Below are 72,089 nucleotides of genomic sequence, written 5' to 3'. Positions count from 1 at the left end.
TGGAAAATATGAGTACGTTTAAGTACTTGGGTAGTGTGATGAGTAAGGATGGAGGTTTGGAGGGTGAAGTGCTTGAAAGGGTACAGCAGGGAAGAAAGGTTGCTGGTTCTTTGAAAGCAGTGATAAGAAACAGGGAAGTGAGCGTGGAAGTGAAAAAGTTACTACATGACAGTATTGTGATACCAACTCTAACGTACAGAAGTGAAGCTTGGACGTTGTTGGAAGGACACAGGTCAAGAGTGAGAGCAGTGGAAATGAGTTATTTAAGAGGAGCCTGTGGAGTCACATGGAGAGACAGGCTGACGAATGAGGATATAAAGGAGCGTTGTGGTGTGGATGTGGATGTGATAGGAAGCATTATGAGGAAAACACTGAGGTGGTTTGGCCATGTGGAGAGGATGGAGGGTGAAAGACTGATGAAGAGAGTGTATGTGAGTGAGGTGGAGGGGGAAAGAGGGAGGGGGAGGCCGGGGATGAGATGGAGGGATGGGGTGGAGAGGTATATGAGAGAGGGGGGTGTGAGTTGGGAGCAGGGCAGTGAAATGGCGGGGGACAGAGTGACTTGGAGGCGATTTGTTTGTGGCCACCCCAAATGGGATTGAGGCGTCTGGCAATAGATAGATAGATAGATCTTCACTAATTTCTTTATTTTTCATATTCATGTATAGTACTGTATTCATTACAGTATTGCACAGTATCAAACAGTATACAGTATTCTCTCCAAACACATTTGTAATGATATGAGTAGTGATGATAATGTTCACCGAAACATATAAGGTACTGAGTGGGAAGGGTTTTTGATAATTCGGCAATTTTGATATTTCGGCACTTCCTGGTCGCACAGATACCGAAAAATAGGACTTCTACTGTATTGCCAAAAAATTTGCAGCATTGTAATATTAAAACCTATTTGGTGAAATGCTGACCTGTCACTGTGAAAGAATTAACTACTGTCACTCTGAATCTGAATACTATTTACAATGATTGTTTATGTCCTGAAAAGAAAAAGTTCTTGCTGTGATAATTTCTACATCACTGATGATAATGCTTTGACATGTTTCTGACAATCAATAAAATTGCCTAACTTAAAAAAAAAAAAAAAAAAAAAGGTTCATTTTCACTATTTTGAATTACTGTACTTTATGAAGGGGCAGTATGTTCCTCTTACTGAAATAAGACTATGGGCAATTCTGAAACTGCGAACTATGTAATAATTGTTTTGGTTGAATTTGTGCGACAAGAGCATGACAGGTCATTCTTTAAAAAATCATAACTCCAGAAGGAAGCTCAGCAACAACACCAAATTTTTGTCAGATCATCTTCAGATGTATTAGAATATAAGGTAAAAATATGAAAATGATAGTTAACTACCCACATGGTCAAATGAGGATAGGAAAATGTGCATTTTTGAGGAAATATGCAAATAGAGCATGTTTCAAAACTTTATTCTGACACTCCTATAACAGTTATGAATATGGTTACTGTATACACATAGCCTAATATGTCATAACTGACAGGCCAAAGCTCTGAGTGCTTTATCTAGCATACTGTTTGAGTGAGAAGCTCTCAAAGGGGGTGTCGGTTTGAATTTTTGGCCATTTTCAGAGCCTTGCAGGAGGAAAAGTACATAAGATACACCTGATCTGGTTACATTTTTGAATTCTACTGAAAAAGTTAGCCCAAGCCACAAAGTTTCAATGCTGTTCATGCCATATCAAAGGAGCTATGAATGTCGGAAGTCGGACCAAATGGCTCATGCGGCAAAATGCATAAAATTAATTAAAATTTCAAAGGGCTGTAGTTTCAAAACTATTAGAGATACAGACCTAATATTTGGGATTTCACCATAAGTTTCCTATAGGAGAACCTGTGAATTTTTTCACGAGAATCTGACAGGGTGACCCGGGAAATTTTTCTCAAACTGGTGATTTGGTATGGAATGACCCTAATGCTAGAATATTCTGCTGTACTAGCCATGAAGAAGTACTATGAGAAGGATGTGAAATTATCTGAGCTGCCTCTTAAGTGACAAACAAGGTCATTGAAAGGTCACAGAAGCACCTCAAGACTATTAATGTGTAGCTAGTTGCTGGAAAAAAATAAATAAACACCAAGGCTGCTATTCTCAAAGGGTAATGACGCTTCCTCACACCTCTTTCCCTCCCTTTTTTAAACATTGGTGGGTGGTAGGTGGTGGCAACCATCATCCACTCACTTGATGTTGTGCTGCCTACTTCTTCCTTAGCCTTTATCATTCTTTTTCTGTGTCTGTCCTCCTCTCTTTCTGTTTCTCCCATTTTTCCTGTCACTTCTTATTGCTTTTCTTTCCTTTACAGGTGGCTTTACATTGAGTGACAAGTCAAATGGTTTCCTGTAAGCCAAGAAACCATTTACAACGCTGGGTGGTAACCATATAACCAAACCATACGTGCTCCCTACGTGTCAACAAGTGGGTTGGTGAAGGGTTAGTGCCCCTACCTGTAAAACAAATAACTCAAGAGTCAAATGGCCACCCCTTACGGGATTATGGCGTCTGGCAATATATAGATAGATTGATGGGGTAACAACCTTTTGTATGCTATTTATGAAGCATATATATTTTGAATTCCAGAGAGTAGTAGTTCTGGGGATAAATTAAGTTTGATAAGCAGAGGTTCTGCATTGTGGGGGAGAGAGTGTGAGTTCATGGGCGATCCCAGCTGCCCGAGTATTTTAGGAGAAAATGTGAAGGGGAGGCACAATTGAAGCCAGTTCATCAGAGCACTTACAGTAAAAATATCGATAAAATAATGCTAAAGAAGCAACATCTCTACGTACTGATAATGGAGGAAGGTCCTGCGTTATGGCAGGATTATTGACTAATCTAATGGCTTTATGTTGAATTTTGTCCAGCTGCCACAATGTAACCACTCCACATCCACTCCAAGGAGGTGAACAGTATTTGATCTGAGAACGCACGTGACTTGTAAATTGTGGCCATCTGCACGTAAGTGAAGAATTCATGAACTCTGTACGTAAGTCCCATTTTTTAAAGCATTTTTAGCAAGGGAATATGGCGATACTGGAAGGATTTATGTAACAGAAAAGGGCAGTATTGTGTGGTGAGCAAATAAGTCACTTAGGAAAAGGTGTTAGGCAATATTGGAAAGACTCGTCTAACAGAAAATGGCAGTAAGGTGTAGTAAGCAAAATGCGGTAAATCGCTTAGGAGAAGGTGTTAGGGCTTCGATATCGACCCGAGTAATTTCTACGATCATGGCATGCAACTTTCACCCTGCAATAACTCTCATCCCCTGGACCGCCTCGGTAAGATGCATATCAAGGGTTGAGTGTTTTCAAGGTTAGGTTTGGTTCGTTGGAATGCTGGCCTATACCCTAACTTGGCCCACAATTACTCTCTCTCCATCTTGAATCATGAGTTCTAGGAACATTAACACTACACTATGAGGCTAGTAATAAAAGTGCTATGAAGATGTATAATCAATAATTAACACTACCATGACGTTTGATTTAGTTTGGTCTGGGCAGATTAGGGTATTATTTTACAAGTTTCCAATATGCAGTTCAGGGATATTATGACCATAAATGCATACCGGTAGTATGTATAATACTCAAGAATGCTAATGAACCCCCACTCACAAATTGATATTTACAGAGATACTGACCTTGATAAAAATTTCCCAAAATTCTATAACTTGGATCTTGACTCTGCCAGTCTGTGTAAAAAATGCGTGCATTTGTATGTGTGTTTCTCCTTCCGTCTACTGCGCATGCGTCTTCTAGGTCTGTTTCAGCCACTCACAAGCATTCTTTTAGTCACGTGATGGTACAGTAATCACTCTAATATCCGGACACCCAATAACCGAACATCCCCACTACCCAGACATAATCGTCCTGGGATCAAAAAAAAAAAAAAAAAAAAATTCCCGTCCGTAATTTGAACTTACCGCACGCGCCACGGGAGAGCATTGTTTTGGCGCGTCATTCCTCCGACGTCTGACAAAGCGCCGCTGCATCCTCCCCACTTCCCGCCTCTCTCTCACCGCGAGTGCACGCTCATCGTAATGGCTGCCCAAGTGATCACTTTTGTGGTGGTGCCCTACCTGCTGCTCTCGGGGCTCCTCTTAGTGTGTGTGATGATGGCCCCGTCACCTGAGAAAAGGAAGAGAGTGGTGTTGACTCTGGAGAAGAAGAGGGAGATATTGGAGAAAGTGGATGCGGGTTGGTCTTCTTCCCGCATTCTTCGCGAGTTCAACCTGGCCCGGTCTACTTTGTTCGATATCAAGAGGTCCCAGGACAAACTCATGCAGTACACGGCTGACTTCTCGTCGAGAAGCAAACGCAACGTGGAAAGGAAGGTTATGTTTACCCCCAAGTTTGCAGAAATCGACCGATCCACGTTGATTTGGTATCGACAACAACATGCTGCTGGTGTGATGGTACGTGGAACGGAGCTGAAGGCTGCTGCTGAGAAGTTCGCCAGGCTTCACGACGCCCTAGACTTCAAGGCATCCAAGGGTTGGTTCTTCGCGTTCAAGTTGCGACATGGCCTTACCAACCGTAAAGCACATGGCGAAGCATTTGACGCTAACGAGGATGGAGTTGACGAGTTTCAGCACAAGGTGAAAGGCTTGATCGACAGGGAGGGCCTAACTCTCGGTCAAGTCTAAAACGCTGACGAAACTGGCCTATTCTATCGCTTGCTGCCAACGAACACTCTAGCCGAGGAGACGGAGAAGCGTGTACCTGGCCACAAGCTTTCCAAGGAACGGATATCTGCTTTGTGTTGTGCCAGTGTTAACAGCATGCACCGGCATAAGCCCGCTGTTGTTGGCTGCGCAAAGCAGCCTCGGTGCCTTCGTGGGGTGATGGATGTCCTTCCTGTCGTCTGGTACCATTCTTTGAAGGCATGGTTCACAACTGTGATCTTCAAAGACTGGTTTCACCGTCACTTCGTCAAGGAGGTCATCCATTACCAGACGAAGACACTGGGAATCCCGCGCGACCAGGTAAAGGCTCTCCTTCTACTCGACAACGCACCTGCCCACCCGTGCGACAAGGACTTGGTTGCTGAAAATGGCCGTATTAGGTGCATGTTTCTGCCACCTAATACGACTGCTCTCATTCAACCAATGGACCAAGGAGTGATCGTAGCAACAAAGCGCCTATACCATCAGAAGTTCCTGGACGAGGTGATGGTTGATCTCGAGGACGAGGACGAGCGCAGGGACGGACGGGACACACGAGGCAAGCGGACTTTGGAAAACCTTCGCCGCTACAACATCAAGTCTGCGCTGTACAACTGGGCTAGTGCGTGGAAGGAAGTCCCTGTGAAAACTCTTGAAAATGGTTGGTCTCGTCTGCTTCTCGGAACGGATGTGGAGTACGATTTTATAGGGTTTGACGTGGATGACTTCCATGCACGGCTATGATGTAGATGTGGACGATGTCTGTGAGTGGTTGGATGACGACAAGGGCAATCCTGGGTATCAGACGTTGTCTGATATCGAGATCGCGTCTTCAGTTGCAGGTGTCAGTACCGAACTTGAAGATTCCGACGCTGAAGGCAACGATGATGCGGACTCCTCTCAGCAGGACACTGCTCCAGCCATCCCCAAGCTGAGCGCACTCCAGGAACATCTAGAGTTCGTCCTAGACTACCTGGAACACCCGGACTGCGAAAGGGAGATGGGGCCCTTGGGACTCATGGAGGAAGTGCGTGCTTTCAGGCAGCGCATCATCAATTGTCAGAATCGTCAGTCATTGCGTCAATCAACCACTGACAGTTTTTTCAGGCCCGTGACCCCTGCTGTGCCCAGCCCTGGCTCCACTCCGTTGCCTCCCCAAGACAGGCCCTCATGCTTCGAGCCACAGCCCAGCACATCAGCCACGGTGAAGTCACCGCTCGACGTGAGTTTGCGGCTGTCTTCAGAGTCCTCTGCAGTGGGTACGCCATCACCACGACCCAGCGATGCACCCCTAGGTCGCCTGCCAGTGATACTCTCGGACTCTGACAGTGAATAAACAGTAAGAACTTCTCCACTAGACCACACGGGAATTTTGAGTGTTGTGCAGTGAAAAAAACAGTGTGGTGTTTTAAGGATTTAAAGTTGTCAGAGAAAACACTAGAAAAAAAATGTAACATAAATAGACTTGTTTGTTTTGCCTTTGGAAAATTTAAAAAAAATGGGAAAAGTTAAAGTGCAGCACTAATTTACAATGGAGCATTATTTGGACAAAAGTGAACACTGTGAAGAGAACGGACTTCTGTGTGTTATTGACTAAGTTTAGTGCAAGACTTCAGGAACAGTGTACTGCAAGTGCTTCAGGAAATCGTTCTTGCTGTCAGAGTCCGAGAGGAGGCGGTTATTCATCGAGGTGGCCAGGGACTTGCTGTAAGTAGCCAGAAGTACTTTTTTCCCTACTATACTTACCTCATTTCACTCTTTAATGTCCTTTATTGGTGTGAATAGGGTGTTAGTAGCTATGCATGTGCAGAAGGCATGTGTTTTTCTGAGTTAGGCTAGGTTAGGGTCCATAAGTACCAGAATGTTTATTAATGTATGAACATACTTCTAAACCCTCATTTTATGTTTCTTTTGCATTTATTTCAGCCATTTATGTGCCTTATTGGTGTGATTTGGGTCTTAAATAGGCGCTATGCATGTCCAGAGGGAGTTGTATAGGTGTTTCTCTGAGTTGGGGTCCATAAGTACAAGTCCATAAGCTGGGGCCCAATATCCGGACAAAACCAATAACCGGACCTACCTATGGCTCTATTACGTCGGATATTGGAGTGATTACTGTATTCTACAAATGAATCTGAAGTGTGCTCTTTGATTCCTTCTGGATAGAAAATTCAACTCCTCCTTGCTATGGCTTCCGACAAAGTAGGACGTGATCTGTGCACAGGGTGTGATATTGATTATTTACGCATTATTAAGCGTTTCCACTTGGAACCGGAGGAAGCTGTTGAGTTCTTGAGAGAAAACATGTTACTTGTCCTGTTTCAGGAACCTTGCAATTTTAGAAAAGACAAACACCAGTGGTACTGTGGTTAGTACAAGAGATAAGCAAAAACCAAGAAACAGACCAAGTATGGTTTTAGCATTTCAGACTATGAAGGAACATTTTTAGACCCCCATAAAGACGATTAAGACTCTCGTCCTGGACCATTATATCTCTAAGGTAAGCATTCTGCTGCAGCAGGTCAGGTTAGGTTTGGTTAGGTTAGGTCTGTTTGGTTAGGTTAACCAGTTGTGCAGTATATTTTTCTGGTGATTTTTATGCGATTTGAGTGATTTTTGCCTTCGTTTTCTGTAGAAAATATTTCATTTCACCATCTCATCCAGTCAAAATTCATAATTGGAAAAAGCGGCAAAATGCGGCATTTCCGACAAAAAATGAGGGTCAGAATCACTCAAATCTCGTCAGAAACTACCAGAAAAATATACTACACAACCTGGGTGGTGCATTGGCAACTTGTAAAAATTTATCCAGATTAGTCAGGTTCAATTTGCATAATATTTTACGTTTATTGATCGATTTCGATATTATTCCATAACCGACTTCAGGCGACTTGTGGATTTTATTCTATATATGACTTACCAGTTCCGTGCGTAATGTGAAAATTATCGAAATCGATCAAAATATGTTAAAAAACGTTAATTCATAATAAACTAGAAAGTGAAACTAGAAATTACGAAAATGATGCCCCGGCGTCGTCACACACGCACCACCTCCATCCCAACCCACCTCTTTCCCCCATCTCTACAGACTCCTCAAATCTCCAAACGTAAACAAAACATCTAAAACAAAACTTACTATCGTGATTATTTGTGATTTTTCCCACCCCTTCTCCGAGCCCTAACCCACCTTCATCCTCCACTCTTCCCTCCTGTCTGTCTCATTCCTCCTCCTCCCCTCCATCTCCACATACTCCTCGAATTACCAAAATTCTCTAAATGTATTTAAAATATCGAAAAACACACTTACCGTGGTGAATGTTTGCGATTTTCTTCGCCCATCATTCATATAACACGTTGTTAACATACTGACGAGATAAAGTGGCGACATATGTACGGGTCTTCTAATACGTTTAATTTTTTTTCCTCTTACGTTGTACGTATTATGTTTGACCAAATCGTATAAAAATTGCTAAAAATAATTTATCTATAGGTGTTAAAAAGTTTTAGACTGACTATGTAACTATTTAAATTTTCCTGCCCCCAGCTACAACACAAACCGTATCAAGATACACAAACGTTTTGAAAATTCCGGAAAACTCTTGGAAATCACTTTCAGAATTGCATTATTTCCCAATAAATTTAAATTTCCAAACAATATCTGCTTAGCTGGATTAAAATTTTACGTCTTATATAGATTATTCTGAAATTCCGCCATATTAGAAAAAAAGGCTCGGAATGTTATTTAAGGGGAAACATATATATTACTCTCGCCTTAAAATTAATAACGCAACCAGGCTACAACGCTTCTGATACGGCAATTGAAATTTAAAAATAAACGATTGATCAATGTTAAGAAGCACTTTATAACTAAGGAAGGTATTCTCGTGTGGTTAGGAAGTTATAACACCTCTTCCTTAGCGATTTATTTCTGATACTGCTCCGTTACTTTATTCTCATGGGGTCAGGATTCTTTCTAACACTTCCTTTGCTATCTGACCCGTTACTATATTCTTGTGATGTTACGAGGGTTACTGGTTACGAACACCTTCCTTAACGATTTACTTCCGATTCTCCTCCATTACTACTCTTTTGAGTGGTTAGGAATTTACTATAATTGTTATGCTGGTGTTTTTAAGGCGACTTCTCGTCGTAAAAACACTAGCTACTGAAGCGGGGTCCTCTTTCTAGACCGGAAGTAAAGCACCAACAAAGGAACAGGACATAAAAACCAGGCAGTATACCTTAACACATCTATTACCTTAATTCTAACCGTACCAATACACGTAGAGTGATATTTGAGATACAGAGGCACAGAGACCCAGAGTTAACACTTAGCACCACAAAATAAAGTTATACTGGATACACACTACAATGTTCATACAGGGAGATCGTGAATTATCTACAATATTGCTTATACGTCACTTGGAGGCAGGGTATAAATAGAATTGTTCACATAAGGAATAAACAAGGTTGGGAGTCTGTATGGGGAATATTACTATAAATGAGGTAGGGTGCGGGTAGCGACACTCGACGTTGTCACCTTGTCACGGAGACACACTTAAGCTTTTGACTGGCCCGCGTGCCCTTACCTCAGGTGTTCACAGAAAACTCTCCGACTCTCTTACATGGGGGAACTGGGATAATTACACAAAGTTCACTTTCTACCCTATCAACACTGAGTTCTGGTAGGCCACTATTGACTACTCTGTTCCTTACGGAGTCACTGTGCACTGTTCTTTTTCCCCAGTTGTTCTTGACACAAAGAGGGGGGGGGGGTTAAATCACTGTTTTCCTGTCTCCTGGGTAATATTCACTCTAGGTCGCACTCGTAGGTGGGGTGCAGGGAGGCTCTCCCGTCTGGGGGCCTCGACCTGGGAGGCAGCCCTCGTACTAGGGCCGCGCCGGTGGGGTGCAGGGAGGCCCTCTGGTCTGGGGGCCTCGACCTGACAGGTGGCCCTCGGGACTGGGACCAAACAGCCGGAGTAATCGGGCCTGCCGTTTCTGGCTCCGGGGAGTGAGGGAGCCCGGATCGCCTTCGTCAGGAGCTGGAGAGTCTGGCCTGGGCGTCCTGGGACTGTGGGCACCAAGGGGGAGAGGCGCCGTCAGGACTGGGCTGTGGCAGGGTCTCCTACGGGGCTCGGACAGGAACAAGGAACTCCCAGGTGTAGGCGGTAAGCCCGATATCGGGCCTTGCCACCACTCTAGCGTCTCCTACGGGGCTATATTCCCGGGTGGTGACGAAGGGCTCCCCAAAGGGAAAGAGGCTGGGAGAAGACTCATGTTACTCGTGTCCTCTCGAGTACGTCTGGAGGCTGGAGCCTGGGGTCGCCTTCCCCTGTTACGTACTCTGGCTGTAGCCGTGGACTTGCCCAGCGTACGGGGAACACCTGCAGGGCGTACAGGGCCGTCCCTTCGCCGCGTATCAGGCCCGCCAGTGTGGTGCTGCTCCCGTAGTAGGAGACAAGCCGGAGTGAGGGGCACAGAGGCCACACTCTCTCCAATACGGATTGAGTCTACCTTCAGGGGCTTCTCTACCCTGGTACATGCCCCGGCCGGAGCCGAGTGCCTACCCGTACGGAGAACACCTGCAGGGCGTACGGGGCGGTCCCTTCTCCGCCGCATACCAGGGCCGACGACATGGTGTTGCTCCCGTAATAGGGAAGTGCTACACGTACTGTAGCAGGGACTCTTTACCCTGGTTCGTACTCTGGCCGTAGCCGGAAGCTGATCTATCCGATCAGGAACAACTGACGGGCGTATGGGGCCGTCCCTTCTCCGCCGCGTATCGGGGCTGACGACATTTAGTTGCTCCTGCAGGGGAGAACAGCAAGAGAGTGATGCGCTGGGGCAACTCTCTCTCTCTGGTGTGCTAAGGCCGGAGCCTGGGGTCGCCTTCCCCTTCACACACTTTATAAGGCCGTAGCCTTGGGCCTTTTGCCCTTGGGCCTCCTGCCCTAGAGGGTGTAACAAAGCCGTCAATACGGTGTTACCTCGGACTGAATCTGGTTCAGTCCCACCCCTATTCTGACGACCATTGCTCCGCCTGCAATGTAGTCTCCTTTCCCTGATCACCTGGGGTTGGGGCAATTGCGGGGAACAAGGGCCTAGGATCGTGATGTCCTGGTGACCCTCTTGAACCGGGTCACTAACCCACCGTTGTGTCCTCCTGGGGTGGTGGTGCAGTGGCGGCCCGGTGGTGGGTTGGGGAGTGGTGAGGTGGGAGGTCCGGCGGCGGGCACGGCGGGCATTTTAATAATAATACCTCTCCCTTAACGATTTATTTTTTATATGGCTGGTAAATATCCTACCGTATATTATTTATGCAGAGTATGGTGATATTGGAAGGATTTATGCAACAAGAGTAAAGTGTAATATGCAAAATAAATCGCTTGGGGAATAGTATTAGCCAATACAGATTTATGTAACAGGACAGTAAAGTGTAATAGGCAAAATAAATCGATTAAAAAAGGGTGATAGGCAATACTGGAAGGATTTAAATACTGAACAGGACAGTAAGGTGTAATGAGCAACATATGTCACTTAAGAAAATGTGTTAGGCAACATTAGAAGGATTTATACTACAGGAGTTGTAACAGGCAAAATACATCTCTTAGGAAACAGTGTTAGGTGACGCTGGAAGGATTTATATATCGGAAGAGGACAGTAAAGTGTAATAAGCAAAGTAAATCGGTTAGGAAAAGGTGTTAGGTGATATAGGAAGGATTTATGTAAAATAGAACAGGATTGTATGGTGTAATAAAGTAAATTGTCTGGGAAAAGGTGTTAGGGAATGTTGGAAGGATTTACATAACCGAACAAGAACTTGGCTAAAAGTAAATTTCTTAGGAAAAGGTGTTAGGGAATATTGGGAGGATTTATATAATAAGCCAAATAAATTTATTGGGAAAAGATGTTAGGGACTCCCTTCACTTTTTGCAGCTGATTTCACACTCAGTGGTAGAATAAGACAATACTAACGCTCTGCATCCTTTCCATAGCACTTCTTCGTGACTAGCATCATATTCTAGTGTTAATCTATTGTTACAATTCAGCATTCAAGACAGAGATGGCAATTTTAGGCGAAGTTAGAGTGTAAAGAGTAGGCAACCTGTCATCCTTTCCACAGCACTTCTTCGTGACTATCACAGAAAGATTATTATGGCTCTACATTCTTACAATACCACTTCTTTGTGACTAGCACCATTCTAGTGTTAATCTATTGTTACAACTCAGCATTCAAGATGGAAAGATGGCAATTTTAGGCAAAGTTAGAGTGAAAAGAGTACGCAACCTGTCATCCTTTCCACAGCACTTCTTCGTGACTAGCACAAAGACAATATTATGGCTGTACATCCTTTCCATAGCACTTTGTGACTTGCATCATATTCTAGTGTTGATCTATTGTTACATCTCAGCATCACGAGAGAGATATGGCAACAGATACTAAATCTGGCTATATATATCCTTTCCTCATAGCACTTCTTCGTGACTAGCATCATATTCTAGTGCTCATCTATTGTTGCAACTCTAACTATAGCCAAACACCTTCAACCTATAAGGGGTGGACACAAACAAATCGCCTCCATGTCGCCCAGTCCCCTGCCATTTCACGGCCCTCCCCCCAACTTATACCCCCCTCTCATATACCTCTCTATGCCATCCCTCCATCTCATCCTTTATCTCCCCCTCCCTCTCCCTCACATACTCTCCTAGTTGGTCTCATAGCTCTACTTCGTCCCTCCATCTCATCCTTGGTCTCCCCCTCCCTCTCCCTCACATTCACTTTCCTAGATAGTCTCATACCTCTGTACTCCATCCCTACTCCTATAATCTCAGTAATAATAATAATAATAATAATAATAATAATAATAATAATAATAATCGTTTCGTTTTTGAAGGCTCCAACATGTTTGCATGAGTCAGCCTTGGTCACCTAATGGCGGCTCTCCATGCTGCACGATCTCTGGCACCCTCCCTGTTCAGTCCCCTAACCCTAAGGTCACATTTACTGACCTCATCCCATGTATTTCTCGGTCTACCCCTCGCAACCCCACCCCGAATATTAACACTACTCACCTTCTGCACCCAATTATCATCTCCCATCTTTTCCACATGCCAAAACCATCTCAATCTACCTCTCATCACAACACCAATACACTCCAGTCCCATCCTATCTCTCAACTCTTCCATCGTAAACCCAGCCCCCCCAGGCCTTGCACACAGGGACGCACTGCACATCTACCTAATCATTGTCATTTCCGAACGTTTAAGCCTGCGAATATCCTCCTCCTTTACTGCCCAGGTCTCACTACCATACAGCATCACACTCCTAACACATGCTGCATACAAAGACCCCTTAGCACGTAGGGAGAGTCCTCTCAATGTCAGGAGAGGCCACAGCTCCCTGAACTTCTTCCAACCACTTTTCACCCTAGCCACAGAGCTGGCTCCAGCCCCACCTCCAGCACATAACATGTCTCCCAAATAACAAAACTCTTCCACACACTCAAGAGACTCACCGGCAAGTTTAATCTTTTCACGCCTGACAATCTCCACCTGCTCTCCCCGACATGCGCACACATAAAATCAGCATTATCTGGCAGTCTACTTCTAATACCTCTACATCTCTTGTGCACCCATTTATCACAAACACTGCACAAGATGGAATTGCTTCCCACGCCCTTGTGGCAAACTGCACATGGCCATTCTCCCTCTTCTTTGACTGTACCGCCAGCTACCCTAGGTATCATCACTTTTGTTTTATCTGCATTTACTCCAAAGTCCTTGTGCCCTATACCATCCCTCCACTTCCTAAATCTTTCCTCCGCCTCCCTTTCATTCTCTGCAATCAACACCAAATCATCAGCATGCAACATCTCCCACGGGAGTCCGTTTCTGAAGTCACGTGAAAGGGCTTCAAGTACCAAGATAAACAACATGGGACTCAAAACTGACCCCTGATGCACACCAGCATTCACGGAAAACTCATCACTCAAATCTCCATTCACTCTTACCTGGGTGCGAGCACCCACATACATAGCCATAACCACCCTAACCAGCCACTCCTCCAAGCCAAGCTTTTTCATTGCCCACTTCACCACCTCTCTATAGGGACTCTGTCAAAGGCCTTTTCCAGATCAACAAAACCAAAATACAGATCCCTTTTCTTCCCAATATATTTTTCCTGAAGCTGTCGAACAATGAACATGGCATCAGTTGTCTCCCGGCCTGGCATAAATCATCAATATTCACTATTTCCCTAATCATACCTTCTAGAACTCTCTCCATTACCTTCATCATGTGATCTAAAAGCTTTATACCTCTATAATTTCCTCTTTCCAGGGCATCACCTTTCCCTTTGTACACATTTACAATTACACTCTTCAACCAATCATCTGAGACAACACACTCATATATAATCATATTTATCAGGTCAGTGACTAACCTCACCCTTATATCTCCTGAGGCCGTCAACATTTCGGCAGTCAACCCAGACACACCTGCTGTCTTCCCGACCTGCATCCTGCCTATTGCCTCACTCACAGTAGCAGCGTCAATCAAAGGCCAAGGGCCAAACACTGGATCTGCTGGCTCCAAACCTTCCTTGTCCCAGTCAAACTCCTCATTCAACAACCGGCTATAATGCTCTCTCCATGCATCTTTAATATCCCTACTGTTCACCACTACCCTTCCATCATCATTCTTCACACACTGCTCACCTATAATATCCCGATTATCCCTCTTCATCTGATTTGCCACCTTACGTATCATATTTTTCCTTTCCCCATGATTTTCATTACCAAGTATAAGTCTCTGTGACTCAGACTTCGCTCTGTATACCTCTCTTCTAGCCCTACGCTTGGCAGCCAAGTATTCCTCCTTGTTACCACCCCTCTTCTATTCCCGGAAATGCCTTCTTTTCTCCTTAACTGTGGCTTCTACACCCTCATCCCACCACCAAATTACTTTATGTCTTGATGGGCCTCTTGTCCAACCGCATACTACATCAGTAACTCTCAAGAGGTTGTTCTTGAGGGTATTGTACTGTTCATTAACGCCTCTGTCAACGGCTCCCTGTTCAGCCACCACTCTCCTCACCTCGTTAAATCGGCCTTTCCTCACCTCTCTTTTGGCTCTCCTTCTTCCACATTTTACTGTTTTTATACCTGCGTCATAACACGCCTGGTATATGGGCGCACCGTGATATTACTTTGTTATTGCTGAAGGTTTTACTGATGATATTCTTAAGCGCTTTACTATCATGGCGTCTTTCTATATATTAATCTTACTTCAGACGATTTTATTTAATCTAATTTAAAGCTGTTAGTGAAGGCTGTATCTATCTGACTTCAACATATTCAAGTCTCTTCTAAGCTCATCTCAAAATAGCAAGAGTCTGATGTATAAAGCTCAGTGTGTGTGTGTGTGTGTGTGTGTGTTCTTTGTATCTTCACAGGAATGAGTCAAGCTCGTACTGTCCCGTGTCTTAAACCATATTTATCGTACATATCCTTAAATTTGTGAATTGTTTTGGCACACACTATATCATTCGGCAGTGCATTCCATTGATCAGTTGCTTTGTTTGGGAAACTGAATTTCCTTACGTCTTTATCACCTCTCCTTATGCAGTTTTTTGCAGTGTCCTCTTGCTGATGCTTCTCCATATGTTAAGTAATCATTTATGTCTATTTTCTCCTTCCCTGATATGCACTTATATAGCATTATCATGTCATCTCTTTTCTTTCTCTCCTGTAGTGTTGGTAAATTCAGTTTATTTAGTCTTTCTTCGTAGCTTAGGTCCCTTAAGCTTGGTATCCATCTTGTAGCGGCCCTTTGAACTTTTTCAATCTTGTCTATGTGCTTTTTGAGATGAGGACTCCAGACTACTGATGCATATTCCAGGGTTGGTCTAATGAATGATGTTATTATCCTTCTTAGCATGTCTTCATTTATGTATGTGAATGCTATTCTCATATTTGCAAGCAGTGTATACATGTTCCGTACCTTCTCGCTGATGTGGTCAGCCGGAGATAGTCTGTTATTGATAATCACACCTAGGTCTTTCTCTCCTTCTGATGTGTATAGGGTTTTATTTCCTAACTTATAATCCCAATCAGGTCTTTTTCCACTTTTACCAAACTTGATTACATGACACTTGTCCACATTGAATTCCATTTGCCATGTACTACTTCATTCATGAAGTTTATTTAATTCTTCTTGTAGCTCTTTACAAGAGTATGTGTTAGTAATTCTCCTTTGTATTTTTGCATCATCTGCAAACATATTCAGATAGCTCTCATTTCCAGTGTTACTGTTTATATCATTTATATACACTAAAAACATGATTGGTGCCAGCACTGAACCCTGTGGTACTCCACTAGTCACTTCTTTCCATGATGAGTAGTTTCCTCTTAGTACTGTTCTCATTTCTCTTTTTATGAGAAAGTCTTGCATCCAACAAAACAGTTTGCCTCGAATTCCTCCTTGATGGTACAGTTTCCATAAAAGTCTTTGGTGTGGTACTGTGTCAAAAGCTTTCTTGAAATCTAAATAGATACTGTCCACCCATCCTTCCCTTTCCTGTATTGTGTTACTCTGTCATAGTAGCTCAACAGATTAGTAACACATGATTTTCCTTTTCTGAAACCAAACTGTCTTTCTGTTATCATACTGTGTTCTTCTAGATGATTTACCCAAGCTTTTCTTATAAGCTTTTGTAATACCTTGCTTACAACACTGGTCAGTGATACTGGTCGGTAGCTGAGTGGATTTTGTCTATTTCCTTTCTTGAATAAGGGGACAATATTTGTTTTTTTCCAAATATCAGGTAGTTTACCTTGACTCAAGGATTTCTTGAAAATTAAAAATAATGGTTTACTTAACTCCTTTGCACATTCTCGTAATACCCAACATGAAATTTCATCAGGACCACTTGCTTTTCCTCTGTCTAATCAACTTAACTCCTCCTGTATTACTTTTTCTGCTGTATGTATATCTGGTAGTATGTGTGGACATGCATGTTCCACATAGTCCCTCTCAAAATTTTTTTCTTCTGTAGAAACTAATTGGAAATTCTTATTTAGTGCTTCACAAATATCTTTCTCTTGTGTATAAGTGATTCCCTCGTCCGTAATGGATTGTATTATATCTTTTACTTTGGTTTTGCTTCTGATATAGCAGTAAAACAGCTTTGGTTGATCACTACTTTTATTTATTATATCCTCCTCAAACTGTTTTTGGGCTTCCCTCCTTATTCTTGTATAATCGTTTCTTGCCTGTTTGTAATTATTATACGCCCTTTCACTATTATGTCTTCTGTATCTATTCCACAACAAATCTCTTCTTTCTTTTGATTTTTTACATTCTGTATTGAACCATTTCTGTAGTTTCTTATCTGCTTCTTTGTGTTGTGGGATGTACTTCTGGACTCCTATTTCATAAAATTCACAGAATTTTTTATATACAGCATTTAAATCTTGTCCTCTAAGCACATTTTCCCAATCAACTTCTAAGAAATACTTCTTTAGGTCTTGATAATTTCCCTTTTTATAGTTTAGGCTCATTTTGTAACTGTCATTGCTGTTTACTATGTCATATGGTATCCTGAAGTTATAATTTAGTACTGCACGATCGCTTTTGTCGAGTGGAGGGTGATATATTAAACTGTCAATATCATTTTCTTGCCTAGTAAATATTAGATCTAGCACTGAAGGTACATCAAGTCCTCTTTTTCTGGTGGTTTGCCTCACATATTGCTTTAGGAAAAACTCTTGCACGAGATCCAGGAGCTTTTGGTCCCAACAGCTTTCTTGGCTAATTATATCTAGAGTATTCCAATTTATATTTGTATTGAAATCCCCAGTTAGTATAATTCTTTCTGATTTCTCTTCCATTTTATGTAGTAATGATCTTAAACTCTGAATTGTACTCTCTGCCAGGTCCTCATATTCGTCTCTTTCCCATGTGTTTGATCTGGGTGGCATGTACAAATTGGCTACAATTACTTTACCTTCAGATGTGTTGATCTCTACTGCAATCAGTTCTACTTGTGATGGTATATCTAGTTTTATTTCATTGACTTTTAGATTTTTCTTAGTTAATATTATAATTCCTCCTCCTTTTTTTAAATTTCTGTCTCTTCTCCATATATTGTATTCCTCTAAGTTTAGTATGTCTTTGGATATCCTTGGTGTTAATTTTATTTCAGTTAGGCATATTATTTGTGGTTCATTTTCTCTGACATAATCATTCATCTCTAGTAATTTAGATACCATTCCATCCACATTTGAGTACATCAACTTTATCATCTTGTTTATATACTTGTCATGACATGGTTCTACTACCTTCCTCCTTTTTATTCCATCCTGTTTGTGTACCACTTTCGTACCTGCAATCCTATTACTTTGTAAAAAAAATTTCTTCTTCTCCTGATCTTCCCTCATTTTTTGTTTTTGCTTCCTCCCTTTTCTCTTTCAGTAATTCCAGTTCCTCGACTTGTGTTAGGCATCTTTTTATCCATACATTTTTGAATTCCTCTTTTTCCTTAAGATTCTTTGCATTTTTTAGTATCTCTTCCACAGTGTTTACACTCTGGAAAGTCACCTTTAGAGGTCTTGTCTTGCTTTTCTCATATTTCCCTAACCTTTTGTGTTCCTCTATGTCTTTACTACAGATTTCCTCTGATACTTCTTTCAGTAAGCTCATTACATTTGCCATCTCCTTTTTGTCTCTTGTGATCTTGTTTTTTACTTCTTCCTCTTCTATCCCAGTGATTACTATAGATTTGTTTATATCTACTGAATCTTTGACTAACTTTGGATTGTTTTGGATTATTCTTTTCACTTCCTTTTTAATGCTTTTTTCCTCCACCCTTGTTTCTAAGTCTTTCTTTACTTTCACCATTTCAGCATACGTGGTTTCCACATCATTTTTGTAGCTTTGCACAGCTTCATTCACCTGTGTTATCTTCTCAATATCACTGCTCTGGTCTATAAGACTGCTTACTTGCCTAATTGTCTCTGTGTCATTTTTGAACTCTTCCATAACACACTCGTGACTGACTACTGTACTTGCCATTTCACTCATTTTCTTCCTAAGTGTACTCAGTTCCACTGTTAGTTCACTGATGGTTGTGTCTTTCTTATTGGCCTCCCTTCCTATTTTTTCTATTTCTTCCTTTTGCAAGTGCATCTGCTTCTTTATTTCATCAATTTCATTTTTGAAAGCCATTTCTAGTTTGTGTACACGTTCAACCAGTCTATTGTGAGTCTCCACTTCAACCAGTTCTTGGTAGAAATCATCATTTTGCTTTTTACCTTTATCCCTTTTCTTTTCCAAATTTGCTTTACTAAAGTATGTATCCATTTTGCAATACTAAAAGAGTATGTACTTACAGAGTAAGTACACTTTCCCCGTGTTGCTGTAGTCTAAACAAACCCCAGCTGACTCAGCGCATTTTTTCCTCTTGGTTCTCTTTTCTGTTTGCACAAGTCTTGTTTAAACTTATTATTTTTTTCCTTTTAATAATGAAAAATCATTTAGTCTAACCTGGTACAGAGCTTGACTCATACAAAGATACTAATTTAGGTAATGCCACTGGCCGTGTTGGTTTGGTACGGAGCGCCGATGTCGGACGTCTGCCTCGATTGACTCCCTCTGTGTGTGTGTGTGTGTGAGAGAGAGAGAGAGAGAGAGAGAGAGAGAGAGAGAGAGAGAGAGAGAGAGAAGGACGTATTGTCTCATTATACTTACTTAGCAGACATTTCTCGAACGAAAGGTGTTACATACAACCTTAATCAGCTGCTTCAGTCACATGGAGAGACAGGCTGACAAATGAGGATATAAAGGAGCGTTGTGGTGTGGATGTGGATGTGATAGGAAGCGTTATGAGGAACACACTGAGGTGGTTTGGCCATGTGGAGAGGATGGAGGGTGAAAGACTGACGAAGAGAGTGATGTGAGTGAGGTGGAGGGGGGAAGAGGGAGGGGGAGGCCAAGGATGAGATGGAGGGATGGGGTGGAGAGGTATATGAGAGAGGGGTGTGTGAGTTGGAAGCAGGACAGTGAAATGGCGGGGGACAGGGCGACTTGGAGGCGATTTGTTTGTGGTCACCCCTTGCCGGATTATGGCGTCTGGCAATAGATAGATAGGTAGGTACGAGATTATGGCGTCTGGCGATAGATATATAGATAGATAGATAAGGGATTACGGTGTCTGACGATAGATTGATAGATAGGTGGATAGATACGGGATATGGCGTCTGGCGATAGATAGATATATAGATCTATTGATACGGGATTATGGCGACTGGCGATGTATAGATAGATAGATAGATAGATGAGGGATTATGGCGTCTGGCAATAGACAGATAAATAGATAGATATGGGATTATGGCGTCTGGCGATAGATAGATAGATAGATGGACAGATACGAGATTATGGCGTCTGGCGATAGACTGACAGGTAATGACTTATGGCGTCTGGCGATAGATAAATAGACAGATGGATAGATATGAGATTATGGCGTCTGGCGATAGATGGATAGGTACGGGATTATGGCGTCTGGCGATAGATAGATAGATAGATGGATAGATACGGGATTCTGGAGACTGGCGATAGATAGATAGGACGAATAACTGTCTATCTATCTATCTATTGCCAGACGCCTCAATCCTACAAGGAGTGGCCATATACAAATCGCCTCCATGTCGCCCTGTCCCCCGCCATTTCACTGCCCTGCTCCCAGCTCACACACCCCTCTCCCATATACCTCTCCACTCCATCCCTTCATCTCATCCTTGGCCTTCCCCTCCCTCTCACCCTCTCCACCTCACTCACATACACTCTCCTCGTCAGTCTCTCACTCTCCACCTCTCCACATGGCCAAACCACCTCAGTGTGTTTCTCTTAACGCTTCCTATCACATCCACATCCACACCACAACGCTCCTTCACTTCCTCATGTGTCAGTCTGTCTCTCCATGTAACTCCACATGCTCCTCTCATTTTTTTTTTTTAATGCAAGGAAGAAGGAACCAAAGACCAGGAGCCCGCAAACCGTTCCTTCCAAGAAAAAAAAAAATACAAAGAGTCAAATTCAAGATCCTTTCATTTCGAGACTCCTGGACACACTGTATTTGAAAGACTGGAGATCATAGGATGTAGGAAATACAGACAGAGGGAGAGTTCCAGAGTTGACCTGTTGCATGAATGAAGGACTGCCCAAAGGATCCTAGTGAGATATGCCACCTTCCCCTCCCTCTATAAAACAACGATAATAAATACAAGGAAATTATAGTATATGTAAAGACAGCGAGGAAAACTTTTTAGTACGTGTTTGTTTATGTAGATGCATTTCTGATGGATTGATAAGTCTATAGGAAGTTGTTACATAAGAAGATGGAGGGTGAGCAGTTTTTCACATCCCTGTCCATCTGTCTATCTATTGCCAGACGCCTTAATCCAGCAAAGGGTGGCCGCAGACAAAACGCCTCCAAGTCGCTCTGTCACCCACCATTTGACTGCCCTCCTCTCATCTCACTCCCCCCTCCTTCATTTACCTCTCAACTCCATCCCTCCACCTCATCCTCGGTCTTCCCCCTCCCTCTCCCTCCCTCCACTTCACCTACATACACCCTCTTAGTCTTTCATTCTCCATTCTCTCCACAGGTCCAATAAGTCTTAAAGATACAGTAATACACAACTCTGTACGGTAAGTGTTATGCACAGCTTTGTTTTACTGTTTACATAGAACTATTCCTACTTGTTTTTATACATTTACTTTAGAATCCATTGTCATTATACAGTGAACTACGCTAAGTTGTAGTTTCCTCTTTCTTGCTTTACTATCCTTATCCATCAGCATGTAGAATTAGATCTCGTAGTCATAGTCTACTCTGTAACAAAAAGCCTCGAAAGGATCATAAGATCTGTTGCTGTTTGCTGTTCTTTGTATTCCTTTGTACTCCCTCCCTCTTCTCTCTCCTCCCTCCTGCCTCACATCCCTCCCTCCCTCCCTCATCCCTCCTTCTCAATCTCTCCCCCCCTCTCCCTCCCTCTCTCCCTCTCCTTCCCACCCTCTCTGCCTCTCCTTCTCTCCCTCTCTGCCTCTCCTTTCCACCCTCTCTGCCTCTCCTTCCCTCCCTCTCTGCCTCTTCTTCCCACCTTAACACTATCTTGGAGGGCGCGGGCTATGGCATTATCCCCAGCTGACACCCCCCCCCCTCCTCTCCTCGGCTCTGTAAATGAGTAGCGTGTAATTTTTCCCACGTGCATGTCAGTCGCTTATTTGTTTTTCCACATCAGCAGACGATTTCCACGGAGCGGCAACCCTGTCAGCCTGTCTGTCTCTCCACGTAGCTGCACATTCCTCTCAAATAACTTACAGTGTTTCCACACCACTTTTCACACGAATAAAGATTGGTTAGGAGAAACACATTAAGGTGGTTTGGCCATGTGGAGAGGATGGAGAGAGTGAGACTGACGAGAAGAGTGTCTGTGAGGTGGAGGGGCGGATATGGAGGGCGAGGCCAAGGATGAGATGGAAGGATAGAGTGGAGAGGTATATGAGAGAGGGCGGTGTGAGCTGGGAGCAGGGCAGTGAACTGGTGAGGGACAGATCGACAAGGAGGCGATTAGTTTGTGGCCACCCCTTACGTAAATAAGGCGTGTGGCAATACTGTAGATTGATAGATGGTTCAACTGAAAGAACAGGCAGTATCAAAGAACTGATGAACAACATCCTGCCTCACCTTTGTTCATCTCGGCAAGATGGGCAAGCTGTTGAAACACTATCAACACTGAGAATAGACACAATGCTCGAGTGTCCTTCCCCTCTCACGGTTAGAGGGTGACTGACGGGATTCGAAGCTTCTCTAGGTCGAGATAAAATACTTGTTTTTATCATGCTGATTAATGTTTACCTTTAGTATTATTCCTATCTATATATCCATCTATAGTCAGACACCTTCATTTGCGTAAGGAGTGGCCACAAACAAATCGTCTCCATGTCACCCTGTCCCCTGCCATGTCGCTACCCTCCCCCCATCTTACACCCCCCCCCGTTTATGTACCTCTCTACTCCATCCCTCCATCTCTTCTTTGGTCTCCCCCTCCCTCTCCCCCCTCCATCTCACTCACATACACTCCTAGTTAGTCTCTCACCCTCCATACTCCCAAGTTACATCCCCCGCTCTCTCTGATAGGCCCTATCCTACCGCTCTCCTCCATTCCACCATCTTCTCCTCGGTCTCCGCCTCCCTCTCCACTCTCCACCTCATTCACGTACACTCTCCTAGTTAGTCTCTCACCCTCCATACTCCCAGCTTTCACCCCGTGTCTCATACCTCTCTCCTCCATCCCCCCATGTCTTCCTCGGTCTCCCCTTCCCTCTCCCCTCTGCACCTCACTCACATAGTTAGTCTATCATCCTCCATCCCCGCCATTTCACTGCCTTGCTCAGAGCTCACATCCCCCTCTTTCATATACCTCTCCACTCCATCCCTCCATCTCATCCTTGGTCTCTCTCATATACCTGTGATCTGGTGTATGGATTTTTTTTTATTCATTTGTTTTTCCTTCCTCTCTTCTGTTATTTACAAAAAAGGTGATGACACTACAGGACTCAGAATTACAGCTAGGTTCAAGTTGCGGCAGCGAGCAGTTCTAACCCATAGCTTTCCATCTTAGGTCCTACAGATTGTTCTCTCTCTCTCTCTCTCTCTCTCTCTCTCTCTCTCTCTCTCTCTCTCTCTCTCTCTCTCTCTCTTTAAGGTTTGGCCAGTAATTGTCTGATCGTGTGATTTTTGTTGTTGGCTAATGACGTGAAACCGGGGCTGGGACACGTGTTAATTACTCGGGTGTTTAGGCTTGTGTTGGAGGTGGTGGCAGTACGAAGAGCTGGTGGTGGTGGTGGTGGTGGTGGTGGTGGTGGTGTGTGTGTGTGTGTGTGTGTGTGTGTGTGTGTGTGTGTGGAATAGAAGGCTGTTGCTGCTATATTCCGCAACCCTAAATATTTTTACCACTACGCGAGAACGAAATCCAAAGTGTGGAGCAAAATCGGACCCCTCAGACATAATGGGACACTGATTAGTGCCCCACAGCAGCTGGCGGAGACTCTCAGTATGCAATACGTGTCGGCATTTAGCCGACAGAACGGTTACCAGACTGATGAAGAATGGCATCCGACATCACAGAGAGTGTCAGAGCTCGAACTGAGAGACATAAAGTTTAACAAAACAGATACTAAACAATCGATATCTAATATCAGCTTGTACGCATCAGCAGGACCAGACGGAGTCCCAGCCATTCTACTTAAACAGAGCAAGAAGACAATAGCTGAACCTATTTACATACTTTGGAGAGCCTCTCTACATACAAGCGTGATCCCACCACCGATAAAGGGACTGATCACACCAATTTACAAAGGTGGCGAGAGAACTGATACTAAGAATTATCTACCAGTGACACTGACGTCACATGTGATTAAAGTGTTTGAAAGGACGGTCGTCAAAACGTTAAACGAGTACATATCTAGAAAAAAATGCATTATACAGCAACAAGCAACATGGATTCAGACACGGCCGATCGTGTTTATCACAGCTACTACAACATCGTCTGGACGTACTTCAATTGCTCGAATATGAAGCCACCGTTGATGTCATTTATCTCAATTTTGCAAAAGCTTTTGACAAAGTGGATCACCTAATATTACTACAGAAGTTATGGCACATCGGAATCAGAAGGAAACTATTTAAATGGATACGCTGTTTCCTGGACAACAGGAGTCAGTCGGTTGTCGCGGAAGGCATCAAGTCAGATAAAAAGGAGGTGTTGAGCGGAGTGGCACAAGGATCGGTCATCGGCCCTATTCTCTTCTTGATATTTATCGGTGACAATGATGCCAACATGTCTCACTGTAACGTTTCGTCCTTTGTGGACGACACTAGACTATTAAGCGCTGTGAAGGATGAAGATGAACAAATATTGACACAATTGGACCTAGAAAAAAATTACGAATGGGCAATAACCAACAACATGCAGTTCAATAGTTCGAAATTTGATTTACTGAGATATCGTCATCCCAATGCTGATACAGCCAGCGACTGCTATAAAACGCCAGAAGGTCACACCATAAAACAGAGTAGCCATGTGAGGGATCTTGGAGTTACCCTGAGTGACGACGGAATCTTCCAGCAGCAAATAGACAGTGCAGTTGTGAAGGCAAGACAGACGATAGGGTGGATACTAAGAACTTTTAAAACAAGGGAATCAACTGCGGTTTTAACGGTCTATAAAATGTTGGTATTACCACTACTAGAATACTGTTGTGTGCTCTGGAACCTAAGCACAACCGGTCAAATCAGAAAACTAGAAGCAGTACAACGGACGTTTACAGCCAGGATGACTGGAATGCAAAATATGAATTACTGGCAACCACTGGAACACCTGAAATTATATTCACTGGAGCGACGACGTGAACGGTACATCATTATATACATGTGGAAAATTATCAATGAACTGGTCCCTAACCTGGATAACTAATGCTGTATCAAAACCGCCAACAGAGGGAGGAGAGGCTTGATGTGTATTATCCCACCGATATCGACGAGATGGACAGGACTACAGACACTCAAGGAAGGCTCTATAGCAGTACAGGGCCCCCGACTGTTCAACTGTATACCACGAGGATTGGGAGAATATTCGGGCAGCCTGGAAACATTCAAGAAACACCTGAGCGAGTTCCTGCACACAGTGGTGGACCAGTCGCCGCTGTTCTATTATCACACCTCGGAGGGAAACAGTCTGCTGCATCGGATCGGAACGACCAACGGAAGGTGGAGCACCAGCGTGACCTAGGGCAGCAGCATTAAACTACATCACAGGAAATGACGTGTGTGTGTGTGTGTGTGTGTGTGTGTGTGTGTGTGTGTGTGTGTGTGTGTGTAGTTGTAGATGACAGTGGTAGGGAATGAAGAAGGTAGAAGTGGCGTTGGATGTGGTGGTTGTGTAAAAGGAATCTTGTGAGTGTGTGTGTGTGTGTGTGTGTGTGTGTGTGTGTGTGTGTGTGTGTGTGTGTGTGTGTGTGTGTGTGTGTGTGTGTGTGTGTGTAGATGACAGTGGTAGGGAATGAAGAAGGTAGAAGTGGCGTTGGATGTGGTGGTTGTGTAAAAGGAATCTTGTGTGTGTGTGTGTGTGTGTGTGTGTGTGTGTAGTTGTAGATGACAGTGGTAGGGAATGAAGAAGGTAGAAGTGGCGTTGGATGTGGTGGTTGTGTAAAAGGAATGTTTGTGTGTGTGTGTGTGTGTGTGTGTGTGTGTGTGTGTAGTTGTAGATGACAGTAAGTAAGTAATAAGGACTGGCACCAAGCCCAAGAGGAGTATATGGCACTAAAACTGCTGCATAAAAAATGACGGGTATGCTATGGTGGAATAAAAGTAGAGGGGAAGACGGGGAAGACACTAAATGTGAGGCAAGATACGGATTTGAGATAGGAAGCGCATGAGGTGTGTGATGGAAAACACGGGATTCACCAAGAAGATCAGCTAAGGTAGGGGGACGTCCAAGGGAGTAAAGGAATGGGAGAGTCCGTCTGCGCACGACGTGGAACGGAGGGCAGTCAAGCAAAAGATGGTGGACCGTGAGTAGGGCCTGAAATCATTGACAGATCAGAGGAGTGCCTCCTGACATTAGAAAGCCATGTGTGATCCGCGTGTGGCCAAGGCGCAGACGGGCTAGGGCTGTTTCCCAACGCCTGTTGCAATGGGAGGACGCCTGCCAGTGAGTGACAGTACGTTTGATGGCGCGGAGTTTGTTATCAGTTGTAGACGTCCATTTTGCTTGTCACCGCTGGCCAAGGAGACGGGTAACAATCGGGAAATAATCAGTTGCCGGGATAGGATGAGGTGTGACAGAGCAAGAGGTGACGGCTGCACGTGTTAGGCAGTCAACCCTCTCACTACTCGGTATTCCAACATGGCTTGGGACCCAACAGGAGACAGACTTCAATCTGGTGTTAATGCGGAACAGCCATTCCTGTATCTTCAGCACTAGCGGGTTGCTGGCATGGATAGACTGAATACCATGTAGTGCACTAAGTGAATCTGTGAAAATAACAAAAGTGTGTAACATTGATCGGTATATAACACGAAGGGCCAGTAAAATGGCCAGCAATTGTTGTTTTCAGTGCTTCAGAAACTCGGCTCCTACATCTTTCGGCCTGCTAAAATTTTCCACAGGAGTATCCTTCAATATTCAACAATGTTCAACTCAGTCTTAAATTTTCTGTCAATATCCTTGGGGTGTCATTCTCTCGGGACCTATCATGGAAGGGTCACATTACCTTTCTTGCACAATCTGTTTCCAAGCGATTAGGTGTGCTAAGCCGACCCCGTACCTTCTTTACCCCAGCCCAGCAGTTGACTTTGTACAGGGGAGTTATTTACCTTCGTGTGGAGCAAAAGTCTCATGTTTGGGGGGGGGGGACATACAGCCCTTATAAACAGAGTGGTGTCATAGGCTTTCGTCTCCTCAACTTGTTTTCTCACTGATTATGGTTAACCTGTCTCTACGCTGCAGTGTTGCATCATCAGCTCTTTTCTATCGGTACTTCACTGGTCACTGCTTTTTGAACTGTTTACTTGCATCCCTCCTCCATTATGGCGGTCACGTAACATCTGTCAGGCAGCAAACTCGCACCTCATGTTTGTACAACTCTCAAAAAAGTTAACCGATATTCTCTGTCATCCATGTATGCAACAAGTCAACTCTGGAACTGTCTTCCTCAGTCCGTAATTCCTTCTGCCTTTGACCTTCAGTTTTTTAAACGCAGTGTGTCCAGGCATCTCGAAATAACAGAACTACAATCTCTCTCTCTCTCTCTCTCTCTCTCTCTCTCTCTCTCTTTACTGGGAACAACTCTGAGGGCTTCTAGCCTTTGGTTCCTTCTCCACATAAAAACATCCCTTATATTAGAACTTTCATCTTTAACTGGCGCACTCTTCTTTTGGTATCTATGTCAGCATTACCTACACCCTTCAGCTCCTGGGGAGGGGGGGAAAGAATACTTCCCCAGTCTCCCCGCCTGTCGTAAGAGACGACTAAAAGGGCCTTTTTTGTCACCAGTCTTTCTCTCCTTACTGTCCACTTCTGCTCTTCTGTTCTACTTCTCTTCACCGATATATTCGTGTTTCTTCCGGTCTTTATTTCCCCCCTACTTCTACAGTGCCATATAATCATACTTTAGCTTGGCGCTAATTCTTCATCATTCCTTCCTTCTTATCTCCGTCACTAAGAAGACATACACTTGTTAAAATTCAGGGTATCATCACCCTCATCATCATCATTATCATCATCATTACCCTGACTTTTCCCACCTACTGATGCGGTAAGGTTGGATCTAGAGACAATAAAAGAGAAAGTACCAGTGCAAGAGATATGTCAACAGCAACCTCGTGAAGGAGGCCACATAATCATGCACAGATCATTCAAACTCCCTGAATCCTGACTCCACCACACAAGTTTAACCATATTTATTATCATTTACAGTACTGTCTTCTTCACTAACGTACGGTCTTAGCTATCATTTACATAAGGTACCATGTTTAGTATCATTTGCACCAACACTACTGCCATTTACACCTCTCACTTACACCACTGTCTTCTCAACGTGCAATCTTCACTATCACATACACCATAGTTTCATCGTCACTATCAAAATCTCTTTGTTCTAATTTACACACCTATCGTCTGAACAAAGCTACCATCTTTCCTATGTTTGCTGCTTTTATCTTATCCAGATAGGCAGTCACCCTTGCTTTGGAGGGATGACCATCACCAGAAAAGTATGATACTCGTAATTTAGAAGGTTGAGGCAGTCCGGCTGGTGCTGGCATGACCTCAGATCAGGACTGCATGTGTTCTGTCCTTTTCACGATTTTAAAAATCATTATTTATCCCATCCTTGGGTGGAAAGAGAGAGATCAGGACGACGCTGACGACGACGACGATGATGATGATGATGATGAGGAAGACGAAGTGTCTTCCTGCCTAAGGAAAAAAAAAAATCAGTCTTCACTAGCTTAATGGGGTCATAAGCTATCTTGACTATTGTACTATATTGTTGGTACTGCCCAACTATTTTATTCAGCTTTGAAGTGGCTTCACTTACGCTGATAATCAAGGGTAAACTCAAGTGTATAGTAAACTATACAGGTTCCTTGGTAGTGATGATCGAGATACCTCACATTTGAAAGGTTCTGAAATAACTGTTGATATATTATCCAGTTTTGTAATTTTAGAATAATGACGTAATCAATGAATACAGAAGGATAAAGAAAGTAAAACATCATATGTTTTGTTTTCTTTTCCTCCTATACTTATTGACTACCATAATTTTCGGAAAACACGAAACTGGATAAACAAGCATAAAAGCCTAATATTATTCATATCATCTAGAGCTGGGATCATAAACAAAAAGATTACCAGAGATGAACAAGTGTGAACGGGTAGGGAAGATGCGTGGTTTTCAAGTCTTCTTCATTTGCACTGTTCATTGGGTTGACGAATACCAGGTATACTCTTTTCGTGAAATGATAAAACTGGTTCTAGAAATTTGTCTTTTATTCTAGAGTACCTCTAATTTCACCCCAAGTCAATATTTTAAATTTCATTGACCAAAGCAGTTTCCTAAAAGGAGTCACAATGGGGCAGAAAAAGAAAGCACTACCGGAGGCCCTACGCCGCCTGCACGAGAGCATGACCAAGACCCTGCAGGGGTGGAAGGTGCGGATTCTCTCGAGTTCTTTTGTGACTAAAGCCTAAAAGATCGGAAACTTCTTGGGTGAAGGAACCTATGGCTCCTGTTACTTGTTGCAGACCTCTAAGGATGCTGCCTTTTGTGTTAAGGTCATGAAAGCCAAAACCACTGAGCTGGCCTGGCGCAGTATGCTGGCAGAGGTGAAACAAATGGTTCGTGCTCGGTGTGTTCCCGGAGTGGTGCGAGTGGCGGGTGTGTGTCTTCTGCCACACCCAGCCATTGTTACCACATACGCTGGCAAACCCCTAAACGCTCTTCTCAAAGCAAAAGCAGTGGATAACAACAATATGATTACCATTATCACCTAGTTTGTGCAAATCACAAGAAAGCTTACTGAAGTCGGGTTATGCCACTGTGATCTAAAGTGTGATAATATTGTCATTCAGTTCGTGGGCAAGTCCCAGTTACCACGCGTCACTATAATAGACCTTGGGCTTATGCGGAAATTTGGCCAAAAGTTTAATTTGAGCCCAAACAAGAAGTAGAAAATTTACGCCCCTGAGCTGTACTAGGGTCAGGCCGTGTCCCCAGCCTCACAGGTGTACCAGATGGGGCGGGTGATGGAAACGGTCCTCCGCCACACCGACAACTCCTGCCTCAGCCTCATCTAGTTGGTCCAAGCGTGCTTGGAAGACAAAGTCAAAAACCGACCCAGTATCGAGCATGTCTTCCGAGTGTGTAAGAGAATCTATATGGCATGCGAGGAACAAAAGCAGGCCGTCAACCACCAGGAGAGGGAAGAAGAAAGCTAAGAGACAGAAACTGATGCTGTAAGTACGAGTAATCGGTTTACGGAACTCAAAAGGCAATGTAATGCATATTCACCGATTCAATCTTGCACACAGAAAAAATGTAAGAAAATGAAAACTTAACTACGCTGAATATATGTAACGGAGGTTTAGTTTACTTACCATTTATATCGGTAACTACTTCTCATTTATTTAACTGACTGTGTAAACATATTTGGGGGGATGGCGGTGGTGCAATCTAAAGCATACTTGCATCATAAGCCAGAAGTCCTGGGTCAGATTCCTGGGCTTACCAGGGGATCTTTAGAAAAGGTCTCCTTTGATCCAGTCTGTTCGTACCTAGAAATGAAATAGAGTCAAATACAAATCGACTGGGCAGGGTGTATTCTGGGAGAAGAAACTACAAAGTTTTATCACGCACAAACACACAGCATCCTTGCATATCTCTTCCCAAAGCGACCTAAACCATTGTGGGAAGGCTTCCTGGCTGTAACTCCAAATTATGAATGGTTAGTATCAGTCCTGCAATGGACAGTGAAGGTCGGCACATTCTTTTTCTTAAATAGAATTAATCAGTCTACATCTGTGCATATTTAACTTCCCTGGGGGTAGGTTTTTTTTTTCAAGAATACTTCCCCAGTATCCCTGCTTGTCGTAAAAGGCGACTAAAAGGGTTGGCGGAGGGTTAGTGCCCCTCCCCGGAAAACAACTAACTAAAAAAACAAACAATAAGCCTCGGACAAGTACTGACCAAACGATGACGACCAAGGACCGGACAAAGGACATGGTAATTGGAACTTGGAATGTAAGGGGAGCGAATGATGAGGTGAAAGAGAGAGAGATTGTCCAGGTGCTTGAGGGTGCGAAAGTGGATGTATGTGGAATAATTGAAACAAAATGGAGAGGAGAAAGTGTGAGAGAATGGGAATATGGATGGGGTATATATGCAGGAGTAGGTGAGAATGAGAGGGCAAAGGAAGGAGTATGTATAGTTGTGAGTAAAAGATGGAAGAGGAGCATAAGACAGTATGGATCAGTTGGGTCAAGGATTGTGTGGGTAAAGTTGAAAGTTGGAATACAAATGTGGGCGATTGTGTGTGTGTATGCGCCAACGCAAGATTGTGCTAGAAGAGTGAGAGAAGAGTTCTGGACAAATGTAGAAGTGTGCATGGAAAAGTTTGGAAGGAATGAGAAAGTGTTTTTGATCGGTGATATGAATGGTAAAGTTGGGAATGTGAAGGTGAATGGAATAGTTGGTGAGTGGGGTGTGCCTGCTGAGATAGATGAGAATGGGAGTGCGTTAGTGGACATTTGTGCTGGGAGGGGGTTGGTGATAGCCAATACCCTCTTCAGGCATAAAATGATCCACAGGTATACATGGCGAGTGATGAGAAGGGTGGGTGGTGAACTGAATGAAAGGAAGGCAATGATTGATTATGCGTGTGTGGATGAAAGGATGCGAAGATGTGTAATGGATGCAAGAGTTTATAGAGGTTGGGGGAGTGGACTTTCTGACCACTACTTGGTGATGCCCAGAATTAGAATTCAAGTAAGATGGAGGAATAGAAGAAGGGAAAGACGAGAGGAAGGAGTAGTTGCAAGGAGTGGAAAGGTTACAAGAGGATGAGAAAAAGGCAAAGTATAAGAGAGAAGTGAAGGAACGATTGGGCAAATATGAATTGGAGCAGATGGGAGACGTGGAACGTGTGTGTGGGATATTTACAGAAGAAATATGTGCAGCATGTGATGTGGTGTGTGGAAGGAAGAGAAGACGGAGGGGGGTGCAAGGAACAGCGTGGTGGACTGAAGAGGTGAAACAGGCTGTGGCACAAAAGAAGAAAGCATACAATGAATGGATGAGAAATAGGGGCGTGGAAGAAGTTGAGAGGCGGAAGAGAGAGTTATATGTAGAAAGAAAGAGAGAGGTGAAAAGATTAGTAAGAGAGAGTAAGAAGAGAGTGGATGAGGAATTTGGAAGGAATTTGAGTGTAAAGTGGAGGGACTGTAAGAAAATGTTCTGGAGAGAGGTGAAAAGAGTAAGACAGGGTGGAAGTGAAGTTAGCAGGGGAGTGAAAGATAAGAATGGTAGATTACTAGTGGAGAAGGGAGAAAAAATGAGCAGATGGAGAGAACACTTTAAGGAATTGTTGAACGTAGAGGATGGAAGTAATGCGAGTATAAGTGGCTGGGGAATGGCTGAGAGAAGGAGGGAGGTGAGAAGACAGGAAGAAATCAGTAGGATAGAAGTTGTGGAAGCAATGAAGAAAGTTAAATAGGGGAAAGCCCCAGGAATTGATGGAGTGTGTGGTGAAATGCTGAAGCATGGGGGAGAGATAATAGTAGAATGGATGTGGAAGATGTGCAGATTGGCCTGGGAGGAAGGTAGAGTCCCGGAGGATTGGAAGTCAGGTATAATTATTCCCTTGTACAAAGGAAAAGGGGAAAAAGAGGTGTGTGGTAATCATAGGGGCATTTGTCTTCTTAGTATAATAGGAAAAGTGTATGGTAGGATACTTATTGACAGAGTTAGAGAAAGAACAGAGAAATTAGTTGGAGAAGAACAGGGAGGCTTTAGGAAGGGAAGAGGTTGTGTAGATCAGATATTCATTCTTAGATCTTTAGTGGAAAGAAGTTTTATGCAGCTTTCATGGATTTGGAGAAAGCATATGACACGGTGGATAGACAAGAATTGTGGAAAGTGTTAAGAATATATGGAGTAGATGGGAAGTTGTTGAATGCTGTGAAGAGTATGTACGATGGTGCGAAGGCTGCAGTGCGTGTGGATGGTGAACTAAGTGAATTTTTCTCTTTGAAAGTTGGTTTGAAACAGGGATGTGTCATGTCTCCATGGTTGTTCAATCTGTACATGGATGGGGTAATAAAAGAGGTACAAGGTAGGGTAGTGGATGTTGGAGTGGCCCTGGTGAGAGAGGATAGTGTTTGGAAACTCCCTGTACTATTGTTTGCAGATGATACTGTGTTGTTGAGTGAAGACGAAGGGGAGCTGCAAGGCTTGGTGGATGAGTTTGAGAGAGTGTGTAAGAAACGGAATCTAAAGGTGAATGTAGAGAAGAGTAAAGTGATGGTCTTTGAGAGAGGTGAAGTCAGTGAATCTACAGCGAGGTTGGATGGTGAGGAATTGGAAAATGTGAGTAAGTTTAAGTACTTGGGTAGTGTGATGAGTAAGGATGGAGGTTTGGAGGGTGAAGTGCTTGAAAGGGTACAGCAGGGAAGAAAGGTTGCTGGTTCTTTGAAAGCAGTGATAAGAAACAGGGAAGTGAGCATGGAAGTGAAAAAGTTACTACATGACAGTATTGTGATACCAACTCTAACGTACGGAAGTGAAGTTTGGGCGTTGTTGGAAGGACACAAGTCAAGAGTGAGAGCAGTGGAAATAAGTTATTTAAGAGGAGCCTGTGGAGTCACATGGAGAGACAGGCTGACGAATGAGGATATAAAGGAGCGTTGTGGTGTTGATGTGGATGTGATAGGAAGCGTTATGAGGAACACACTGAGGTGGTTTGGCCATGTGGAGAGGATGGAGGGTGAAAGACTGACGAAGAGAGTGTATGTGAGTGAGGTGGAGGGGGGAAGAGGGAGGGGGAGGCCGAGGATGAGATGGAGGGATGCGGTGGAGAGGTATGTGAGAGAGGGGGGTGTGAGTTGGGAGCAGGGCAGTGAAATGGCGGGGGACAGGGCGACTTGGAGGCGATTTGTTTGTGGCCACCCCAAACGGGATTGAGGCGTCTGGCAATAGATAAATAGATAGTATTTTGTACTTTCCTCCATCTTAATTTCTTGAGAATGGAAGGTAACATTAAAGGTTGATAAAACTGTCTGGCAGTAGTGTTCATTCACTTTGACTTGGCAGAAATTTTAGTCTTTTTGAAGCCTATATCCCGTAGCTCTGTGGCAACATAAGACAAGACTGTGGCTCTGCATCCTTTCTTTAACACTTTCTCGTGACTCACTCAATATTATTAGTATTAATCTCTTGTTGCTAATCAGTTTTCAAGATGAAGAGATGACAGTTTACGCCCAGTTAAAGTGAACAGGGTCAGAGTAAAACACTGAAGATTTTTCATGGCCTGAATGTTTGCGAGTAAATGCTTTCAGCCCCTGTATCTAAATAATATCATATTTTATTGTTGTTAATACCAAACAATGTTTGTTAACATAAGAAACGCCTCTTATATCATAGTGACTTACTAAGGCTATATGTAACCCTCCACCAGTTTGAAAAGTCTGTCCTATATGCAAAATAACATCGTCCAGAGATGGGTGTGAAACCACTTCTTAGCTTATGAAATAATCTGGCTGTTGTAAAGATAATAATTTTAGTTTGGATATGTGAAGCTACAGAACGCGGTGAATTTTTTTTGGCCTTTGTGTTGGAGCCAGGATTTCGAGGGCTTGAATGATGAGTAATGGAAGCGTGGCCACTGGCCCACTGAACTGGGCAAACTTTGACTGTCTAGACGTTGCTACTTCTCACCCTGTCCTGGGGTGGGAAAGGAGGTCCGGATGATGATGATGATGATCTCTTGTCATCCAAGGATTTGATGATGACGTTGCATAGGCTCTTAACCCAGTCACTCCCATGACGTATTCTTTGTATTTTATTCTTGCTCCTACCAGATTATTAAATTCAGCCGAGGAGAGTGGCTGTTCAAAGGATTCCTCTTACCTATCAGTTCAAGAAGGCATCCCTAAGCTGAATGAGATTGTCTGGAGATAGCAAGATGAGCTAAAACTACAGATGATTGCATTCAGATCAGGAGAGTGGACATGATTCATTAGAAGCAAGATTTGTTTGAAACGGTTGTGTTAAATACTGTCTCCTTTGACCCTTTCAGAAATAGATCTTTCAAATTTCTATCTGTTAACTATCTAGCATCCAGTTCTTTCCCCCACCAGGAGCTGAGGGTCCCGGGGCAAGGTAATTTACTACTGACAATTAAAGCGAAAGTGACCAGACTTGCTCGCCCCTGAGTTGACGTTCCCCCAGTATACCCCCCAAATCCCTCAGATATAAACCCTTACGGGTCCCTTCGGACTGAAGCGCCTTATCCCACTAATCACAAAGCGTCATTTTATTATACGGTTACCAACCAACGTAGTAAACAGTTTCCTGGATTACAGGAAACCAACTGTCTTGTCAATCACTGTAGAAGTCCCTGAAGGCAGCAATACCTCGAGTGAGTGGATGGTGGGAGCTCCCACCTACCAGTTTCCTAAGCTATATAAAATCGTCTGGACGTAGAAGGCATAATTTGATTTAAGGCACTGTTTTTTTTTTTTTTTTACCCCTTCGGCATGACCTCTGAGTGCTCTTTATAGCGATGCCGAAGGCGTAACTACTACGTGAGAGAGATGGTATCTGTGTATGTACCGCTTTGTCAACAAAACATTTTGCGAAATGCCTCATCCTTGTTGAATCATACTTGACACATACGTTTTACAAGGGTTCGAAAAGTGATTCATTTTGATGCACTGATCAAGGCAAAAGTTCTGGAAGAGATGTTTGCATGTATGCCTGATCCAACTTGGACGAAACTTGACATAAACTGTGTGTGGTGATAAGAAGCGGTGAATCGATTTTGGTGGAGAGAAACCAGGTTTCAAGGTCATGGTTTACGGTCAAAGATCGGAAATGATGTCGCTGTGTTCTCTGAATGCTTTTTATTTAATCTCTCTAACAGCGACCGAAATATTAACCGTCGTATTCTTGATACCGCCAAGAGATACTACTACCTGTGGGAATGACCGTCACTAGTGTAGGGTTAAAAACAATTCCCACCAATCATTGAATGCTGGTAGAAATTTTAATCATATTCTTCTACCACCAAATGATTTTACACAATTTGGCAATGGTCCGTCAACTCCTGGGGCTAATGAAACCTGCTTCTAGTCTGCATTATACCATCGGACCGAATGAGCACACCCTCTAGCACTTCCACCTGTTAAGGGGCTTTCACACATTCAGGAGTCGGAAGAAGAGTCGCCAAGAGTTCAAACTCCTAGCCGATTCTTGACAATTTGGCCCAGAATCCAGCAATCTAGGAGTGCGCCAGGTGGGCGCTACAAGTAGCTACGAGTTCCCTAGTGCGGCGCTATGAGTAGCTAAGAGTCACTACTCATTACCGAACCAAATGGTCTGTAAAGGTCTACGAGTAGCCATGAGTAGCTAAGAGTAGCCGGGAGTAGCTAAGACCCCCACTAGAGTAGTTACGAGTGCGCTGAGACCATCAAGAATTTGATGCAAGTCTGTCAGGAGTGTCAGACAATATATATATATATATATATATATATATATATATATATATATATATATATATATATATAAAGGATGTCATGCAGGTGGACTACTCATTCAACAGCGAGCTTTTATTCAGCATAGACCTATTTACCCTCAACGACCGTGGCCGGAGGTGCCCGCGAATTGAAACTACTAAGGCTGGAGGTGGATTCGGCATGTGAAGCGGCCGACATCAATGTGGCAATATTTAAGCTGTTACTTGAGAACAAGAAAAGGAAGCAATAGAGGAGAACCCTTTGGAGCATGTTATGGCTGCTACGACCTCCTATGTACGGCCAGTACAAGAAATTTATTGAAGAGCTGAAATTAGAGGACTCCCATAGCTTCAGGAATTTTCTTCAAGTGGATGACAACATGTTCATGGAACTGCTGGAAAGGGTTGGTTCCCGTATCGAGAAGCTGGACACTTTCTGGAGGAAGTCATTGTCACCTGGGTTGAGGTCGGCCATCACTCTACGTTACCTGGCGACTGGAGATAGCGTAGCTAAAAAACCCTTTCATATGGCTTCAGAGCAGGGTTGACGTTGATTAAAACAAAATGATTTAATCATGCGATTAAATCACTGATTTTTTGCTTAAAAATCATGATTTTTTTTTATTTTTTATTTGTTTTTTTTATTTTTGTATAAAAAAGTTAACAAAAATATAATCTGAAGGTTTATAAAGTTGTGTATAACTTTGCGTTGGCATTCATGTTTTCATATACTTAAGCATTAAGTTAGGAGATTTTGGAGAATGGTGCCATTAGAAATTGCTACATTGTATGACAAAAAAAATATTTTTACATTTGTGAAACTAAGTATTGAGAGTATTTGTACATCTGAAATAATGAGCCATAAATAAAAAACCAAAGCCATAAGACTAGGTAGGCTATACTTGGTCAAGTAAGGCCATGTCATGATAGTATCAGCTTATGATTTTTCTGTGTGGTAATATAATCAGCTTTGAAATATGCTACCTTGATTACCACTGGCAACTCAGTCCTAACCAGTAACGTTGGGTCTGGTTAGTACTTGGATGGGTGACCGCCTGGGAACACCAGATGCTGTTGGCATCCCTACGTCAAGTGGGGTTGGTGGAGGATTAGTGCCCCTCCCTGTAAAACAATTAACTCTAAGCCCTTGGCCACCCTATTTGGGATACATGGCGTCTGGCAATGGATGGATGGATGGATTACCACTGGCAACTCAGTCCTAACCAGTAGTGTACAGACAGGACTTGAACAGGTATGCATCTGGATTCTGGGCAGTGGCTTTCAGTCTGAGCCATCAGTGGACAGACAGGACATGAATTTAACAGTATTCAGTACACTGCTTTTGAAATATTAGCTATATAATAAACAGAATAATCAAATAAATAAAAAAATGAAATAAATCGAATAAATAAACAATAATTGATTTTATTTATATATTTTTTATAAAAAAAAAAAAAAATCACCAACCCTGCTTGAGAGTGGCCCACAATACCATCTTACTTATCATTCCCGAGACCTGCGAGGCCATCATTGCAGAGTACCTGGCACCTCAAAACCAGCGGTCATCGATTCCCATCAAACTCACAGTGACTCTTACCACACTTTTACTATGCTCTTGGCATATTCGTATCGACTCCTAGATAACTCTTAGCTACTCTTCGTAACTCATGGATGAAACGAAACGAAACGTTTGAGCACTCCTGCGAAACCCCTACCTACTCTTGGAAGACTTCTTGCTACTCTTACCAACTCATGGCAACTCCTAGCTACTCTTAGTTACTCACAATGATTCTTAGCAACTCGCAAAGTTTTTTTTTGATACAAGAATCCATTGATAGTAGTTTTGAGTCGCTATGAGTAGTCACGAATGCCTTAGGTACGCGCCAGGAGTTAAAAAAAATTCGTAGTGGTTCTCGAAAAATTTTGAACTTCAAAAACATCAGGGGTGCGCGAGGAGTCCCGAGACAGTGCCGAGAGTCCTTAGGACTATGGAGGAATTGTCAGCAGTAGGGTGCAGAGTGTCTCAAGAGCAGCAACTCGCAATGATTCTTCGTCCGACTCCTACGGTGTTTCAGGTTTCTCCCTCAAAACATAATCATAATAATATAATAATGTAACATGCTACAAACTTATAAACAGAACCTAAAAAAATACTGGTGTGTGTGTCATCAAGTGTTAAAGGCAAAGATCACATATCAGTCTTGGACGTCCTTAGCCACGTATGCACACACCCATATTACCATTATAACACATTTCATACTCACTATACTCCCCCCACCCCCACCACACGTATTGTCACGCACACACACAAACTGTATTTGGCATTCTGTGTACTGAATGAAATCCCACTTTGAATTCTGTTGTTCCAAATGTAAATAAGCATATGGAACTAGCATTAATAGCATGTTCATGAACATTGCACACCGTCAGGCTGGCAATACTGAAATAAAGGACCAAGACTGTGACTGGTGCGTGAGAGCTGGAAAGCTCCCACATTATGCTTCATAAATGTATTTTGAGAGTTCCATATAGGCTGTTTGTATTTTTCATAAGAAATGGCTGTTCATTAATATGTTAACTTTAATTATTGACATAACTGGAGGAACAGGAACCTCTGCAGTGACACTACAACTCACCACCGTAGCAATGAGAATTGGAGGTGTCGGCGGCCACCTCCCCTCTAACTGGTATCCGGCACTAAACACACGATTACCTTTAGCATTAACGAAAATATCACTGTGTGTATGGCTACCCCATAACTATTACTGAAACATAAACTATGCAAGTAAGTATTGATTACTGTTTAACTAATCCGTAGTGTGAGGTGGTTATGTATTGCACTTGTATTTTGACAGAGTATTAGATTTTAGGTAAACATACTAATGTTCTGGTGCCAATATTGTTTCCCATGACTAGTTGTAGTTTCACACTATTGTTGCATATTACATTTAAAGTTGTTTATTCATAATTAACAATATACAACAAAGTGTGAATGATAAACAAAAAACGCCATTTCACTGTAAAGTGTGGCTTGGGATAGGATGCGCAATCAGACATCTTCTTTTAATCAAAACCTAGAGTAAAGGGAAGGCGATAGAGAAATATGAATTGTATATATGTTTAAGTCTTGGGGGAAATATTTACATACCTTAATGTAATCAATACTGTTTTATTGAGGTGTATAAGCAACGTTGGGTCTGGTTAGTACTTGGATGGGTGACCGCCTGGGAACACCAGATGCAGTTGGCATCCCTACGTGTCAAGTGGGGTTGGTGGAGATTAGTGCCCCTCCCTGTAAAAAACAATTAACTCTAAGCCGTTGGCCACCCCGTTTGGGATACATGGCGTCTGGCAATGAATGAAAAAAAATAATGTACATGGTATAGTTGTGATGCTTCTATTCATGTATAAATCCCAGTTGTCTGTGGAGGTTTAGCACCTCTGATTTTGCTGACCCCAGCGCCACACCCCGAGGGGAACGCTGGCCGCTGGCGGGCTAGAGCAGAACGCATTTATCATTCAAACGAGAGGGACGTATAACTCTGAGCTCTCTTAGTGTCGCAGTTGTATCTTTCTGTGGCCAATAAAGAGATATTTAATCTGCTCAGTTTTAGTTCACCTCCACACGCTACCTTCTAAGTTCCTTCAATAGGATTCTACACCGATTCCCACCATCTCCAGTGTGTGAGAACACGTTTTGGTGGAGTGTGTCAGCCGGAAGTGACTTTGACCAGGAGCAACGTTACCTTGCTTGGAACTGTGAGGTCACGACTCAGCTGATATATATAAATTGGTGATCAGCTGTGGGGTTCCAAGCTGATATATTAGTGACTACTTGAGGAATCCATACAGCCGAAACATATTTTTGGTGGTTGCAGTGGCGGGATTCCTGCCTGCTGTTACACTAAATGCAACGTCATTACTCATTAGCAGTAACTGATAATGTGTGTTCTTACCTAATTGTTCTTACCTAATTGTATCTTTACAGGAATGAGTCAAGCTCGTACTGTCCCGTGTCTTAAACCATATTTATCGTACATATCCTTAAATTTGTGAATTGTTTTGGCACACACTATTTCATTCGGTAGTGCATTCCATTGATCAATTGCTCTGTTTGGGAAACTGAATTTCCTTACGTCTTTATCACCTCTCTTCTTATGCAGTTTTTTGCAGTGTCCTCTTGCTGATGCTTCTCCATATGTTAAGTAATCATTTATGTATTTTCTCCTTTCCTGATATGCATTTATATAGCATTATCATGTCACCTCTTTTCCTTCTCTCCTGTAGTGTTGGTAGACTCAGTTTATTTAGTCTTTCTTCGTAGCTTAGGTCCCTTAAGCTTGGTATCCATCTTGTAGCGGCCCTTTGAACTTTTTCAATCTTGTCTATGTGCTTTTTGAAATGAGGACTCCAGACTACTGATGCATATTCCACGGTTGGTCTAATGAATGATGTTATTATCCTTCTTAGCATGTCTTCATTTATGTATGTGAATGCTATTCTCATATTTGCAAGCAGTGTATACATGTTCCGTACCTTCTCGCTGATGTGGTCAGCCGGAGATAGTCTGTTATTGATAATCACACCTAGGTCTTTCTCTCTTTCTGATGTATATAGGGTTTTATTTCCTAACTTATAATCCCAATCAGGTCTTTTTCCACTTTTACCAAACTTGATTACATGACACTTGTCCACATTGAATTCCATTTACTCCATTCATGAAGTTTATTTAATTCTTCTTGTAGCTCTTTACAAGAGTCTGTGTTAGTAATTCTCCTTTGTATTTTTGCATAATTTGCAAACATATTCAGATAGCTCTCATATCCAGTGTTACTGTTTATATTATTTATATACACTAAAAACATGATTGGTGCCAGCACTGAACCCTGTGGTACTCCACTAGTCACTTCTTTCCATGATGAGTAGTTTCCTCTTAGTACTGTTCTCATTTCTCTTCTTATGAGAAAGTCTTGCATCCAACAAACAAGTTTGCCTCGAATTCCTCCTTGATGGTACAGTTTCCATAAAAGTCTTTGGTGTGGTACTGTGTCAAAAGCTTTCTTGAAATCTAAATAGATACTGTCCACCCATCCTTCCCTTTCCTGTATTGTTTTTGTTACTCTGTCATAGTAGCTTAACAGATTAGTAACACATGATTTTCCTTTTCTGAAACCAAACTGTCTTTCTGTTATCATACCGTGTTCTTCTAGATGATTTACCCAAGCTTTTCTTATAAGTTTTTCTAATACCTTGCTTACAACACTGGTCAGTGATACTGGTCGGTAGTTGAGTGGATTTTGTCTATTTCCTTTCTTGAATAAGGGGACTATTTGCTTTTTTCCAAATATCTGGTAGTTTACCTTGACTCAAGGATTTCTTGAAAATTGAAAATAATGGTTTACATAACTCCTTTGCACATTCTCGTAATACCCAACATGAAATTTCGTCAGGACCACTTGCTTTTCCTCTGTCTAATCTACTTAACTCCTCCTGTATTACTTTTTCTGCTATTTGTATATCTGGTAGTATGTGTGGACATGCGTGTTCCACATAGTCCCTCTCAAAATTTTTTTCTTCTGTAAAAACTAATTGGAAATTCTCATTTAGTGCTTCACAAATATCTTTCTCTTGTGTATAAGTGATTCCCTCGTCCGTAATGGATTGTATTATATCTTTTACTTTAGTTTTGCTTCTGATATAGCTGTAAAACAGCTTTGGTTGATCACTACTTTTATTTATTATATCCTCCTCAAACTGTTTTTGGGCTTCCCTCCTTATTCTTGTATAGTCGTTTCTTGCCTGTTTGTAATTATTGTACGCCCTTTCACTATTGTGTCTTCTGTATCTATTCCACAACAAATCTCTTCTTTCTTTTGATTTTTTACATTCTGTATTGAACCATTTCTGTATTTTCTTATCTGCTTCTTTGTGCTGTGGGATGTACTTCTGGACTCCTATTTCATAAAATTCACAAAATTTTTTATATACAGCATTTAAATCTTGTCCTCTAAGCTCATTTTCCCAATCAACTTCTAAGAAATACTTCTTTAGGTCTTGATAATTTCCCTTTTTATAGTTTAGGCTCTTTTTGTAACTATCATTGCTGTTTACTATGTCATATGCTATCCTGAAGTTATAGTTTAGTACTGCATGATCGCTTTTGCCGAGTGGAGGGTGATATATTAAACTGTCAATATCATTTTCTTGCCTTGTAAATATTAGATCTAGCACTGAAGGTACATCAAGTCCTCTTTTTCTGGTGGTTTCCCTCACATGTTGCGTTAAGAAAAACTCTTGTACGAGATCCAGGAGCTTTTGGTCCCAACAGCTTTCTTGGCTATTTATATCTAGAGTATTCCAATTTATATTTGTATTGAAGTCCCCAGTTAGTATAATTCTTTCCGATTTCTCTTCCATTTTATGTAGCAATGATCTTACACTCTGAATTGTACTCTCTGCCAGGTCCTGTGTGTGTGTGTGTGTGTGTGTGTGTGTGCAGTAGGGCACCGTGACGTCACAGCTGTCTGGTGCTCACTGCACGTCCCATCCCCCCCTGCTCACCTCACCTCCCCACCTCGGCCCCAAGCACCAAACAGCTATTTTACCGCCGATATGGCGAGGAGTTTGGCCGAGCTGATGAAGATGCAGCGGAATCAGCTGGTAAGAATTAATAAAGAAGAGCTGATAGAGACGATATTAGCTGCTCAAAAGGGGGATGAAACACCCGTACTGAGGACGCTTTATGAGAAGTTGAATGAAGTTATGGCAGAAGTGGCTGAGCTCAAGAAAGTGATAACATCACCTGAGAGTTTCGTCGCCAAGAAGTTCGCCGAACTGCATGACAGAACTGACAAGCAGGCAGAGATAATGTCGAAGCAACAACGTTTTTTTTAGAGATGCTGGATCGGAAGGAGTGGGAGATGAACGTCGTGGTGCTGGGATTGCCGGACGAGGGTGAGGCTCTGAAACGTGAAAATGTACGCAGGACAAAGATGAACAGCATGTAAGGATGTGCGGCACTTTCGTTCAATCGTTGATTCACTTGCGAAAGTGACAGTGTTCCGTCTCTTGGAGACCATGGTGCGTTTGGTGTCTGTGTTGATGTTGATGATGACCAAAGTGTTATTATTCTTTGAAGGGAAGGGGTGTATTTGGTATACTGTGAACAGGTCTTCAGTTATGAATGGTACATGAACTACTACTGATGTTGGTGTTAGTGTTGCTTCTAAATATGGATAATAATGCATGAATTCCCTACTTCGGAACAAAGGCTTCAATTTATGTTTATGTATGCCTTGACTAATTATCTGACGTAGCTCATGAACTGGGAGTAAGTCAATTGTGATCTTGCCATCACCAGCATTCGAAATTCCTTGCATAAGTGCCCTGTAACGAACTCTAGTGTCGTCTAATTGTAGTAGAATCGTGTTAATATGTTCTGTGATGATGGAGAAGTGTTGGAAAAGTGTTATGTTACCTTTTATTTCATTTATTTTATCTACACTTTCGAGAGCTATGTTTTCTGCCTTTTTCAGATTTTTCACAATTGTCTTCATTGCTGAGTTCTGTCCTGTGATGAATTTATCTTGGTATGTTAGTACCTGAGCTATTTTATTAAATTTGTTGTTTATTTCTTTAAGGTCATCCTCTGTAGCCAGTCCAAAGATGTTTCCAAGAACTGCGCCACCCAGGTCAAACAAACCGCGCTTTTGGCGAGTACGTGTGATGTTGTTCCTGTCGCTCAATACCTCCGTTCCATAAGGTGGGAGATCTTGGATCATGATGAGCATAGTTGACTTTGCCTGTTCTATTTTCCATTTCGCTAACCTCACTATTTCATTCACTTCCTTTGTGTTATGTGCTTGTGAAACATAGCTTCCTATCATGAAGTCCAGGGTTCGCATAGGTTTCGCGAGATTTTCTAGATAAGAAGGTAATTCATACAAGTAATCCAGACTTATTTCAGTACTCATGACGTCTTTTACGATTGAAGTCGTGGCCGTTGGAGCTATGAGGCATCCTTGTCGTACTATGAGTTGGGGGTCTAAGTGCTCATATCCTCTTGCTATGTAGAGGAGAATCCATAGCATAAGTCCCTTCATCGCTACCTACCGAAAAAATAAATCTATTAATTTCCTAATATGGTCATTCTGTGGTCGATGATAGTGATGATGTGCGTTACGGTTGATTGTTATTTCATTTATAGAAGGAGTTCAAATCGATAATTAATTCTCGTAAATGATGTTCTGTAGATTTTATTGGAACAGTTGCACCTATATTTGATTCTTTGGTATATGACCTTAATTTCTTTTTGTAATCATTGTTGTTTTCTTGCTTGGTTTCTTGAGGTACGTTCGCCTGTTCGGTTGTATCCGATGCTGAATAATTATTGGATAATTCCCTTGAAACTCGTTTTAAATGGTCAATATGAACTTGTTTCTCTTCGCCACTTGACAGTGACTTAATTAAAACTTTGTTTGCTTTTATGTTAATTACTCTGTATGGTCCCTCAAATTTTGGGGATAATTTATTATCTCTCGTATGAATGATACCATAAACAATGTCTCCTAAGCTGTTAAATGCCTCCGTCATTTCTTCCTTGGACATCATTAATTGTTTTTTGACTCTTGTGTATGTCCTGGAATTCACATAAACGGAGTTTAGAGTAATCATCGTAATTGTATGTGGGCAGACTGTCACCTTCTAGGAGCTCATATTTAGTACATAGACATCATCTGTATACATTACTTCGTGCCACGTATTATTATTCAGTAACAAATAAGGGACAAAACATTTGTTCCGATACTGAACGCTTCAGCCAATCACGTGCATCCTTACAAAGGTTGTAGATTCTAAGTGATCCATTCAAAAAACACGAGTGTTTACTACGGAGCAGATGCCAGATATCGCCACACACTAAGCATGTTTGGTTGCACTTTCTTCTTGGCCAACTGTACATTACCTTCAGTGCTACTAATATTCCGATCTCCAAAAGTATTGAAATTATTGGTGTCCCACTTAACAATGCCCTCAGCTGGACCTATCATGTTAGATCACTTGCTAAAACCGCCTCAAAAAAACTTGAATTATTGAACAGAGTCCGTAACTTCTTCACTGATGAGCAGTTGGCTATAATATAAAAAAAAATGTGCGCTCTCAGCTTGAATATTGCTCACCCTTGTGGAATGGATGTGGAAAGGTTGCAATAAAACAACTTGACAAAATTCAGAACAAAGCTGCTAGAATTATTAACAGCCCTGCCATTCCAAATAAACTACCTCCCCTACAAGTAAGAAGGAATGTTGCCTCCTTTGCATTCTTTCACAGATATTTTTATAGTAAATGCTCACTCTCCTCACACAGCTTGGCCTGGCCAGTCGCCACTATGCCCGAGCTCCGTGAGACTTCCAGCGACTCTGCTCGTGCCTGCGACCCATTTAGGGGGCACCCAACAGCAGTTCCGAGCCGTCAGGAGCCACTACTATCGAGGGAACCGTGAATTGATACAACATGAGAGCGTGCTACGGTTTCATCAAGCGTCGAGATACTGGCGCTGATGTTTTCGTTCACGTCTCGGGGATCGCTCTGCCGAATCCACGGCATTTCCTGCGCTCACTTGGCGAGGGAGAGGCAGTGGAGTTTCGTGTCGTGCAGGCTCCCAAGGGTCCCGAGGCTAGGGATGTCACTGGACCGGGTGGTGTTGCTGTGCAGGGCTCTGCCCGTGCACGGCGGCGCCCCCCGGCCCAGAGACGCCGGTGAACGGGTCCTGGGAGTTCTGGCGACACAAACACACTCGTTGCGATGTGTATCGCGGCGGCTGAGGCTTTTATTGGGGGTACCAAGGCGGTTCTGGCTGTTCTCCTTCCTCAAATCTTCGAGGAGAACGGCCTCCCACGCCTTGCTATTCCCCGAAGCTTCACCCGCGATCCTTGTCTCCCCCCTCGTCAGGAGCGTCAGGCCCGGCGGCCGCAGCCACCACCACCCCGCACAACACCGCGGAAACGGCTGTAGCTGGATGCCCCTCTCAACAGGGCGACTGGCACCACCACCACCGACCTTACGATCACCGACCCGGAACCGTCACAGGCCATGGATAATGAGCATGGGGAGACTGTTGTGAAGGTTCCCTCCCTTCGTCAGGAGCTGAGGAGGAGCGTGTCTCTTCTCCCGTCCTTTCAGTCCATCTGGACGTAAAGGAGCCCTCCTCCTTGCCTTCTCCATCTGCTCCTGACGAAGTGGAGGTGCCTCTTCTTCCTTCACCACCACCTGCCGCCATCGCTCGCCCTTCTTCTCCCCCCCCCCCACCCAATGAGAAGAAGAAGAAAAGCAAGAGGAAAGGAGGAAAGAACAAGGGTGACCCTCCTACCGTCGCTTGCCGGGTTGAGGCCCTCCTTCCGCCACTTTCCAGTGTTGCAGATCTAGATGCCCGCACGGATGCGGACCTAGAAGAGCTGCTTTTCTGCCTCACGGATCCTATCAACGAAGAAGATATACTGCCACTCGTCTACAAGACACTGTATCAAAAGATCCGTGAGGCATACATCTCCAACTCCCTCTCTCCATCTGAGGAAGCCGCCATCCGTGAGGTCATCGAGTTTGATCCACCACGTACTGCCCTGGTCAATTACATCGCGATCAGACTACTCTCGTAGATGCTGCTTTTTTCTATCTAAGCAGTTGCACTCGATCTTCTGCCTGCCCTTGTCTGTACTTTGCTCTGCCTATTGTTCCAGCTTTATTTTATTTATTTTTATTTTATTTTTATTTTTTGGCTTTTCTCTTTTTATTCTTGCCCATCTCTGACGGGCTCTCATGTTTGCCCATGTCCCCACCTATGTTGTGAGGCAAATATAACAACAACAACAAGCAATTGCTCAGACGAAGTTGTGTCCATGGTGCCACCTCTTCATGCCTTCCCTCGTGCTACACGGGCATCTGGTAGCGCTCATGACTGGAATGTCACTCAGCCATATTGCAGAACTTCTGCCTATCAGAATTCTTTCATTCCCCGAACTGCATCTCTCTGGAACTTGCTTCCCCAGAGTTGATTCCCTCTAAATTTCAACCCACAACTGTTCAAATCTAACTGTTAAAGATATTTTATGAACAGAGGACACCAGTAATCTGGTGTATGGATTTTTTTTTTTTGGTAATAATTTGTTTTTCCTTCCTCCGTTCTGTTATTAAAAAAAAAAAAAGCTTTGTGGTCGTTATTTAGCTGCTGTTGTAGACGCACATCGTTCTTCTCCTAGATCTATCAACGGTGGTGCTCCTCAGGGCTCTGTCCTATCACCAACTCTCTTCCTTTTATTCATCAGTGACCTTTTAAGCTGTACATCTAACCCTATTCACTTGAACGCTGATGATTTCACCCTTCACCTTTCCATTCGGTTCCCGTAACATCCATCTCAGCAGTTTCTTCAACAAACAAGGGATGAGGCTATGGCATACCTACTGTCTGACTTAGCTCGCATCTGAGTGGGGTAAAAATAATTTTGTTGTTTTTAATGCATTAAAGACTCAGTTCCTATACCTGTCAACCCGACAAAATCTTCCACAGGAGTACCCACTAATGTTTAATAATATTCAGCTTAATCCTGCATCATCCGTGAACATGCTTGGGGTTTCATTCACTCGGGTCTTACCTTGGAAAGATCATATTACATCTCTTGTAAAATCTGCTTCCAAGAGATTATGTGTGCTAGGCCAACTCCATACCTTCTTTACCCCTGCACAATTGTTGACTTTATACACGGGTTTTATTCGCCCCTGTTTAGAGTACAACTCTCATGTGTGGGAAGGCTCCCCACATACAGCTCTTCTCAATAAGGTGGAGACAAAGGCTTTTCATCTCATTAACTCTCCTCCTCTTACTGGCTCCCTTCAACCTCTGTGTCTTCGCTGCACTGTTGCATCTTTATCTCTTTTCTATCGCTACTTCATTGGTCACTGCTCCTTTGAATTGTCTGCTTGAATCCCTCCACTTCAACGACGGGCACGTAGCACCCGTTTAGCAGCAAACTCTCATACCTTTTCTGTCCAACTCTGTAATGCAAGAGTTAACCGTTACTCCCAGTCCTTCATTTATGCAGCACATCAACTCTGGAACTGTCTCCCTCTGTCTGTATTTCCTGCTTTTTATGATCTCCAGTCTTTCAAACACAGTGTCCAGGCATCTCGGAATGATCGGATCTTGAATTTGGCCCTCTCTTATATTTTGTCTTTCTCTTGGAAGGAACAGTACTGCGGGCTCGTTGCAGTCGGTTCCTTCTTCCTAGCATTATATATATATATATATATATATATATATATATATATATATATATATATATATATATATATATATATACTGTAAACGTATTTCATTTATAAGTAGTAAATAGCTGACATGAGACAGAGGTGTGTATGTTTGTACAGGTTTGGCAGAGAGGCAGCCGGGGAAATTCCCGTGAGGGACAACGCCTAAACGATCTCGATATTTTAGGAGGGAAATGTCAGGAGACAAGGAGACAATTTGTACCCCTGAAGGGTTAAGGACACTAGCTACTGGTGGAGATAGATAGCTTGTCCACACCTTCACATTCTCAGTTGTAGTAATATGGCCATGAGTTATATATTTTGGAAGATATATTTATTTGCTATGAGATTATACTGTAAACTTTAACTTGGCATAAATTTTAATATTTCTAGCCTGAATTATGAGTTGTAACAGTAAATTCTTAAAACAAGATAACAGTTACAAACATATAAAAAGAATTTTGGGCCATCGCATTGCCTATGGATGCCTGACGTTATGTGGCAGCTGGAAAAGGATGAAAAATGCTTAAATTTTAATAATCCCAGCCTGAATTATGAGTTGTAACAGTAGAATCTTAAAGCATGATACTAGTCACAACCACATGAAAAGAATTTTGAGCCATAGCATTGCCTTTGTATGCCTGATGTTATCTGGCAGCTGGAAAAGGATGAAAAATTGGGCTAAGTTAGTAAAGAGTATAATATTGTTAAGTGGAATGTTATTTTGTTGCTGGATGTTTAACATACATCGGAACCAGTGCATGTTATCTTTTAACCTCTTCAATACTGTGATGTCTTTTCTTAAATTTATTATTGCTACATTCCAGATGACTTTAAGGTTTATTCTTACTGTTGCTATACTGTTTTATTCAGCTTAGAATTTCTCATATCATCCCCACCTTGTCCTCCAGCATCCTGTCCAATCCCTCCAGTATGAGAAGACAGATGCTATACCCAGCCATGCCCTCCCATACCTGCCATTACAGCCCTATCCCGCCAGTATGGGAAGTCACCCCTTTGCTATATCCAGCCATGCTCTGCTGTTCTTGCCCTGCCCTACCCCTCCTGAAGAATCGTATGGCATCAGCAGGAATAAAATGTCCCCGTACTGAAGGGGTTAATTGGCCCCACTCGGTCCTTTAATATATGCCATTTTGACAAATAATACATGTTAAGAAGCGAGATTTGCCAGTTAGGTGCCGAGATGTCTCTCGACGTTTCCGAGTGTTTACAGTGGTTACTGGTTTCGGTATGAGTCAGAGTTGCCAGTTTGTCTGCTCTTTGTGAGGGTAGTTATTTCGTAAGTTATGCATTAATTTTTGTGCTCTTTTTCTTTAGAATATTTTATTTAAGTGATTGCTTGTTAAATTAAGTAATAAAACTTCATGTGGTAAATGATATAGAGTGTTAGGTAATGTAAGAAAACTCTAGCATGTTTTGATTCTCCTAGTTGGTAACTGTTGTTGCAGGTTCCAGAATTGTGAAGTAGATGATTCTCGAACAATGCAAGTTTATATAAGGATGGATAAGAGACCAGAACGACACGACACACACACCACAAAGCCAGTCAGGAGACAGGACGTGTGTGCTGGGCAATCCCCAGGTCCTGTCCTCCCCACTTACTGTTTTTTAATCAGCCCATTCACCACTGACCGGGCTAATGTATGGCCCGGCCTGCACTATAGGTGCAGGAAATCTTTCAGCAATAACAACAACCAGAACGAGTTCAGTCGGGTTTCAGTTCAGTCTGAGTGTAGTGCTGTGTCAGTGCAGTGCTGTCAGTGGAGTTTGTGAAGTTTGTTGCTGGCAAGCATTAAGTGTGATTATTGTCAGTGAAGATTATTTTCGGTACATGTGTAATAAGTGAAGTGTTGGCGTGCATGAAGTGTACTAACAGTAAAGTGTTGTCATGCATTAAGTGTAATAGCAGTTAGTAAAGTTTGTATAGCTCCAGTGCTTGTGAGAACAGTGAAGTGAAGTTGGAAAGCATTAAGTGGAATTATCTGGAAAATAAAAAGACAGTGATCTTTAAGGAGCCACTGTTTATTTTCGCCTCAGCTGATCTTGTGTACTGTACACCTGAAGGCTGACCATAGGAAGAACGACTCACTGGGCAACGTCCCTCCTGTACTGAACTACTGCTGTTGTAGCCTGTGGCAGTGTGGGGAGAGGACGCAACACTTGTCAGGAGTGTGGGATTATTTACGGCTGCAGTGATTCTAACCTTCGACATGGAAGCAGAAGGTGTGAAGACAAGATCTCGAGCTGGGGAGGAGGAGGAAATTTCCCTGGCGACAATCGTGAAGCAGTGCAGGCACAGAGTGAAAAACTCAAAGAACAGTTACAAGCACAAAGTGTCCAATTACAAGCACAAAGTGTCCAACTACAAGCACAGAACGAAGGACAGAAAAAACTCGAAGAACAATTACAGACGCAGAAAATGAAATAAAAGAACAACTGCAAGCACAGAGTGAACAACTGGAGGCACAATGTGAAGAACAAAAGGAATGATATGAACAACTTCAAGAGGCATTACAGGAGCAACAGAGGGAAGTACAACTGAGGGTGCAAGGACAGCTAGATGCTTTCATGGGGGAAAGGAAGGAAGAACAACAACAGCTTAAGGAGGAAGTAGATGCCAAGCTAGAGCAGCAAAAGTATGAGGTAAGCAATAATGTGATGGAGTGTAAACAGCATGTAGAAGTCCAGCTGAAGACAATTAGTGAGGAAATAGTGGCGGAGTGCAAACAGCATGTGGACAACCAGCTGAAGATAAGTGAGGGAATAGTGATGGAGTGCAGACAGCATGTAGATAGCCTGCTAAAGCATGTAGTTGACCATGTTCAGATAATTAGTGAGAAAAATGAGGCTGTAGAGAAATACTGCGCTGCTGACCCTCAGGTTAGTGTGCAGGGGGCATATGAAAGGAAGGAACACTGTATGGTAAATCTTGATGGATTCCAAGTATCTGAAGATAGCATTGCAGGGTTGAATAATCAGAATGTAGGAGCTTTTAGTCCTGGACTTAATTATGATGCTCCAGTTATTAGGCCCCAAACCAGTGAAGTGCATGGCTATAATCGGGGTCCAGGTAAAAAGAAACCTCAGGAGTTTGATTGTAGAGTAACTTGGGAAGCTTACCGTGCAGAGTTTGAACTACTTGCGGATCAGGGGTGGGATGTTCGAAAGCTCGTAACGGCCGCTAAGATCATTGTAGCGGGTACGATAATCATAGCGCGCTCGTAAACCGCAAAGGTGTATGTTCAAAAAAATTTTACGATCCTCCATCCGCCATATTTGCTGGTGGTGCTACGATTTCTGACAAGCACCCTTAAGCTGATCGTAGTGTCGCATAGTGGATGTTTTTCTAATAAACAAACCGAATCAAATGATGCTGAGTTTGTTTATTTACCCATTTCTGTGAACGAAGATGGAGTTACAAGTGGTTTTACAGGTAGAACTGGCATTACGAAGAGCGATGAGACTTGAGAGGAACTACAGAGACATAATGGATCCATTTGCTTACAGTGACGAACATTGGTTGAGATATAATAGGTTTCCCAGACAAGAACTTCACTGGTGTGCACGAATTAAACCACTAGTTGGACCAGCGACAAGAAGATCTCGTGCTGTGCCATGTCATTTGCAGGTGTAAATGACATTCAGATTTTATGCCAGTGGCTCATTTCAGAGTGTGTTGGCAGACACATTCGGCTTAACACAGGGACGTGTGAGCAGAATAATTAAGAGTGGCATACGTGTATAGAAAATCTCGTAGGGAAGATGCCAAGAGGTAAGCAAAGAGGGGGAATTTTTCGTTTCTACTGCTTACATCTGTAAATGGAGAAATGGCGTTCCCCTGAGCTAGACCCTGTATTGGATAATATAGCCCCGCTAGGTTACAGGAGCGAGCTACCACTCCCGGCACGGCAGTCCCGAGTTAGGCTCGGACTAGCAATCCCCCGATTACGAGCAGTGCTCTACCACTGAGCCACCGTAACCCCTTACATCGTAAAAATGCAGACCGATGCACTGTTCATTAAAACATGGTTTAAGTCTGTGGGAGTTGTAATGATACAGTCTGAAGCCAATGATATATTGTTTATTCAGGTAAAAAGGTCTCAGTTTGGATCTCGATATTTTCAAAATTATCACTATGTTTTGTTAATATGATGTGGATCTTTCACCCACTCTACAGTTATATCCAAGGTGATATTGTTCTTCAGCATTGTCTGTCTGTCGAACCAACCCTGTATTAACGCCATCATCTCCTCATCTGTAAAACTTGCTCGACGAATTCGTTTGGTGGGGGGGCTCATCACTTGCCATGTCTTATGTCTTGGGATGAATATCGTAGTTGTTTGAGCGATGTAATGGCGCGCTTGGATAAGTGTATTTGTTTACATTTTGAAAACGCATTATGATTGGCTCACAATCTTTCAAGGTTTATGAAATCTCTCTTCTGATTGGCTCAACGACTATCAGCTGGGTTGCATTGTGAACGATAGGAATGGAACGGATCGGATTTTACGAGCGCATCATCGTGAGCTACGAGTGTTGTCGCGAGTGTTAGAAGATACACCTTAGCGGTTGTCGTAGCTCGCGATCAAAGATGGCCGCTATGAGCGTGTTACGATGATCATAGCGGCGTCTCGCAACGATCTTTTGAACATCCCAGCCCAGAATGGTTGGAATGATAAGAGGAAGGCTGCAGAAGACCCACCACTGAAGAAATGCAGGAGAACCTTGATGAATACTGTGTGAGAAGACAAGAACAGACGGCAAGGAGTGTAGTAGGAATGGGAATCATAGGAAGAAATGCCGCCATACGTATGTTGTGACAGGGCCAGCATCAGATGAAGACCTGAAGAGGATGCAGATGTGCAACCGGGGCTGGAGTGTCTGCAGCTGAGTGTAGTGCGACCATCTTGGGAAGAAGTTCTGGGCTGGGCCATGTGACGAAGAGTTGCTGGAGTCGGTGGGACCTTCTTCATCTCAACAACAGACTACTGGAGCATCAGTGGGAGACAGCCAATAGTCTCAGCAAGTATTGGCAACAGGAGGTTCTGAAGAAGATGAGGTCCGAGATCTTGGATGAGTCCCATAACCAGATCACTAGTGGGCACTTGGGAGTGAAGAAAACACTAAGCCGGTTGTGACAGAGGTTCTACTGGATCGGCATGCATCAGGATGTGTAAGAGTGGTGTCAAGGCCTGTGATGTGTGCTGTGCCAAGAAGGGACCCAAGAAACGTGGTTGCGCCCCTCTTCAGTTGTACCAAGTGGGTGCACCGATAGAAGGAGTCGCGGTGGACATTGCTGGACCTTTGCCACTCACTGAGAGAGGAAACCGGTATATATGTGTCGCCGTGGACTACTTCACGAAGTGGCCAGAAGCCTATGCTATCCCTGATCCAGAGGCTGTGACTGTTGCTCAAGTGTTGGTTGATAAGTTTTCTGTCGTTTTGGGATGTCACAAGCTACATTCAGACCAGGGTAGAAACTTTGAGTCTGCTGTGTTCCGGGAGTGCTGCAAGTTATTGGGGATCAAGACCAGGACGACCCCCTAAGGCCACAGTCAAATGGGATGGTGGAGAAATTCAACTGGACCTTGGGACAAGAACTGGCCAAGTACTGCATTGTTGGAGAAACAGAATGGGACCAGAGATTATGTTGTTGATGGCATATTGGTCTGCACCCCATGAGTCTCCCGGCTGCACACCTGCAAAACTGATGTTGGGCCACGAGTTACACTTAACTGTTGACTTGTTAATGGGAAGACCACCTGGTGAAGAGCTGCCTACAGACACCACCAGCTATGCGAAGCACCTTCAGGAAAGGCTGGCTGAGGTACATCATCAAGTGCGAGGAGCCCTCAAGTTTTGAGGAGTAAGTGATGAAGTGCAAGTATGGTGAGCTTCCAGGATGGTGATCAAGTTTTGTTATACAATCCACAGTGAAAGAAGGGACAGTCACTGAATCTGCAAAGCCCATGGGACAGGCCTTACACTGTGTTGGACCACCTATCAGATGTAACGTATCGAATTTGGGGAGGCAGGAAATCTCGCCCAAAGGCGGTACATGTGAGCCATCTGTGGCAGTACCATGGGCCAGGACAGATCAGCTGAGACGTCTCTGAGGAATTTTGCTCACCCGCAGCTGAGGATGTTGAGGAGGAGCAAGGAGATGAAGTGCAAGAGGATGGTGACAGTTCCTCAAAAGAAGAAGCAAATCAAGAAGAGGACCAAGACCTTCCAGGAGAGGTGGACTGTTTGGAGGAGCAAGGACATCGTCAGAAGCGGCATAGAAGAAGACCCGATAAGTTGAAGGATTATTTTTTGTATAATTAAATGTTCCATTAAGGTTAAGGTTTATGTTTGTATAGGATATATTGTGAAGTTTTTTCGGGACGACAAAGAACTAGGGAGGGGGTAGTGTTAAGAAGCGAGATTTGCCAGCTAGGTGCCGAGATGTCTCTCGACGTTTCCCGGTGTTTACAGAAGTTTCGGTATGAGTCCGAGTTCCCAGTTTGTCTGCTGTTCGTGACGGTAGTTATTTCGTAAGTTGTGCATTAATTTTTGTGCTCTTTTCCTTTAGAATGTTTTATTTAAGTGATTGCTTGTTAAATTATGTAATATAAGTTCCTATGGTAAATGATTTAGTGTTACCGGTATGAAATGTAAGAAAACTCTAGCATGTTTTGATGTCTCCTAGTGGGTAACTGCTCTTGCTAGGGGCAAGTACAAGACCAGCAGGTTCCAGAATTGAGGAGAAGTAGATGATTCTCGAACAATGCAAGTTTATATAAGGATGAATAAGAGACCAGAACGAGTTCAGTCGGGTTTCAATTCAGTTTGAGTGTAGTGCAGTGTCAGTGCAGTGCTGTCAGTGAAGTTTGTGAAGTGTTGCTGGGAAGCATTAAGTGTGATTACTGTCAGTGATTATTTTCGGTACTTGTGTAATAAGTGAAGTGTTGGCGTGCATTAAGTGTACTAACAGTAAAGTGCTGTCAAGCATTAAGTGTAATAGCAGTTAGTAAAGTTTATATAGCTCCAGTGCTTGTGAGAACAGTGAAGTTGGAAAACATTAAGTGGAATTATTTGGAAAATAAAGACAGTGAACTCTAAGGAGCCACTGTTTATTTCCGCCTCAGCTGATCTTGTGTACTGTACACCTGAAGGCTGACTATAGGAAGAACGACTCACTATGCAACGTCCTGCCTGTACTGAACTACGGCTGTTGGAGCCTGTGGCAGTGTGGGGGGAGGAGGCAACATACAGCATCGCTCAGTCTTTTAGTGATATAGGAGTAAGAGTTGGGTGCAATTTTTATGTACGAAAATATTTTGTACCGATCTTTAACATGCATTAATGCAAACACAGGCTGCATGGTTGCACAGACTGTTTAGCAGTGCATGTTAACAAAGCCCTTCTCATCCTTTGTTGCATGCCATGTGTACTTGTATGGCTCTGCATGGCTTTAGCTGGGCAGAGCAATACGAGACATGGTATATAGCAAAGGGATGAGCAGAGCACGCTCTTGGAAGCATCTTAGGGAAGGGTGCCGAACCTCCTTCTGTATCTCGATAAATGGACCACGAAAATACGGACTGGTAACCCTCACAGTTTGGGTTACCAGTCCGTATTTCTATGGCCCCTTTATCGAGATGGTTTATTATTTCAACTTCTGGACTCCTGTGTATATAGATTGTGGAAATAAAACCAGTGTCTTATTACAATGTCTTTACTATACACCTTTTTTTTTTTTTTTTTTTACATACGTGTTTTCTGTACCTATACTGTATATTAAAATGTGGACTTTGAAAAAATATAAAAGAAAATAATATCAAGACATATATGAATAGTACGGAGAGATCACTTCGTACTGTTTATATATTTCTCGGTATTATTCTCTTCGATATTTTTTCAAAGTCCACATTTTGTACACATAGTATGAAGGAAGCGATCGTGCCAAATACAAGTCCGGAAAGCATGGTGATGGTGAGGAAATCCAAGAACGTTTTGTGAAAGAATGTCCACATATGAAGAAAAGAATAACAGTAATGTATAGTTTGTTACTCCTTACCAGAAGATACCAATAATAGTAGCAGTGGCAACAAGCAGAAGGATAGAATGGAGACGGTAATTTTGCCAGATTGGGTTGCTCCTTAGTGCCTTTGTCTCTGCTCTGTATTGCTCCAATGACCATAATATAATCCTGTCTTCCTGCACACCTCCTGGCACCACAAGGCTTCCCACTATTAAGACCAGGGAAGTGAAACCTACGAGGACTGGTGGTATGTACAGAAAGTGGATATAGATAGAGTGGTAGATCTCATTTACCAGGAAAAGAGCGGCCCCTGTCAGTGTTCCAAGAAGTAGAGCAAGTAAAGCAGCATGTGGCTTAGCACCAGGCCAGAGGAACCCAATAATATAGGTAGCCAGGACTGGTGATACCGTGTACGAGAGAACTTTCTGGAGGTATTGAAACAGTGAGGGAAAGCGTTGTATTTGAGGTGCCCATGCAACTGCCAGCACCGTAGCTACCACTGTGACTCCTTGACCCACCAACTTTAGTTGTGCTGAACTGAGGTCCGGCCACATTCGTCGAACCCAGTCCATGGTGACCAGTGTGGCTGCTGCATTAAGAATGGAGTCCAGTGCAGACATGAGTGCTGCTAGGAACCCAGCCAATACTAGTCCAAGGAGACCAGGTGGCAGAAGATCAAACATGAGTGTAGGATAGACCAGGTCAGGACGGGTCAGGTCAGGGTATAATAGCCGTGCAGCCAGACCGGGGACCACCATGATAAACAAAACAGGTAATTTTAGTACTCCAGCAAACAGCGCACCCCACTGACCCTCCCTCACACTCCCTGCACTGAGCATACGCTGTGCTATGAACTGGTTAGTAGCAAAGAAGAAAAGGCCAAGTATGAAGACTCCCAGTAAACCAGGCCAGGGCATGATGGGATCACTGACGGGTCTGATGAGTGACATATAGCCTTGAGGTTGTGCAGCCACCATGACGTGCCATCCTCCTGCCCGGTTCACTGCAGCCACAGTCATGATGATGGATCCCCCCAGCAGCAGCACTGCCTGTATGGCATCGGTGACCATAACAGCAGCCAGGCCCCCCGTCACGGTGTAGAGTCCCGCCACAACTGCCAGTGCCGCCGTGATGTGCCACAGCTCCCACCCTGGTACCAATATCTGCAGCAGTAGTGCACCAGCATAGAGTGTGCCAGCATTTTCAGCCACCACATTTAACAGCAATGCCAGCGCTGAGTAGTAGTACCGTGCACAGGGGCTGAAAACACACCCATCATGCAAACATTAGTAATAGCTTAGCCGTATTGTGTTGTATGGCTTATTTCAGTCTGTATATTTGTATTATTTTTTATGTTACATATTCTAGTATAATAATCTTACTTCAATCAGTTTTTGTTAGCTCAGGTCTGTATTCTTGTTGTCTAAGGAAGCTTATTAACACCTCTTTTTCATCAGTTTATTTTTGCACATGGGATGTTGCTGTTTACTTTTAAGGTATTTATGCAGTCTGTGCTGATAAAAAAAAGATAAATAACATATCAGAGAATAATGTGTTATATAAAAAAAGAAGTAAAGAAAGCGATTACAAAGCCTCTTAAGCTGATGAGAATATAACTCTCAGAATCACAAGCCAAACCATAATATACAGTCAGCATCATAGCAAATTTTGACTGTACATCCACTGAAGATTTCAAACCTTCAGCTGACCAAATTATTTAGTAATTCAGACTGAGTGTTACTGTAATACAGGGCGATCTGTATATTGCACTTTCTAATTTTGTGTTTTGTGGGGACAGCTAAGGCTTCTTGTGTGAAGAGTGAGAACATTTTGGTTGCTGCATGAAATTGGTAATCAGCTGTTTCATGAAGGGATGTATAAAAGGAGACACTGTGCACACACACAAGATTATATGAAATGTTGCAGGTGGACACTGGTAAAGCTGACTGAGCCATCCCAGCAATACTGTCCGGTTTCTGAGAATTGCGTTGCGTATAAATTGCACCAACTCTTGCAAAGTGTGTGTGTGTGTGTGTGTGTGTGTGTGTTCTTACCTAATTGTTCATACCTAATCGTATCTTAACAGGACTAAGTCAAGCTCGTACTGTCCCATGTATTAAATCACTTTTATCCTACATATCCTTAAATTTATGAATTTTTTGGCACAGTTTCGTTCGGTAGTGCATTCCACTGATCAGTTGCTTTATTTGGGAACCTGAATTTCTTTACATCTTTATCACCTCTCTTTTTATGCAGTTTTTTGCAGTATCTCTTGCTGTTGCTTCTCCTTAGGTTATATACTCATTTATGTCTATTTTCTCTTCTCCTGAGACACGTTTATATAATATAATCATGTCTTCTCTTTTCCTTCTCTCTTGTAGTGTTGGCAGCTTCATTTTTTCTAGTCTTTCGTACCTTAAATCCCTTAAGCTTGGTAGCCATCTTGTAGCAGCTCTTTGAACTTTTGCAATCATATCTATGTGTTTTTTTGGGATGAGGATTCCAGACTACCGGTGCAAACGCCAGGATTAGTCTGATGAATGATGTTATTATCTTTCTCAACATGTCTTTATTTATGTATGTGAATGCTATTCTCATGTTTGCAAGAAGTGTATACATCTTCCGTACTGTACCTTCTCATTGATATGGTCAGCCGGAGATAGTCTGTCATTGATAATCACACCTAGGTCCTTCTCTCTTTCTGATCTGTGTAGGGTTTTACTTCCTAACTAATAATCCCAATCTGGTCTTTTTCCACTTTTCCCAAACATGATTACATGACACTTGTCCACACTTAATTCCATTTGTCATATATTACTCCATTCATGAAGTTTAATTCTTCTTGTAGCTCTCTACAAGAGTTTGTGTTAGTAATTCTCCTTTGTATTTTTGCATCATTAGCAAACATATTTAGATAGCTTCCATTTCCACTGTTACTATCTATGTCATTTATGTACACTAAGAACATAATTGGTGCCATCACTGAGCCCTGTGGAACTCCGCTAGTCACTTCCCTTCATGATGAGTAATTTCTCCTTTGTACTGATCTCATTTCCCTTTTTCTGAGAAAATCTTGCATCCAACAGCACAATTTGCCTTGGATTCCGCCTTGATGATAGAGTTTCCATAAAAGTCTTTGGTGCGGTACTGTCAAATGCTTTCTTGAAAATTGACAGATACTGTCCACCCACCCTTCTCTTTTCTGTAATGTTTCTGCAGCTTTGTCATAGTAGCTTAATGGATTAGTAACACATGAATTACGCTTTCTGAAACCAAACTGCCTTTCTGTTATATTGTGTTCTAGATGGTTTACCCAAACTTTTTTATCGGCTTTTCCAGTACCTTACATACAACACTGGTTAGTGATACTGGTTGGTAGTTGAGTGGCTTTAGTCTATTCCCTTTCTTGAATAAGGGAACAATGTTTGCTTTCTTCCAATTACTAGGTAGTTTACCTTGACACAAGGATTCCTTGAATGTTAAAGATAATGATCTACTTAACTCCTTTGCACATTCATGTAGCATACAACATGCAACTTCATCAGGACCATTTGCTTTTCCTTTGTCTAATTTACTTAACTTCTCCTGTATATCTTTTTCTGATATTTGCATATCTGGTAATATGTGTGGGCATGCATGTTACCTATCATCCCTCTCAAAATTATTTTCTTCTGTAAAAACTGATTGGAAATTCTTGTTTAGTGCTTCACAAATATCTTTTTCTTGTGTATAGATGATCCCTTCATCCGTAATGGATTGTATTTTATCTTTTACTTTGGTTTTGCTTCGGATGTAGCGTAAAATAGCTTTGGTTGATCATTACTTTTATTTATGAGGTCTTCCTCAAACTGTCTTTGGGCTTTTCTCCGTATTCTTGTTTATTTTATTTTTTTGCCTGTTTATAGTTGTTACATGCCCTCTCACTATTGTGACTTCTGTATCTATTCCACAACAAGTCTCTTTTTTCTTTTGATTTTTTACACTTTATTAAACTATTTTTTTTTTTTCATTTCTGCTTCTTTGTGTTGAGGGATGTGATTTTGGACTCCTGTTTCATAAAGTTCACAGAATTTTCTATATATAACATTTTAAATCTTGTCCTCTAAGCTCTTTTTCCCAATCTGTTTCTAAGAAGTATTTCTTTAGGTCATGATAGTTGCCCTTTCTGTAGTTTAGACTTTTTTTGTAACTTTCATTACTGTTAACTATGTCATATGCAATCCTGAAATTGCAATTTAATACTGCATGGTCGCTTTTGCCGAATAGAGGGTGATACATTGTATTGACAGTATCGTTTTCTTGCCTAGTAAATATAAGATCTAGTACTGATGGTATATCAAGTCCTCTTTATTTGGTACTTTCCTTTACATGTTGTGTTAGGAAAAACTCCTGCACAAGATACAGGAGCATTTGGTCCCAACAGCTTTCATGGCTTTTTATATCTAGAATATTCCAATTTATATTTGTTTTGAAATCTCCAGTTAACATAATTCTTTCAGACTTTTCCTCCATTCTGTGTAGTAATGCTCTTAAACTCTGAAATGTACTCTCTGCTAGGTCTTCATATTCGCCTCTTTTCCAAGTGTTTGATGTGGGTGGGATGTATAAATTTGCCACAATTAATTTCCCCTCAGATGTACTAATCTCTGCTGCAGTCAGTTCTGCTTGTGAGGGTATAGCTAGTTCTGTTTCTTTGACATGTAGATTATTATTTTTTTTTTTTATATTATAATTTTTTTTTTTTTTGAGTTCCTATATCTTTTCAATGTATTGCATTCCTCTAGGTTTAGGGTATCGTTTGATATCCTTGGTGTTAATTTTGTTTCAGTTAGGTAAATAATATGTGGTTCTTTTTCTTTCATATGATCATTCATCTCTAATAAGTTAGATACCATTCCATCTACATTTGAGTACATCAACTTAGTCATCATCTTTACATACTTGTCATGACTTGGCTCTACTACCTTCCTCCTTTTTATTCTTTCCTGGTTATATACCTCATTCGTACCTGCAATCCAGTTATTTTGTAAAAAAAAATGTATTCTTCTCCTTCTCTGATCTTCTCTCGTTCTTTGTTTTTGCCTCCTTCCTCTTTTTTTTTAGTAATCCCAGTTCTTCTTGAGTTAGGCATCTTTTTATCCATACATTTTTGAATTCCTCTTTTTCCATAAGTTTGTTTGCATTTTTTAGTATCTCCTCCACAGTGTTTACACTCAAGAAGGTTACTTTCAGAGGCCTTGACTTATTTCTCTCATATTTCCCTAGCCTTTTGTGTTCCTTTATGTCCTTTTTATAGATTTCCTCTGATACTTACTTCAATATGCTCATTACATTTGCCAACTCCATTTTGTCTCTCGAAATCTTGTTTTTTATTTCTTCCTCATCTATACCAGTGATTACTATTGATTTGCTGATATCTGCTGAGTCTTTGACCAATTTTGGGTTGTTTTGGATTATTTTTTTCACTTCCTTTTTAATGGTCTTTTCTTTGACCCTTGTTTCTTTCTTTAGTTTCACCATTTTAGCATACATAGTTTCCACATCATTTTTGTAGCTTTGCATCGCTTCATTCACGTGGGTTATCTTCACCTGAATATCACTGCTCTGATTTGTCAGACTGGTTGCTTGGCTAATTTTCTCTGTATCATTTCCGAACTCTTCCTTAATACTCTCGTGGTTGACAACTGTGCTTGCCATTTCACTAATCTTCCATCTAAGTGATCCCACCTCAACTGACAGCTCATTTATTGTTGTGTCTTTCTTGTTTACTTCCTTTACTAATTTTTCATTTACCTCCATCTGCATGTGCAATTGCTTCTTAATTTGATCCATTTCACTCTGAAATACCTTCTCCAATCTGTTTACCCGTTCTGCCAGCTCATTGAACGTCTCCTTTTCAACCAGTTCTTGGTAGAAATTATCATCCTGCATTCTACCTTTTTCCCTTTTCGTATCTCCATCCAAATTTGCTACTAAAGATGGTGGTCATCTTGTGGTACTAAGAGTAAGATTCTACTTACATGTATGCATTCCTTGGTGCACTCCCAGACAAACACTAATCAACTGGTAAGCTTGCTCGGCACAGTCCTACTTTAGTTTGCTTTATTTTGTTATCTGAACAACACTTTTACTTCACCCGCCCCATCCCGACGTTTTCTGGGCAGTGGTACGCCCCAGTCCCGACATTTTTAGACCTTTTTTTTTTTGGCTCAAACATCCGCTTTTGGTGAGAAACATCGAAAATTCATAGAGAAATAGCTCACCTGAGGTTTAAAATACTCGATCTAGGTACGAGTACCTCCTTACCTGACTGGGTTTTCTAACAGGCTGGCACCAAAGAAAACGAGTTCTATGGGAGGGTAACTATTTTATCCACTTATAAACAGTATTTATTTATTTACTTGGTACGAATTTATATGTAGTACAAGAGTATATTGGTTTTCAAACAGTAATATAGGCATTATAAGCATTGTTTCACTCACTAACTCATCACCATTGATGACCTTTTTTTCCCACATTACCTGATCATCATTTCTGACTGTTTCTTCCTCTAATGCTATGTAAACTTTGTCCTCCACATTGTCATCGATTGGGGAATCACTCTGGCCCTGAATGTCTTTATTGGCCAGGTCACTGGTAACAGGTGAATTGCTGAGACAATGGCGTGCAAGGGGGGGGGGAGAGGTTATGCGGTGTAAGGCATTGTCCCTGCTTGGCATCTTGTAGAGGAATAGAGGAAGGTGTCTCGTGTATACATGCCAAAAATCACTCGCGAAATCACTCGCAAAAATTGAAAATTGTGCAAATTAGGGACCTTGCAATGTTGCCGCATTAATTCACGTCTCCGGGATATGAGTGCACATCATGTGAGGACGTGAATTCACATCTCCGGGATGCGGCGGGTAAAACTTCCTCTTTTACATTAGCACACCATTTATTTTACCGTAGTACAGAGCCTGACTCATATACAGATACTATTTAGGTATGGCCAGTTGTGGCCCAGGTTGGCCAAGCGCAGAAATATGTGTCGTACGTCTTCTCTCTGTGATGCCTCAAGTGTGTGTGTGTGTGTGTGTGTGTGTGTGAATATCTGGTTGTGATATACAGGAATTGAGCTACGCTCGTGGGGTTTCACATCTCTGTTTCTCAATAAGTCAAATTTTGCTTTGAACTCGTTTAAGTTTTTAGACTGGACGATCTTTCTGTCCACGCCATTCCACAGGTCTATGCATCTATATGGAAAACTATATTTCTTGATATCATTCATGCAGTTTGGCCTTTTTAGTTTCAATTGTGTCCTCTTGTTACTCTCCCATCCCATACAAACAGGTCTTCTCTGTCACTTTTTTTTTTTACTCCCATCCTGGCCCTGAACGCTGCAATCATGTTGCCCCTCTCTCTCCTTTCATCTAAGGAAGGCAGGTCTAGTTTTTCCAGCCTTTCACTGTACGACAGATCTGCCAGGCTAGGGTCCATCTTGGTTGCTGATCTTTGTATGCTTTCGATCTTTTTTATATGTTTCTTTTTATGTGGGGACCACACTACTGCAGCATATTGAAACCTGGGGCGGATCACAGCCACTATCAATTTTTTCATCATCTCCTCATCCTGGTAATGAAAGGCTATTCTTAAGTTAGTCAAGAGATTATACATCTCTCTAATTTGTTGAAGTGTTTTTCAGGTAACAAATTATCCTGGACCAGCACTCCCAAGTCCTCCAGACGCTTTTGTGATTGTTTCATTACCCATCAAATAATTTAGTGATCCTCTCTTGGTACTTTTATCCACTAATTTACATTTTTTTTTGCATTGAATTTCATTTCCCACATGCAGCTCCAATCATGAATCCTATCCCGGTCCTCCTGCATCGATTTACAGTCTGCCTCAACTACTACTCATGATCTTCGCGTCGTCAGCAAAGAGATTTGCATAACTGTTCATTCCATCTACCATATTGTTTACCTAAATCAGGAACATCTTGGGCGCTCACACAGAGCCCTGTGGGACTCCACTTAATACTTCTATCCATCCATACATCCTGTTTTTTATTACTGTCCTCATTTGTCTGTCTCTCAAGAAGTCTCTCATCCACTTTAAGAGATTCCCCTTTAGTCCTCCTGTATGTTATAGTTTCCACATGAGTCGCTTGTGGGGTACCTTGATAAAGGCTTTCTCCAAATCTAAATACACACAATCCACCCAACTGTCTCCCTCCTTCTTTTCTTCCAGAGAGCATATATTTAAACTGCAAATCTTATCCACCATTTGTTCTCTGCATTCCTTTAGTATCCAATTAGAGATCCCGTCTGGTCCTGGGGCCTTCCTCACATCTCTAGTTTCCAGTAATTTGTATAATTCTTGCACTTCGGTCTTTACATATTTTAACACTGCATTTCTAGGCACTCCTTCCTCCTCCACAAAATCACTTTCTCTAGTGAAGACAGATTGGAAGCATTTGTTCATTATTTCAGCTTGCATAACCGCATCTGTATTGACATTTCCTTCTGCTTTCAGCTTAATGATTTCTTTCTTTTATTTCAATTAGTCAATAACAAACCTGTAAAACATTTTAGGTTCTTACATTTGTCAACTATACCTTTTTCGAAGTTTCTTTCTTCCTCTCTACGTATTCTTGTATAATTATTCCTAGTTCTTTTATATTCTTCCTTAGTTCTACCATTACCTCTCTTTCTCCATTTGTTCATGCCTTATCCCTTTCTTTTTTTGCTATCATACACCTTTTGTTGAACTAGTCATTCTCCAGTTCTCTTTCCCACTAACTTTTGGCACATAATTTTCCACACCCATATTATAAATCTACAAAAATCTCCCACATCTTCTGTACCTCTCTTTTTTCCAAGAATTCTTCCCAATCCGCCTCTGAAAAGTTTTCTCAGTCCTGCAAAGTTTGCTTTCTCAAAGTTGTATTTTCCATGCCTGTATAGTTCATCTCTTGTCTCCCCAGTTCCTTATAACGTCTGGAACTCTATCACTACATGATCACTTTTTCCTATAGGATACATATTTCAGAGATTCAGTTGCATCAGGTTCTTTGGTTAGAATTAAATCTAGTCTTGCTGGTGTGTCATCCTCCTTAAATCTTCTCTTCTTTGACAAACTGGTCATTACATTATCTATTGCTACATGTAACAATATACTGCCCCACGAATCTTCTCTACTTCCTGAGTCCCACTCTTCCTACTTTACCTCTTTACAATTGAAGTCCCCCATCAGGATTATGTTCCTTCTTTTCTCAGTCACTTTCTGTAGGTATCTAACCAAGTCTGACAACATCTGATATTTTTCCTCATTCCATGTCCTTGTCTTGGGTGGGACATATGCCACTACTATGTCTTTCTTGCTTTTCCCTCTATTTTCTGTTACCATGTTTATCATTTCAGCCATACCTTCTTCCAATTCCACACTATCCACATTTAGGCTGTTTTTCACTGCTATCATCACCCCTCCTCCTGTTTTTGTCTTCTTTATCTCTTCTCTGTAATTTGTATTTCCCATTTCCCATTTGGATTTCAATATTCTCTCTTAGCTTGATCTCTGCGAAGCATATAATATCTGGCTCATTTGTCCTCAAGAAATCGTCTATTTCTAGCCTTGCAGAGATTAGACCATCCACATTAGCATATGTCACTTTCAGTCTCTATACACTGTTTTTTTTTTCTGCCCTTCTCTCTCCCTCTCACCTTCGGTACCACTTCCTCAATTTTTGATTCATAACTCTGTTCTTTTTCTCCGTTCTCTGGTTCTTTTTTTTCCCTTCATATTTTTTTTAAACCCTTAGTTCCCAGAGTCCCTGCACCAGGGATTTTGCTGGAGGGGTGCTAGGCTTATCGTCCTCTGCCTGTCGGCTCATAGTCGCGAAGCTCATAGATCCCTACCCTGGGTTTCCCTCTTTATCAAAATTTGAAAGTGCCCAGTTCCGTCTCAAACTGGGGATGCAGGGCACAAAGGGGTTATAGAAACTGGCAGATTTGTCAGTGCTTAACCCCTTAGCTCCTTGAGTCCCTGCGTGAGGGATTTTCCGGAAGGGTGCTAAGTGTACTGCCCTCCGCCTGTCGGCTCATAGTCGCGAAGCTCATAGGATCCTACCCCCGGGTTCCCTTCCTTATTAAATTTTGAAAATGCCCAATTCCGTCCCATACTGGGGACTCGTGGCACAAAGGGGTTAACAAGTTCCTTTATCTTAGCTGTCTCTTCCTTATTTGCATCTCTTCTTATCCAGATATTTTTGAATCCTTCCTTTTCTGCTAATTTCCAAGTCATGTTGATTGTTTCATTTACCGTGACCTGAGACTGAAATTTTAAGTGACCTTGCCTCCCTCCACCTATTTTCCTAGCCTAAACACATCTTTGATCTCCTCCTGGGCTTCGTCCTTTCCTTCCATAACTATTGATACACTTTCCTTTGCCCTTCTTAGTTCTTTCCTTTCTATTTCTGACCTCACTGACATAATTTTTTCTTTCAAACTTAAGTTAATCACTCATTTTCTCTTCTCTGCTGCATCTCTGACAAGTGATTCTTTTCAGTACCTTCACCACTTCCTTCTCCACCTTTTCCTGGTTTTCCTTTTTCTGTTGTTCCAAAATCTCCTTAAGACTTATTTTATTTTCCTGTTAATTTTTATTTCCACCCCTTATATTGTTCTTGGATTTCCTGGATATGTTCCTCGTGTATCTTAGTTTTAGATTCATGCTCGTCAAGTTTACATTTCATCTTGTCTCTTTCCTCCTCCAGCCTCTTATTTTCCCATTTAAACTGTTTTATTTCACTTGTGGCTGTTTCATTGCCCACTTTTAATTCAGACACCTTTCTCTCCTGGTCAACACCGCGTGATCAGACGCTCTGTAACCTATTTTCCAGCTCTTATCTCCCTCTCCTGTTACGTGGTTCGTTCTTGTAATTCGCTAATTATTACCTATACCTGTTTTAATTCCTGAACATTCTTCTCAGCCATTTTCTCCACGTTTGTTACTCTTGATTGGTTCAGTTTGATACTTCCGTTGCATTGGTCATAATGGGAGAACCCCGCGAACTCTATCACTGAATGTAAAGAATGAACTGCTTCTCTCCGCCATAGCGCAATCACAGCGTTTAAAACAGTCACTGTGTGTTACTTTTATTTGACCCACACCTCCGGCATATTTTCACTCAATGAGACGGGACCACCATTCACGCATTCAGTTCGCATATTCACAATAGGCACGCCTCCCTTTCGCCGCCGATTTTGCGTTATTTTCCCACGATCTGTATGGACCCCACCTCTGGTCCGATTCAGGGCCAATTCACATGACCCGTTTGAGTTCCGACAGGCAGTTAAGCGGCTAGACGCCGTTGAGATTTATTACATGCATTCTAATGTAACTGTTCACATGACCCGTTAAGCTGACGGCAGCAGACGTCCATCAGCTGTCTGACATATGACGGATATCTTCTCGAGAAATCCTTGCCGGGTAGCTGGTGACTTGACGCCGGCCTGACGGGTTGGTGATGGCTCATGTGAACGAGGACACGTAGCATACCCGTCCATTCCACGATTCGCTGTTACCGCCTTGTCCATGTAGATAAAATACAGTTCATTGTTTGGCATCATGGACGAAAGACTGATCGAACATATGCGTTCTTATGAAGAGTTATTTTATATGACTAACAAGAAGTACAGTGGTAATCTGCATAAAGATAAGATATGGAAAGTGATTGACGAGGAAGTAAACAAACCAGATGAGTGTATCATTAGTTTATTATACATGAAATTATAACTCATAATCTCTGCAGGTAAAATTCACTGTTTTTTCTAGCCTTAATACAGGATATGCTATATCGCTCAGCCTTAATACAGGACATGCTGTATCACTCCCAAGGTAGTGCTTCAGCAGGACTACCGAAAAATTTTACCTTATCATCTGTCAGTTCTTTATACAGGGTCCAGAATTCTCCTTCGAACTTTCTCTTTTTCAGTGACTGGTGTACCCATTACCTTTTCCTCTTTCCATGAATTTTTTCTTCCTCCTCTTCTTCTAATAATAAAGCAATTGCCGCCAAATTCCTTAGAGGCCGACCGGTCATGATCTCACGCAACAATGAGCACACACTGAATGGTGATGTTGTACAGACCGGGAATGCGTCATGTGAATACACAACAGTCTGACGGCGTCAAGCCGGTGGCCTGCCTGTCGGAACCAAAACGAGTCGTGTGAATTGGGCCTCTGACGACGTCCCGTGTGTGTGTGTGTGTGTGTGTGTGTGTGTAGTTAGCAAAATAACTCAAGTAGTTTACATCCTATGTAGAAGGGTTAATGGCTAGCCAGTGAGTAGGTCGGAGGTCAGGGTCACTGAGCTAGGACAAAATTTCATCTAGCAAAATCAGCATAAACAGCTCTGTCCAATTTAGACCAAATTTGGCGTTCGGGTTGTTGGCAAGGCATGATGAAGTTTTTCAGTTTGGAGAACAGTCAGAGGTCAAGGTCATAAGACAAGGTCCAAGTTTGGCTCATGTGTGTGGTTATTAACATAATAAATAAGTTTTTATCCAATTTTAACCAAACTTGGTGAAAGTGTTGAGGACCAGCCACGGGATAAACCTATCAGTTTTGAGAACAAAAGGCCAGACATCAAGATAACAGGGCAAGGTCAACTGAGACAGTTTTGATCTTGTTTGAACCAAAGTTAGGGGAAGGTTTAGGAGTCAGCCAAGAATGAAGGGAATCAGTTTTCTGAACGGCTTGGTCTGCTTTTGGGAGGAGCAAAAATAATTTGGCTGTTGTATGAAATTAGTAATCAGCCATGTAATCAAAAGATGTTAAAAAAAAAAAAGGAGACATTCTAAACCCGTAATGGAGTATGTGGGGTAGAAAATGATGCTGGGTTGACACTGGCTGACCTGTCCCCACAGTACAGGTACCTGATAATTGGGTTTCTTAATAACTGTCTGTCTGTGTGTATATCTATAGCCAGAAGCCATACTCCCATAAGGGGTGGCCATTTGTCTTTGAGTTAGTTACATTTATGGGGAGGAACACTAATCCTTCACCATCCCACTTGTTGACACGTAGGGAACACGTATGGGTTGGTTACAAGATTGCCACCTAGCTTTGTAAATGGTTTCATGGTTTACAGGAAACTATTAGGCTTGTCACTCAAATCACCTGAACATTAAAGAAGAGTAATAAAGAGTGAGAGAAAAACCATGAAAAAAGGTGGAGGAAGAAGTAGGGAGCACTATATCAAGTGAGTGGATGATGGTCGCCACCATCTACCACCATTAATAACTGTACTATAGAATAAAATTACTAACTTGTACATGCAGTGAAGGAGCTCTGGTATAGTGAACACCTGAGCTTTGACCATCCCCGGCAAGAGAAAGACGGCCACTACCACCAGCACCACGGCAGCCATCCACTCGTAGCTGTACACAGCGATGCCATGGGCGTACGCATCTCCGGCCAGCCCGACCAGGGAGGAACTGGAGATGTTAGAGGCAAAGATGGACAGTCCTACCAATGGCCACGATGAGGACCTCCCTGCTAAGAAGTATTCCTCAGTGCCTTCTTGTCGTCTGCACCCATACCACAGCCCCAGCCCCAGAGTAAAGACCAAGTACACTACGACTATTGCAATGTCCAGGGTACTTAGCTTCCACTCGTGACTCGATTCACCATAAAGGACATTAATAAGAGAGTCATTGGAAGAAAGTCCTGGTTCGTTATACGACACATGGTAAAGAAAGTCCACTGGTTTTCCATCTGACACATTGTAAGATAAGCTGGATGGTTCATTATATGACACATTGTCACCCACACCTGCATCATTGGCAGTTTCTTCTGGCATCACTATCTCAGCCACCACTTGAAGGTAACTGAGATTTGCCATGTTTAGCGGGACCACTGTATTCGCTATTGTTGGGCTTTCTCTGTATAGCTTTCACTGTTTGATTCTCTCTCTATAGTTCTTAGTGTATGGCTTTCCCTACTGTTCTGCTCTTGCCAATGTACAGTTGTCATTGGTAGGCAGTTGTCTGACTTTTACTATTGGGCTTCCACTATTATTTTGATTTTAATGTGTTGAAATTATGCTGTTGTTCAGCCTTCACTGTTCAGCTTCCAGGCTCAATGATGTTAGCAATGTTTATCTTGTTTATTGCCTCGACACCAGTCCAGAACTGGATCACTGAAGTTGGGACTTTTCATGTTCACTGTTTTGCCACCAGTCTAGGTTCACTGAAGTTCATATTGTCCACTGTTGATCCACCTCTCTAGGCACTGACCATCTTGTCCTCCCTTTGCTTCATTTATTTCTTACTGAGCCGTTTTGCCTGAAACCATTTTAATAGATTGTAATTTTCACTTTCTTGCACTAGAAAATGAAGTACAAGAAAGAGTACAGGAGGGAAGAAAGGTTGCAGACATATTTAAGGCAGTGATAAGGAACATGGAAGTGAGCATGAAAGTGAAGGATCATTGCAAAGAACATTGTGATTCCCGCTTTAATGTGTGGAAATGAAACTTGGACTTTGTTAGAAGGACACAAAAATCAAGAGCAACAGCATTGGAAATGATCTATCTGTCTATTAACAACCAGATGCCACAATCCTATAAGGGGTGGGTCTTTGTCTTTGAGTTACTTGTTTTACAGGAAGGGACATTAACCTTCCACCAACACACTTGTTGACATGCAAGGAACTCATATGGGTTGGTTATATGCTTAACACCCACTGTAGTAAATGGTTTCCTGGCTTACAGGAAACCAATAGGCTTGTCACTCTGTGTAAAGGCACCTGAAAAGAAAAGAACGGTCAGTAAAGAGTGAGAGGAAAGATGGGAGATACTGGAAGAGACTAGGGGCAAACACAGAAAAAGATTAAAGACGAAGAGAGACGTAGGCAGCACTACATCAAGTGAGTGGATGATGGTCGCCACCACCAACTGTGCTACCGAAATGAGTTACTTGAGAAAAGCACAAGGAGTTACGAAGAGGCAGACAGATAAATAAGGAAATTGAGGAGGAGCTTTACGGTGTTGAGGTGGATGTAGTGGAAAGTGTTAGGAAAATTACCATGAGATGGTATGGCCATGAGATGAGAGTGAATAATGACTGACCTGTGGAGCGCGACCCCCTAGGGGTGCACGAAGGGCTGCCTGGGGGACGCGAAGGCTTGATAAAGAGGGTAATTATATTTGAAAACTATGA

The 72,089-nt window shown here is 42.4% G+C and overlaps 1 protein-coding gene across 1 annotated transcript; it reads right to left on the bottom strand.

Annotated features, from left to right (window-relative positions):
- Nucleotides 1–46,225: 46,225 nt before the first annotated feature.
- On the bottom strand, nucleotides 46,226–70,772 carry LOC145411868 (sodium/mannose cotransporter SLC5A10-like). Its single transcript, XM_080281826.1, has 3 exons — nucleotides 70,198–70,772; nucleotides 57,181–58,147; nucleotides 46,226–46,360 (listed from the first exon to the last, which is right to left on the bottom strand). Exons 1-3 carry the CDS (start codon nucleotides 70,770–70,772, stop codon nucleotides 46,226–46,228), a joined length of 1,677 nt encoding a protein of 558 aa, XP_080137952.1.
- Between the last annotated feature and the right edge of the window lie 1,317 nt (nucleotides 70,773–72,089).

Source organism: Coenobita brevimanus, chromosome 91 (assembly GCF_032717465.1).
Source record: "Coenobita brevimanus isolate Jiangsu-jjx chromosome 91, ASM3271746v2, whole genome shotgun sequence".
NCBI classification, from domain to species: domain Eukaryota; kingdom Metazoa; phylum Arthropoda; class Malacostraca; order Decapoda; family Coenobitidae; genus Coenobita; species Coenobita brevimanus.
This window is presented reverse-complemented; position numbering and strand designations above follow the sequence as displayed.

Coding starts and splice junctions, on each gene's coding strand:
- LOC145411868 (XM_080281826.1), bottom strand. CDS start 70,772: ATGGCAAATCTCAGTTACCTTCAAGTGGTGGCTGAGATAGTGATGCCA. Junction 58,148..70,197: donor CTCCTTCACTGCATGTACAA/GTTAGTAATTTT, acceptor GTGTGTTTTCAG/CCCCTGTGCACGGTACTACT. Junction 46,361..57,180: donor CAGGGGCCGCTCTTTTCCTG/GTAAATGAGATC, acceptor TAAAAGCCTCAG/CCGCCGCGATACACATCGCA.